The following is a 56,962-nucleotide window of genomic DNA, read 5'->3' as shown; positions in this document are numbered from 1 at the left end:
TGCATCACCAGCATCGTGGCCAGCAGGTCAATGCAGGGGATTGTCCCCCTACACTCCTCTCTTGTAAGAACGCCCCTGCAGTCCTGTGTCATTCCAGTGCCTAAAGGGGCTACAGGAAAGATGGAGCAGGACATTCTACAAGGGCCTGTAGAGCTAGGGCAAGGGGAAATGGCTTTAAACTGAAAGATTTAGATTAGATATTAGGAAGAAGTTATTTTCTGAGAGTGGTGAGACCCTGGCACAGGGTGCCCGGAGAAGCTGCGGTTTCTCCATCCCTGGCAGTGTTCAAGGCCAGGTTGGACACAGGGGCTTGGCACAACCTGCTCTAGTGGAAGGTGTCCCTGCCCATGGCAGGGGGCTGGAACTGGATGAGCTTTAAGTTGACTTCCAAACCAAACCATTCTGTGATTCTATGATGATTTTTGCCCTGCAGCCTGAAAAATACATCACTTCATCTCCCCTTTCCAACATATTCTCTGCTTTCATTTGTTCTTTCTCCTCTTCCTTTTCTATAAAAGGTGTTTTCCTCTTTTCTTCCTTTAACTTTTGTTTCCCACCCTCATGTCTCTATCTTCACTGGAAAATATACTTTGTCCTCAGCGCTAATGCAGTTATGCTTGTACTTAGACATGCCCTCAGGTTTTCCCAGTGCTGTGCAATTAAATTTCCACCAAAACTAAATGAATCTATTCTATTTCAGTGCCTACACTGTTGCATTTATTACTAAAGTGCATAAAGTCAGTGATGGATTTTATTCTTACAAGGTTCTGTGGGGCAGGGAATTAATATCTGTCTTCACAGAGAAGAAACTGAAGCACAGGTATTCTGTCTTAAAGTCATTTGGAATCTGGCTGTGTTGGCATTTCAGTCCAAATATTCTGTGTTTTAAGACTAGGATCCTGTCTGCCAAACTACTGTTCCCTGCTAATCATTCTCAAGAGAAAAAGGAACAACACATCAAAGGTTTGCTGAGATTTTTGTACCTGGTTCAGGTATTACCTACCGAAGTCAGAGGAAAGACTCTCCCTAGCTCCAATAAATCTGTGGCCCTCAGCTGCAATCTGAGTAGGAGCTGACTGTGCTGGAGGCTGCCCTGAAAGGAGGCAGGGAAATTAGGTAGGATTAGGTGGGATTTCAGGAAATCTGATGCAGAGGGTTAACCAGTGTACAGGGGGGTTGTACAAGGGGGTCCTACAAGGGGGTCATACAAGGGGGATAAAGGAATTTTGCCTGTTTAACAGGAAGCACTGTTTGCAAATACCTGTCAAGCTTGCCATGCAGTACCAGGACAATAGGCTATTGATAAGGGGGAGAAACAGTCCGATAAGGGGAAGAAACAGACTGATAAGGGGGAGGAACAGTTACTTAGTTCCAGTGAAGACCAGCCTTGTGATTTGGACTTTGACCAGACTCCTAAAGAGCATGTGTGACGGCTAGAGGTGAAAAGTTCGGGCTCCAGGAAGACTCATTTACTTCATCTTGAAGACCCCTACTCACAAGAGGAAGACTCATTTACTTCATCTTGAGACCCTCGCCCATGACCAGGGGGGCACTGCACAGGCACAAAAGACCTTCTAGCTCATTATAATACGAAGCGGTGATAGGATATGAATATGTATAGGTGTATTGTGCAACCTTATGAATATATATGACTTTAGAGAATAAATGTAAAGGGAAACAACACTGAGGCATGCATGCCTTTGGAGGAGCTATCCCCCATGCGTCTCAGCACTGAATAAAAAGCATACCTACTTTACAACTTTAACGAGTTGTGGAGTCTATCTGCGTGTCAAATCCACCTGCCAAATTGCCCAGCTTTGCATGTCAGAGTAGGCACAGTTGTATATGGGAGGTTGTGGGGAGATGGAGCAGTTATGATCCATTACCTCCCTGCACCTTGTGCCTAGGTCCATCAGATTAGCCTTGTGCCTAAGAAGCAATAATACCACGCAGGCATTACAAAATACTTTTCTGTCATTCAAACTTCTCTCTGGGGAAAAGAAATAGACTTTGTGACTTACAGTATTCTAGTCCATTTAGCTAGCTACACATTTCCATTCCCCAAGGCCTGCTGTACCAAAACAATGCTGCCAGTCTGAACAGTCTTTTGAAATGACACTAATTAGCACTATAGATTGTACTGGAATTATATTGGCAGGATGCAATGAAAAGGAAAACCACGTATCCCACTGGAGACAGAACTTTATCAGCATGTGAACTGGCACAAAGTTTTGTTGCAGTTAAAAGTGCCAAAGCACAGTGGAGCCAGGGCAAATGTTGTTTTCACTGGTTTTGTTCTTTGAGGGCTTTTCATGCCTCAGGATACTGCAACAAGAAAGGGCAGGAAATGACCACAGGAAAATGAACGCTAAAATAAAAAAATAGCAGGTCTGGCTGCAGCAGTAGAAAAAGATAAATGTGAAGGAGAGGTAACTAGGAAGAGTGCTGTTAGCAGGAGGCTGATCAGGAGGAGCATCACAGCAGCTGCTGGAGGTTGATGTGGCTTGCCTGCAATTTTTAGCACGAGCTTTGGGTTTCCCTATGTGCAAGTTCTGTAATAACTGTACCCGTGTGTCATTAGCTCTAATAATGTACAGTTTAAGTGCCTAGGAACTATCTGGGACACCACTAAGTACCTAGACTAGCTGGGACACCACTGAGCTACACGCTGAACAAAGGACAGTCCAAGCAACATATAATGAAAGTAGTTTTTTCCAGGTATAACTTACTCAGAGCACTTGTATGACAGTCACAATTAGGATTTGCTGTGCATAGACTGGTGACAGTGTGGCAGGGCCTTAGCCAGTGGGACTGAAGCTTCAGCAGAGATTCTGTCCCTACTGGACATGTGGGGGGAAGATGGGGCTCCTGTGTTTTTGTGGATGGTGGTCCCTGAAGACCCATGGTAAATCATGCTTGCTTAGAATAAAATAAACAGTGACACCAACTCCTACTGAAGAAAATAGTATCTTTTTATGTGATCTAGCCATGACGTGAAATGCAGGAATCAGATCAGCCCATGGTAATTGCATTATAGCAGACCTGCCTTGTGACAAACACAGAGGATGGGAGTCAGGCAACCTGGACTCTGCTCCCAGCTCCTTGGCAATGCCAGCTATAGCCTTGCGGTGCCAGGAGTCCCAGAGGAGTGTGGGGTGTTCAGCACATCTGCTATTTCAAGCCACCTCATTGTTCTCTCTTGAAGTGGCATTGCTAACACCTCAGTTGAAGGAGAAAGCATAGGAACAGTAATAAAACCCAGGAAAGTAAGGCCGTAAGGCCCTTCAGTGGGCAAAGCTGTAGAAATGCTCTGTATAATTAATAAAAGTCACCTGGAAATTGAGCGATTACATGAACACTTTTCTTCTAGATAACACAGCACGAGCCAAAAGCTCGAACTACAGCCTTTAGAAAATATGGTCTAAATTCTGCTTCTGCCTCTGCAATGCAGAGCTGCTGTCTGCAGCAGAAGTCTGGTGTGTGTGACTGACTGACTTTATTTCAGATGGTAGGTTCTCCTACTCAGAAATTGTCTTCCTCAGCATTTGTACATGCCAAATTACAGTAATTCAGTCATTCTTATTTAATATGAATGCAGGCAGTTTGGGGAAGGGGCTCTCTCTATGTCCTGTCATTATCATTCCCTAGTATCTGTGGATGCCTCCTGGGGATAAGATACTCTTTAAATGAAAATCTGGCCTAAGCACAGATATTGTAAGTCAGAACTGTCTGAGCATCAGTGCTAGGACGAGAGCCATAGGGAGTCCAGCTGAGTACTAAAAAAGCACCTTTTCACTTGCCTTTAAGGGGGAACTGCAATAACCAGGTTCAATTTTCTGAACCTGATTTCAGCCCTGCTGAAAAAAAATGTCCAGAATAAAAGGTGAAAATCAGCTGAAATTCTGCCAAGTCGGATGGGACACAATAAGCCATGTACGATTAATGCCAGGGGGGCTGCAGACAAAGTGTACAGCAAAGCAGAAGCATGAATCTTAGAAGGCCAGAGTACACTGGTGTCTCTGTAGTTGCCTGTGAATAAGCAGAAGACCAAATAAGAAGCGTTTGGGCACTGAAGTGACTGTGTTACAGAGCAGCAGGACTGTGTGAACTTTGCCACTCAGCTGCAGAACAGGATCAGGAGTGGCAAAGAAGCATTTCTGAAAGCAAAGCTTAGACTTGGGCTGCATGGCAATTAGCAAGTGTGTGTTGCATGGCACTGCTTTCTGAAAATGGACAATTTTTGCTCGTCTCTATTCCATACCTGATTTTTATGTTATTTTTAGCAATACTGAATGCACAGCATATTATGAGCAAAGCCAAATATATTTTGCCTCCAAAATATTATTTGGAGGTTAAATCTGAGGCCACATGTTTTCTCTACAACCTACTCTTGTTTATGCTTTTACCTAAATGATGTTTTAAAGACATTCATCTGACTCCACTGCTTTAGAGGTGGTGGTTAGGAGATTGTTTAATTATCTGAAGCAGTATTAACTCTCCCAAAATAATGAACGTACAAACTTTTCTAATTATGGCAGTGTTGAATAGTTTGCATATCGATTGTCTCTAAGGTCCCATTGTTGTTTTTAACAACCTGTAACAGAGTTTTGTGCTGGTTTCAGCTGAGATAGAGTTAGTTTTCTTCCTGGTAGCTGGCACAGTGCTGTGTTTTGTGTTTAGGATGAGAATAATCTTGTAGTTGTTGCTGACTAGTGCTTAGGCTAAGTCAAGGACTTTTCAGGTTCTTGTGCTGTTTCTTCAGTGAGCAGGCTAGGGGTGCATGAGGAGTTGGGAGGGGACACAGCTGGGACACCAAACTCAACTGACTCAGGGGGTATCCCACACCATATGGCATCATGCTCAGCATGGGACACTGTGGGGAAGCTGGCTGGGGAGCTGCTGCTCAGGAACACGCTGGGAATTGGTTAGTTGGTGGTGAGCAATTGTGGTGAGCAATTGCGTTGAGCATTGTGCATCACTTGTTTTCTATATTCTATTTTTTCATCTTTATTATTATCATTATTATTTTCTTCCTTTTCTGTCCCATTAAACTGTCTTTACCAACCCACGAGTTTGAATCTTCTAATTCTCTCCTCCATCCCACTGCTGGGGGAGTGGGCAAGCAGCAGCGTGATGCTTAGTTGCTGGATGGGGTTAAATCACAACAGCTTTCAAGGGAACATTTTCTAGGACCCCCAAAAGTGCATTTGTGGCTCTGAAGTTCCAAATACCTGGAAAGAATGAGGAGGAAAATAGTTCTCCCAATTAACATTTCTAGGTAATGTTATGCAGCACGTTCTGTTTTCAAAGTCATCAAAGGTATGCACTGAAGAAATCATCACTGGGGTTATAGGTATGAGCATATGGTTTTATATTTATATAAATTAGCCAAAATAAAGGAGCAATCTGATCTAACATCAAAGTTTGCTCTGCCATGCGTAGGAGATTAGACTACATACTCACCTGAGGTCCCTGCCAAACCAAATTATTCAGTGATTTTAACTTGCCTTCCTATTGTTCTGTTTAACAAATTCCTGCAGGAAACAGCCAGTGCTCACTTTAGTTGATCTGCTATAGTAAATGCAACAGTTTTCACTTAAGACCTTGCCTGCCAGGGTATTTTTTTTTCCATTTATTTAACGGCATCTGTGTAGTGCTTTGGATTCCAAAGCACTTCGTGTTCCACTGAAAAATTGCTGCTCCCCACACTGAGGAATCCTCCAGGTTTTTGATGCCCAAATTGTGTCAGAATAAGCAATAAAGAGACTCTGGATTTCCTCTTACATGCCAGGTGGATCCAGGAGGCTTTTGACGGCATGTGTAGGGGTTGGTTCTGGAAAACGAGATGCAGTTTACTTAGGGAAGAAGCGACTCTGTTAGTCTGTGCACTGATCTTGCAAGAAGCAGGGTATCTTTGTGCCCATCTCTCTTAAAAACTCTTGGGGTGAAGAGTTTCTCCTGTGTGGCAGCTCCTCCACCCTCAGCTTCTTCCTAATGTCTAAGCTAAATCTCCCCCCTGGCAGGTTAAAGCCATTCCCCTTGGCCTGTCCCTACAGGCCCTTGTCCAAAGCCCCTCTCCAGGTTTCCTGTAGTCCCTTTAGGCACGGAGCTGCTCTAAGGTCCCCCCCCCAAGGAGCTTTCTCTTCTCCAGGCTGAACCAGCCTCGATGAATCACGCCGTCACCTCGGGGTGCCGGGGCCGTGTCAGCCAGCTCTGGGATGCCCCGGGACGGAACTGCGCCAGCCCCTCCGATCCCTGGCGGCACCATAGCCCCCTCTGCATGGTCAATCCTTCCCTTCCCGGCCCGGCCCGGCCCGGCCGCCGGCCTCCCCGGGTCCCGCATCCCGCCCCCTGGCCGAAACCCCGCCCGCCGCCGCCATCTTTGTTGATGTGTCAGGTTGGGGGCCGGTCGTGCCGCCGCCATGGGGCAGCTGCCGGGTTTGTCGCCGACCTCGTAGAGCTCGGGTAAGTGCTTGCTGCCGGGCCCCTGCAGGCGCTGCCGGGCTCCCTGAGGCGGCGTGCCCCGCGGGGTTACCCGCCCGGTCCGGGGGGGAGGCGACGCGGGCCGGCTCGGCGCTCCCGGGAGGGCCCGGTGAGAGAGCGGGCGGCGGTGCCGGTGACCCGCTGCGGCCGCCTTCCGCGGCCCGCCGGAGGCAGCGGGAGGTGGGCTCCAGGGGGAGGTGGCCGTGGCGGCCGCTGTGTGTGAGGAGGGGGCACCGGCTGGCAGCGGTCCCGTCAGCTCTGCGGGTGAGGCTCAGGTCCCGCAGGAGGAGAGGGGCAAAGGGACGTGAGGGCCGGGTGGGAGGCATGAGGTCCTGCCTTAGAAGCGCTTCATAGTCAGGCCCTCCGAGTGGGCAGCTCTGGCTCCCGTGAGGGCTCAGAGTCTCTTTGTTTCTTGACAGCTTGCTTCTCCGCGTTGTTAATCATCTTGTCCTGTTTCGTTGGTTGTGTGTTGATTTCACTGTGTGGTTAAGTATATTCGGCAACAAAAGGCAGCAACTGTTACACCGGTATGTAGGTTATTTTTTGGAGGCGGCTGCAGTGGTTCGGTAGGGTACGTGTCCTTGTTTTGGCAGATGGTAGTTGCAAAAGCTGCTTGCCCTTCTAGGCTTGGAAACAGGAAGCTTCAGGGTAACTTCAGTAGGATGATGATGTGGGCTTGCAGATTTTGGGTCTTGTCGTGGAAATATGGGTGAGTCCAAGACATGTATATGGTCAGTTAGACTGCAGACCAGGAGAGGGTCTCTTGCAGAATTGAAACCTCCGTGTAAGATTAAAAATCTCTTAGTCGGGGCTTAGTGTTTCTTTGCTTTATCTTCTAAAACTGCTTTTCAGAAGTTAAAATATTTCAAGCAGAATACTCTAAAAACCCCCATGTGACCAGTGTCCCAGTGTGTTTTGTTACAAAGAAGTCGTTGAAACAGCATGAGCTACAGCTGTCATTCTGTATTGACAAGGAAATGTAATTGCTGACTGCTATGAATGCTTATATTGCCATTGATTTTAGGAGATGGTTACGCTCTAGGAGTAAGAGAAACTGAAAGTCTGAAGGTGTTTTAAGAGACTGCCAATGCAAAATGCCATCCATTTTATGGGGCAAAAAAACCCTTAACTTGTTCGCTATTACTGTTGAGCCCTGCTTTGAGTGAAGTTCTTCAACTATCCATTCTTGACTTGGCTTTAAAGCAGTATTTTCTGCTGTTTGGTAAGACTTGATTTGGGTTGTTGACAGGTGTTTGTTGGTATTATGAGGTTTACCATTTCAAAGTGTTGAGCAAAAGGACTGAAGAACCACAGGTGGACAGTGGTTTCTTTGGTCCTGATTAGCAGCTGTATTGCTTATCACTACGTAAGGCTTATACTGAATTTCCTGAAGCAGGCTTTTTAAAGAGCTATGGAAAAAAAGCAAGTGCTTTTCTGGATTTAGTACTGTTACTAGGCAGTGAAAGTAGATTAAGTCAGTAGGTTGCAGCTTCTCGTAACACATGGGTTCCAGTAGGCAATCCTGTACCTGTTCTGGGTTGGCTTGTTCTGAACTTCTTATCCTGTTGCCAAAAACAGTACTGGAAAGCCTTATGGATAATTCTTATCTTCAGGGCATAGACCAAGGGCCTGCTGCCTCAAACTGAGAGGGAGAAGAAAGAAACTGATGTCAGAAGAGAAGAAAAAATCAGGACTGTAATTTAAAGAAGTACACAGAATACTGTTTTTCTTTAAATATACTAATATTGCATATAATACTGTCTCTTACACTAGCAGAAGTCAGCCTTTTGTAGAGCTTAGAGTTGACTCCAAGCTCTACTCTGTCCCTCTACTCTGCCCTCATGAGACCTCACTTGGAGCACTGTGTACAGTTCTGGTGTCCTCAACATAAAAAGGACATGGAACTGTTGGAACAAGTCCAGAGGAGGGCCATGAGGATGATCAGGGAACTGGAGCACCTCCTGTATGAAGATCTGAGAAAGTTGGGGCTGTTCAGCCTGGAGAAGAGAAGGCTGCGTGGAGACCTCATAGCAGCCTTCCAGTATCTGAAGGGGGTTATGGGGATGCTGGGGGTGGACTCTTCATTAGGGACTGTAGTGATAGGACAAGGGGTAATGGGTTAAAACTTAAACAGGGGAAGTTTAGATTGGATATAAGGAAGAAGTTCTTTCCTGTGAGGCTGGTGAGGCACTGGAATGGGTTGCCCAGGGAAATTGTGAATGCTCCATCCCTGGCAGTGTTCAAGGCCAGGTTGGACAGAGCCTTGGGTGCCATGATTTAGTGTGAGGTGTCCCTGCCCGTGGCAGGAGGGTTGGAACTGGATGATCGTAAGGTCCTTTCCAACCCAAACTCTTCTATGATCACAGTATCACAGTATCACAGTAGGTTAGAGATTGGAAGGGACCTCAAAAGATCATCTAGTCCAATCCCCCTGCCGGAGCAGGAACACCTAGATAAGGTTACACAGGAACGTGTCCAGGCGGGTCTTGAATGTCTCCAAAGAAGGAGATTCCACAACCTCCCTGGGCAGCCTGTTCCAGTGTTCCGTCACCCTCACTGAGAAGAAGTTTCTTCTCAGGTTTAAGTGGAACCTCTTGCGCTCCAATTTGTATCCATTACCCCTTGTCCTTTCATTGTTTGCCACTGAGAAGAGCCTGGCTCCATCCTCGTGACACTCCCCCTTTATATATTTATATACACTAATAAGGTCACCCCTCAATCTCCTCTTCTCCAAACTGTAGAGACCCAAACTGATTGTTTGACTCATTCAGATTCTTAAAGGACTGAAGTCCTTACTTGTTTCCAGGGATACTGGAGAAATTCTGTAGGAGAATCAGGTATGAAAACAGCCTTCCCATCCTCATGAATGGTGTTTTTCAGTATGCAGTGGTCATGCAGACAGTAATGCCATGATTGGAATTTTGTAACCCTGTTGCATGTTTTGGAAATATTTGAGAACAGCCATTGATAGCAAACATACTGGCATCTTCAGTGCCAAGCATGCTAAGACACATATCTTCCCACTACCATCACACTACAGGTCTATAAGGTCTGCCAGTGCTCTGTTAAGAGTGTGAACAAGAGGTGTGACTTGGTTATAGGTGGAGAAGACCTGTCACAGAATGTATGATTTTCCACGTTGTGTGTAAATTGATTTCTTTCTGTTCTTTACAACGTTCTTCTTTGCACAGGTGATGTTATCAGTGTCGGAATGTGAATGCAAACAAAGTAGTGACTAACTGACTGGTATTAGCCTGCCTGTAAGCAGAGCTGAAGGTGTAAACCCTTAAGTATGCAAGTCTTATGTGAAGTTCATAGTAAAAAGGTGCTGTTGCTACATCTTAGACATGAGCTTCTAACCTTGGGACTAGTATGACATAAAATAACATTATCAAGGTGTACACCAAGGCTTGTGATGGGAACGAATGCACTCCCACTTGTTAAACCTTAACTGTTTTACTTAATTTTGGAATTTTGCTGTTATTTGGCTCCATACGTAGAATTAATATGTCCATAACATCAGTGACTTGTGTGAGATGGGTAGAAAACCTAGTGATGTGTTGAAGGAATTCATACAGTGTTGCTTAACTGTCTGACTTGTGACATAAAGAGTAAACCTTGTCTTCTAAAGTACTTGACTTATGCTAAAAGGATTTACAGAAATGCTGAGCTTTGCACTTTGGAACTGCCATAGGGCTGTGCAATCTGCCTTTATATAAATTCAGATTAAAAAAGCAAAAAACAGTGGAGATTAAGTATTAAACTGGTAAAAGTGAGGAAATGCTCATAATATCCGCTGTGTATACACACAGTTGCATTCCCCTCCCTTCAGGCATGTGTATCAAAACAAGTCTTTGTGTGAGCTGAATCAGAGAGTTGTATCAAGTTATGTCTTGGCTGGAGGACGTGGTGTCCCAGTACTCGGCCGGCATTACCACTAGTGCTGTGAGTCACAGTTGTCCTATCTGTGTTGCAGTCCTCTAGCTTTTCTGTGTAAATGGACCATGGTATATTTCATCTTTCTTCTCAGCAATATTAGGTGATAGCCCAGTAATAATCTTCCTAATTTAGAACAGTGTCTTGGGCAGAAGTGAATTAATATTGGGGGGGGGGGGGGGAGGGTATGGGATGTGTGTGGTCTGTAAATACAGGAACACCATCAGTGTATGAAGCTTCATGGCCTCACTCTTGTCTGTTTTGTATGGAATACAGGCAGTGATGATCAGATTAATCTCTTAAAATGTTCTTTTCCTGACTTTTTCTTAGGTGCTATGATGCTTTTCAGTCCAGCTAATCTCCTTTTATGGTGTTTCATCACTTCTAAACTTGGGTGGCTTGCTGCTCTGCTTACATTTATATGTGGAGATATAACCAGATTAATTTCAACCAGGCCTTCTGGCTCCATGTTTATACGTCTCCTATCTGATTTTGAGGACCTTTTCTATCCTACCCCCTTTCTGTTTAGTTGAAACCTTTGATTATCATCTCTACACAGCTGGTGTACAGTAGAGCTGCTTTTTGTTTCTTGTCATGTAGAACATGACAAGATCTTTGTTAGGTGAATCTTCATTTCTTTACAAACTTCAGTTGAGAATAGAATCATCTTTAGGATTTCAGTTTCCATCTTTTGCAGTGTTACTAGGTAGTGTAATGCTTAGTCTGGGAAAGCCATTTGTGATGGGGTCCTTATGAAAGATACCTTGCAAAATACAGGTAAGTTGGGTCTTAATTGGAAACAGGAAAGTTTTGCTAGTGAATACAATAAGCAGTAAACAGTAGTTGAGGATATTTTGCTCTAGAAAAAGTAAAAACGTCACCCAAGAAGTGGAGAGGTGTGTTCAGTCTGTTCAGATTAGTGTAGGTGAAAGTATTATTCGGATAATACTTCAGGTAACTGCTGACACAAACAGTAAAATTTCTCTTCCATTTAATTTTGGTTGTATTGTCATGCAAAATCTTTAGCAAGCGTTCTGGTGCAGTGACAGCTTGACACTGATTGGGAAAAGCATTTTAGTTTGTTCAAATAATGATTGTGTAGTAAAGGTGTGAAAAGCTCATTGAAAGATGCATTTGGGTTTTACATTGAACAACGCAATTAGAAGAAGGAAAAAACCCTGTTGTCATACCCCAAAATCAGTAACTTCTTTATCGGTTTTGTTGAACATCCTTGTATGCATGCTAGCACATCAGCTGTCCTACAGCTTCATCTGTTACCTGAGTGTAGTAGGTTGGAAATTAAACTGAATTGAAATGAAGTAGCAGTTCCTGTGATACTAAGTTGTCTAATTGTTAATGGTTACTTTAATGTCTCTGTCTTAGAATAATGTGTTCAAAGATAATAAAAGTGCTTATTATTCTATTATGATTCATCTAAGATTATGCTTCTAGTAGAATATTTTGTAGCCTGATATTTAAAGAAGAGGAATAGTCCTTTGTGGAACAAACTGTTCAGACACATAAATTACGGTCTTCCTTGTAAGTGCTGTGGCATTTGTGAAAGGTTTTGCCTGCAACTTCTTGAAGTCAACTATGGTTACTTCATATCTGTTGGACTTGTCAGAAAGACTCTAAAAATCATTATCGTTCTCTTCAGTGTTCTTCAGCCAATAAATCCCAGTTAAACCTGTGAGATAAAGCCCATCTTCAGTGTTGTACTGGATTATATTGTCTCGTCTTAACACGTTTTCGCATCTTGGAAATTCACATGACTGCATTTTAATTTACTATTGAGTGATACAGAAAAAAAATCAGTTATTTTCTTCAGCACCTATAATTCCATAAGGATAATGCTTTTCATTTAAAGGAAGTCTGACTTCCAGGTGCCCCAACTGCAGATCTAGCTGTTAGTCTGGATTTCTTTTAGTAGGCTTTTTGTGTGTGTCTTGATTTTAAAACTATTTTTGTTATTGGAGCAGCTTTGAAAGGTTGCACAGCTAAGTTGGTGGTATTTCTATCTTCAGATGTAATGCATGCCAGTGAATAGACCTTATGGTGTTTGGAGACCTATTAGAGAATAAAGAAAGTAGAGGGAACAGTTCTGGTTTCTGCTTAAAGCATCTACAGTTTCAGATTCTTTGGTTCTTGTGTTGCTGGTTGGACAAGTGCAGGTGAACAAATTGCAGGTGAACAAACAGGGCAGTCAATGTGAAAGCATTACATTTCTAACTGACTTAACTGGGGTATAGAATTTTCTGTTCATCTAGCACCTGGGTTATACAGAGATATAATTCACATCTTTCTAAATCTGTAGGCAAGCTGTACGTCTGCTTTCCTAAATCCAGCTTTGCCAAAACGGGCGATTCAGAAATGTCTGCACCTGGCACCTCCAGTATGAAAGTGAAGCTGTTCTCTCCTCACTTGCTCCCTCAACATTGGGATCTGCTAGCAAAAAGAATCAGTATAAGTCCATAGATCAAACTGGCTTTTTTTTTTTTTTTTTTTAAATGGAATTGGGAAGGAGGACAAAGAGGATTAGAAATGTTTGTAAAATAAGTTGGAATCTGGCAAAGAGGACAATAATGCAGCACCAGGGGACAGGTTTCTTGAGTTAGGTAGTGTTGCCCAAGTCTTCTGGTCTGGTACTAGGGAGAAGAAGTAGTGGAAAGAAGGGATGCTGAGGATGGACTAGTCATTAGGGACTGTAGTGACAGGACAAGGGGTAATGGGTTCAAACTTAAACAGGGAAAGTTTAGATTGGATATAATTAAGAAATTCTTTACTGTAAGGGTGGTGATACACTGGAATGGGTTGCCCAGAGAGGTTGTGAATGCTCCATCCCTGGTGGTGTTCAAGGCCAGGTTGGACAAAGCCTTGGGTAGCATGGTTTAGTGTGGGGTGTCCCTGCCCATGGCAGGGGGCTTGGGACTAGATGATCTTAAGGTCCTTTCCAACCCTAACTATTCTATGATTCTATGATATATTTTCATGGTGTAGGCTGGGGATGTTCTAGCCTCCTTCATAAGAAGCTGTCCAGAGGACAAGCTTTAAGTCTTCTCTTAGTAAATGACAGGCCAACTTGCACACTAAACCTGAATTCATAGTTCTGATACAGAAGGCTAGTGAGCGTTACAGTGCATTTGAAGAGGGTATTGCTTAAGGATGTTTGCTTAGATTTGTATGATGAATTTCCATTGGAGCGTATCTTGAGAGTGTGCCATCTCCTAAAGCAAAATAAAGAGTAGCAGCAGCAGTTTTCTGAGTTATCAGTCCAGTGCAGTTTGAGAAAGAACCAGGAAATAAGGATCTCTGAATGTGAATAGAATGGCTCTGAAGCAATTTCAAGGGGCTTGTCTTCTAGGAAGGTTTTTCCTGTAAACATGTGTACTTTGTTTAGAGGTACACAGTGCTTCCTTAGCAAGTTTACAGCACAGACTGCAGTGGTAATGCAACTGCGTGATCGCTGAGGTGACATGCTGTTGTGGTTTAACCTCAGCCAGCAGCCAAGTCTCACGTGGCCACTTACCATCCTGTCCCCCGCTCCCTGTGGAACTGGGGAGAGAATGAGTGGCGAAGGTAAAACTCATAGGTTGAGGTAAGAAGAGTTTAATAATGGAAATAAAGTAATAATAATAGTTGTAATGAAAAGGGAGGCAACAAAAAGAGAGGAATAAAACCCAGGCAAGACAAGGGATGCACAATACAATCGCTCACCACCCACTGACTGATATCCAGCATGACCCGACCAGCAGTCGGTTTCTTCTGGGTAACTCCCCCCAGTTTATCTACTGGGAATGATATGCTGTGATATGGAATACTACTTGGGCTAGATTGGGTCAGGTGTTCTATCTCTGCTCCCTTATGGCTCTTTGTGTCCCTCCTCACTGGCAGTGTATGGGAGATGAAAGTCCTTGATCAGAGTAAACATTACTTAGCAACAGCTGAAATAACCGTGTGTTATTATCATTGTTCTCAGACTAAAACCAAAACACAGCCCTGCACCAGCTATTAGGAAGAAAATCAACTCTATCCCAGCTGAAACCAGGGCAGATCCATGTAAGAGTGGTAGGGACTCATGGGAACTCAGGCTGCTTGTGTTGGTGTCACCAGATTTTTCTGTCACTTAGCTGCTTGCCTGGCCTGGCGGTGGTACTTAGGGCCCTGCTGAGGTGGTGGTACTTAGGGCCCTGCTGATGTTGGTATTGTCTACTTGTGAGCCATGGAGTGCTTCATCACTCCCTTCCTTGCCCCCCATCTACTCACGGAAATGCATCGTATTGCAGCTTTGGGTCATTTTGAGGCTTTAGTCTGTTACTTAAGGGAAATTTGAGTAGTCTGTTGTGACAGACATGGAAGGGAAAAGAGGATAGCTTTGCAAATTTACATTGGACTTCTGTTTGAAAATGAGATTGTAAAACCTGACTGGATGTTTTTGCATATCCAGAGGTGAAGAGAATGCATAGTCTTGGCTGATGTGAGAACTGTATTTTCACTGTTTTGTGGATTGCAGGTATACCTGTTCAGAGGGTAGATGCTGCCTTTTTGTCAGTGTCTCTGCTACAATGTCTCTTTTAGGAGCACAGCTATGAGTGAAAAGCATCTACCCAAGGATGATGCAAAACCTTGCTTGTTGAAAGGGGCTGACATAATTGACTGCTCTTGGCCATTATATCATGCAGTGCATGGCTGAATGTGTTTGCTGTCCAGTGAATTGCAATTACTGCATTAACTTCTTGTTATTATTCCCCTTTTAGAAGTTTTTGTGCTCAGTTACTTAGCTCAGTGCTCTTTGCTTTTGCTTTCTTTTAGAATCCACCCTGCTTTGAACAGGTTCTTGTATATACACACACCTGCGAAGCAGTACTCGCTTCTTCCCTTTATTGTTCCGTTTCTCTACAGTGTGTTTAAGTTTTGCAGCTTAAATAGATTATTTTTATTATAGCAGTGATTTTTATTTCTTTGGACCTTGGCTGTCAGTCTGCAGGCACACACCTGCATTCTTCAATGTGTTTGTTGTAGAAGAGCCCCATTGTGATAGTTTCTGGGTGACAAGCCACAAGCTTTTTTCTTTTCTATTGTTGTCATTGAATTCTATGCAGCCACACCTTAGAAGATGCTTCCCCTAGTTGTCGTTTAGTATATTTCTTTGGATGGCATCTCGGATGTACTTTGAAATTGGCTGAAACAAACTCATTTCTTCCTTCTCGACTATTCGCAACCAAAGTGATAATAGCTTGGGTCATGCTATCTCTTTTATGGAATTGAATGCTATTGTTAATAGTGCATCTGCTTAAGAAAGTCCATTGTAGCCAAGGATTTAAAAGAATCATGTCTGCACTCTGTAAGAAGATTGACAAGGCAGGCTGTTAGAATATTGAATTAAGATGTACCAGCTTCTCAGTGCATGCCTGTAGTAACAGAATAGCAGGCCATAGCTGGGAAAGGTTCTGGCCCTAATTAGATCTGTGCAGACAGCAGGAAGTATACAGGGAATTGCTTTCAGCATGAATTACTTTCTAGTTTCTGGGCATTAGCAGTACTGGAACAGGGGGAAGATTTTCAGCTGGTGTAGTGGATAACCTGATGGACAGCCAAGGGATGAGGTTGTCAGTTGCTTCCTTAAAAAGGAAGAGCGCATGTACTTTTCAGCAGAGGAGAAGGGAAGCTTTACTGTTAGAAAACCTGCTTTTCTCTGTGCCAGTGAATGACCTCTGAAGTGAGAATTTACTGTTAAAGCATGTATGGAAAGGAGCAACTTTGATACTCAGGTTTTCTTTTACCCCCTCCCTCTGTCTTATGTCTTCATCACAGCGTTTCTTTTCACTTTATAGTGAGTAATGGGCAGAAAGAAGGGGAAGAAGAGAGGGGGAGAGAGGCTTAAATTTTGATGTCAAAGTGATAGGTCTTAGCTGTCTGCTATGCAGAAAAATAAAGAGTTTTTCCAGTGAACAAGCACTAAGGATGACTGCTACTGGAGGTAGCTAGAAGAAATATTCCTTAAGAAATACTGTTTCCTTTTTTTACGGCATGTTTCAGGATCATGTAGCAAGGGTTTCAGTGTTCTCCCAAGATAATCAATACCTATTGTATCACATACTTCACTGAAGAGCTTAAATGAATGGTTGTCATGTTTGTTATCTTTCCCATTTGGTTAGCAGTTAATAAGAAGATGTTTCTATTGTGTAAGAAAGCAAGTGAATAAAAAATCCCACTATTTCCTGAGTCTTTACTTTCCCTTACATACCTGTGAGACATTTCTGCCATAAAAAGATGGTGCGTTGTCCCCTCTCTGTACTGGCAGGATCTCTGCTGCTTGCTTTTAAGTCAGTTGCGCTATCAGCAGTTTAGCAGATAAGCACATCTCAGTTACAGTAGTATGAGAAGTAGTTGCAACCCTTGCCAGTATTCACCTTTAATGCTGTGTGTCCTGTGGCTGCAGTTTAACTACTCCAGGTACTAATGTAATATTTAAAATGAGCATCAGATGGGCTGATGCAGGTTTAATTTTTGTAAGTACCATGAGACAATGAGGTAAAGCATGTATGCTCCTTGCTGCTTTGGAGAACACATTTATGATGGAAAAACGGTGCCTCTTTAAAAAAGGCAAAGGTTTGGTTTTGAAGGGTGCAACTTGTCTGTATTCTGGTGTATATATGCAGAGAGCTGTTTTGTTTACTTGTGCAAACAGTACATGTGGCCCTGTTGCTGCTGTAAATGAAGTTTGGCTGAGCTGTGTTCCTGTTCCTCATTCTCTGCTACTCACATCACCAGGTTTTAAAGTGATGCATTTCCACTTGCTTTGCGTTAATTCATCATGGGGAACCCACAAGGAGGCTGTTTCCTTAGCTTTAGAATAGCGCAGGAACATGGGGAAGGTGTATTAGTGTCAAACTAATGGTGAGCTATAAAACAGAGGAAAAGGAGGACTGGTCAGACCAGTTGTGTGAGTGCTGAGTCCTGTCACAGCAGCAGAAAGTGTCACAAGGCAGTGACAGAAAGTTTTCCACATGCTAGGCTGGCTGTATGGCAGTCTCACAAGATGAATGGCTATTTGAGGTATGCAGGCAGGCTTGGGCTGGGCTAATCTCAAAGTTCCTGTTCTGGGTTTAAATTGACATGGTAGTGATTCCGTTCTCCTATGACACGTGTACTGTGAGGGTGAGACACTCCTCACTTGGAGGGCACTGAGGAGCAAGACACTTCTGCCATGGTTTGATGATCAACCTGAGGAAAGAGAAGAGCAAGTGGTTAAGGGTAGAAGGTCACCAGTGTTCCCCTGGCATTTTGCTGTTACTCATCATACTGGGTGCTTGGCTGATGAATAAACATCATCTCATAAAACAGCTCATCTGCTTGAGTTACTATTTGCCTTTTCTATTGTTTTTGACACCTTCTGGAGACATAAAAGACACTAAGCTATTTTGTTTTCTTAATGCAGTATTTTGTAAGAGAATGATACCATAAGTTTAGCACTTCCCTGATTTTGGAAGAGAAGAATGGTTAGAATAATGAAAGATAGATATTAAGCCTGGAAAGACATGGAGCTGCCATCAAATATGTATCTGGTATCCACATATCTGGGACTTGCTGTATTTGTGTGTTTGATACAAAAAACTGTCAAGTATTAGCATGTTTCATTTCAGCCAGGTACTGCTAGGCCAGCAGTATTGATCCTTCTAAGCTATTGCCACACAAAACCTTTTGCTTACAAAAAGCCTTTAATATTCTTGCTGTAGTTTTCTGTCTCTTGCCTTAAGAAGGAGGTATTTGCTATATTCAGTTATCTGAGGTAGGCGTAGCAAACTGAGTATACCAGAGACATTTGAATATCAAGATGAACTTGCATTGACAGTTGCCTCACATGATTCCTTTGGATTTTTCTGATGTGAAAATAAGTTAGTAATTAGTACATGAGAACTATTCAGTGGCAGTGGGGGATGAGAAGATCTGTGTTGGCCATGAACTGACTTGGATAGATTTGGGCAGATACATCCAAAATCCAGTGCATTAGCGTTGGAAAGACTGGGAAATTAATGTGGTAAATTGTATTCCGTGTATGATTGAAAATTAGAGTAGGTTTTCAGGGAACACTGAATCATCATAATTCCTTTTTCATGCTTTAACTGATTTGTATAGTCACTGTTCAAATTTCCTATGCATTTGATACAAACCCTATGCTTATGATTGATATTAAGTGTAAGATGATATGCAGTTAGTGGCATTTTATTGCTCTGTGACTAATTGAGTTATGCAAATAATTGTATTTCTGCTTCCACAGAGATTAATCTTTCTAACACCAATTCACAGTATTATTTACAGAAGAAAGAAGCACATTAAAATGAAAACTTGGTATTCTTTCCAATGTACTGTCTTAACAGGGCTGTATTTTTCACCTGTTGCTTTTCATATGAAATCCCATCTAGTTTGCTGACTCGACTTTTTAGGTGTAACGACCAATATGGAAGTTCATGTGTCTGATTTTATCACATGGGAGTGAAGAATTGCAGAGGTTGGGCAGGGATGAGGCTACTGCTTTTTTGATTACCTGATTTTTATACCCAATATTGAAAGGTGATAATGGTAGCAATTAGTCACAGTCCTAACAGGATTCACATATCCTCTGTTTTACCAGTGTAAGCCTCAGTACTACATGGTGGTTAATTAGGCAGGACTTGGGAGGAGAGGAGCCAAGCAGCACAAAGGGTTTGTTTTCAGGCTGAGTCAAAGTGCAGGGCCTGGAGCTTGTAGCTGTATGACTCAGGCTACAGGACTGCATAAGAGAAAGCAAGTATGAGAACAAGCTTGGTGTTGCAAGATGGCTTTGAGGTGGTTGTTGAATTTATAAATGAGAAATTTGCCTTGTTTTTTAGACTAATTTATCCAGTATTGGGGGATAGGATTGCGTGTAAAAGTTACTGCTGCTGTGGTGAATTTCTCCTAATTGAAATGATATAAGGGTTTCATGTGCTTTCTAAAAATGCCAGCGGTCTTTGCAGACACCTGACCATCTGGGACTCCTGAAAACAAAGATAGAGCATTCTACCCAGGCTCTTTCATAAGAGTTCTGGCTATTTGGATCTCAGTATGATGTCCTCCTAATAGAACACTTTCTACATAGCTTTTCAAGTCCTCCGGTGTCTGCTCTGCAGATCTGCTGCAGACCATCTGTGCTTTTCCACAAGGGGATTTTTGGTTGCTTGAAAGCAGATGGGAAAAGAGAATCTCACCCCCATCCTCCCCCAGCCCCTTCCTTTAGGTTCCTGGGTACAGATACATTTTTCTGTATGGGTGGTGAGCGAGGATGTGACAGTAAGGAAGTTGAATGTTCTGGCTGGATGAGGGAGTCGCACTGTTGTAAAAATGAGTAAGTCGTGACATGTTGGTGCTTTCAAATCATATATAGGAAAATGAAAGTTCTAAGACTCTAGAGTCTTGCATATTTTTTGTTATTTTATGTTGAAGTGTTTTTCAGAAATGATTTTGTGGAATTTTTGTTGATTTAATTTTAAAAAGCTCTGCTGCTTTCTTGTTGTCTTGGCATTTGCTATCTCATTACTTCCCATTTGCTATCCTTGATTTCTCACCTCCTCTTAGAAAAACTTGCATTGGAGCGTTTACTTGTAAGTCAGGCTGGAAGATCAACAAGCTCTGCATAACACTTAAGTATCTGAATAGTTTTGCCCTTTCAGTTTTGCTTTCCAATAGCCTTTCTTTCCCCTCAGCCTGTTTTCATTGTGATTTTGAGTATAATATGTTGTGTAATGTGAATTTTACTTCTAGATTTCCAAAGGAAAAAGATGGAGGGACATCTACCAGAAATTCAAAGTGTGCTGGAGCCAGTCAGTGTCTCAGTTAATGCCTCTTCGGCATCCCCAGGTAATGAGAAGACTGATGAAAGACCTGGAATGAAGGACTGCTCAAGCATCAGTTATACTGGAGCTGATGCTGGTTTATTGGAAGGGGAACCCAGGTTGTTGCCCTTGGACCATGATTCAGCAGCTGTTGGCATGAGCAGCAGTGGGGCCCTGGCAGAAAGACTGGAGCAGCAGTGTGGAGGGGCAGACTGCTGTGTGAATACATGCTCTGATAGAAAGGTAGAAGGCTCCACAGAGCCAGAACATTTATCTAGTGAAGGATTTGAACGGCAAGATCCCAAAACTAACCAGACGGAACAGTCATTGATGGAAATATTACAGGAGCTAAGGGAGGAGTCTGACTTTATGAAAAACTCAAGCGATAAAATCTATTCCGAAAGTCCCTACGACACAGACTGCACAAAGAAGCTTATTTCCACAATCCATCAGACTTCCTCACAGGAGGATTTGCTGAAGGAAATAGAGTCTGAACTCTTATCTACAGATCTTCCGAAGGAGCGAAAATCCCCCAATGGTGTGCGGAAGGGTGAACATGCCTTGGCTGTGTTTGAAAAGTGTGTGCAAGAGAAATACCTGGAGCAGGAACAGACTATAAAAAAGTGAGTATTTGAACATGCTCATCACAATTGGAGTCATGTACTGAACAGTTTCGGTTGCATGTTGTGTGCAGCTGCGTACAACATCCTGGTGTGAACCAAGTAGTCTCTTGTGAGTTGTTACAAGGACAGTTAATGAGCGTTTTTAATTATGTTCTTTAAGTGAGGAATTATTTCTACTTGTGGCATGTGCTTGTAAATACAAATGTGTGCTTAGATCTCTGAATTACTGTGGAATTTGGCAGGGACTGAATAGCCAACTGTTGAGTTGAATAGCCTGCCAATGTCTGGAACCACTCATACTGTAAAAGTAAGGGCTATATAAAAATAGTCTAGGATTCATTCAATCCATGTACATCTTTGGAGAAATTAATCTTCATAATTACTAGCTCTCACAATGTATATTTTTTTTGAGTGTGAAATTGCTTGTTTCTTTTTCAATTAGTATCCAGTCTCCTGCTATGATACAGCAAAGTTGCTAAGCAGTTCAGAGCTAATCTCTGAGTTGGAAATGTTGTACACAGATGAACTACTGTCTTACCACATTTTATGGGAGAACCTTTGAAATGCATGGCTGATAAAATTTGCTGTGATAAGCTGGGCTCAATGGTTCTACCAGGCAGTATACTACATAAAAATATTTATATGAAAGACAGTTCACTGTTTGATTTCTTCATTACTCACATGGTGTTTCATATTCTGTTACCCCTTTAGAAATGTTTTTTTTTTTTCTAGCAAAATGTAGTCTCTCACTTCAAATTTATTCCTGCTTTCAGAGCTGCAAATGAGTGTCCTGCTCTTCATATAAGACACTCTGATACCCTGGTTTGGGAGGGAAACTGGGCAGAGAGAGAGATGTCCAGTAGAAAAGCACCTCAGCAGTTAACCTCTGACAGCAATCATAAATGTGAGAGGAAAGTTGATGACAAGAAAGCTTGGGAGTACCTAGTTAAACATTCAGTAATTACAGAGGAGGAGGAGTGGGAATCTGAAGTGGTGGGTGTGTAGATGGTTGTAATTCCAGGAGATCATAAATTTAGAAGTTATCTGGGTTTTAATTGTTTACAGTAAACTCAAAGGCAGGTCAGTGGTGTTGGCCAGTTACTTTCTTAAAGACATGCGTGTATTATGTATACCTACAGACAGTTTTACATATAAACGTATCTTTGGTTTCTCTTTTTGCCAGCTGCCCCCCTTTGACTCTTGGGGACTCACCTCAAGAGTGGTAAAACTGCTGTGGAACATTTTATGTTTGGTCCAAAGGGCATTCTGGGTTGGGTTGATTTTGTCCCTTAGTTCATGATTAGCAGAATTGCTTGTTGCATTGCTCTGGAAGTAGCCCAGTGGTCAGATCTAGGATATATAGCTGAGCAGCAATTGTGTGAATGAAGAATTTGCAGTCCTGGAATATTCATTAATAGATGAAAAACCAGATCAGAAGTTCTTAGCTTTCCTGCACTGATGGTTTTGAATTCCTTGTTGTAATTCAGTAGACTAATTTCTTCAGTGAGTTTTTTCAAAGGAGGTGAGCTAGAGATTGAAGTGTATGTGTAAAGGGATATTTAAATATCTTGTTCAGGTAAATGCATGCTTCCCACAAATTCATGCAGTTAGTGGCCTAAAATATCCATCATCTAGCTGTATCTTCAAACATCTAAATATATTTGAGACTCTTTTTATTCAGCAGTCTGACATAACTTCTGAGTTTTGGGTGTAGCTATCTTTTACTGCAGTGCTAGGTCAGACTAAATATGTCAGCTTCAGCTCAGGCTCTAGACAGCTCAACTGCAAAGGAACATACTACTGCTGAATAAAATAGAACTTTATAAGGAGCATGAGCATGTGTGCTATTGTAGTAGTTACATACTTACTAGTACTGGAAAAATCAGGGTTGTGCCTCTTACTGCGTTGTGAACTTCAATGGCTGTTCTGAGCAATCCATTAAATGAATACAATATCTGTGTTTCCAGACATCTGACTGTCCAGAGTGACTACCTGAAAGTTATTAACATTTGCAGTTCTGTAGCTGCATAGAGGTGCCAAATGTCTTATGTTATCATGTGCCATGCAATCTCAAAATGCTGGAAACAAGCAGTTTCCTCACAAAGAAGATGCTGCTTTGGAATTGTTACAGGCACAATGTAGTTCTGATTTGGTTTTGTAAGGCTGTCCTGGATTTCACTAGTATTTCTGGCTGTGACTCCCAATAGAATTTGCAGATGAAAGAGCAAAATCTAAAAACTAAACCCAGCCAACCCCCCCTGCCCTCCAGTAATGATGTACCTGGTTTTATTTGTTTTTCTTTACAGATTGATTAAAGAAAACAAAAAACATCAAGAACTTATTTTAGAAATCTGCTCAGAAAAGGAGAACTTAAAAGATGAATTGAAAAAACGAACAGAAACAGAAAAGCAGCACCTCAACATTATTAAACAGGTACAGATAATAAACCAGAAGCGCTGTTTAGTGTAGGACTTGTATACAGTGTTAAACAGTGGCAATAGTGACAAGACATCCTTGGTAGCATAGAGAAGGAGAGAATGCCTGTGCTTATTATGCTAAACTTAAGGGGATAAATCTGTTCTTCCATTCCAAGAAATATTGGCTAAAAGCAGATAGTATCTTTGGATAAATTGACTTTCTACATTCACATCACTTAAATGCTCTGTTTCTGGAAGTCTCTCTTCAAGTCCAAAGAGTTCCCATTTCATGGGTTGCCCTTGAAGGTGAGTCTTGTGTACCTTGGCTTCCTGCTGGAGAAAGTGTATGTTGAAGGCTGTGTCATTTTATAGGGAATGATGCATTCAGTCTTCCATCCAGATGGGATGATTTATTTCTTGTATGTAGGCTTAAAGGAGGTCTTAATTTGTCATCTTTATCTTCTGTTAACTGCTATATCTGCTAATAGAAGTGGCTGGAGGTGTAGTTACAGCAGTTAACAATATGTGGAAAGTGTATAAAGAGTAGAGCATATTAACTGTGGTCTTTGCATGTTATTTTGGTATTTTCAGTTACTGTACACAAGCATTTCCCTAGTAAATTGTTAGAACCATGACAAGCCAAAGAGGAACATAGAGTGTGCATTGGTGTAGGCTGGTATTAGTATGGGAAGAAAGGTATCATATCAGGTGTCTTTGCTTGTTTGATAGAAAGTTATATGCTAATGTTCCTCCAGTTGGTTGCCCATCTTCGTACACTGATTACAGCTTAGGAATCTGCCAGGAGGGAACATTTAGAATACTAATTTGTCAAAGTACTGCTGATACTACCCTAGTTGTCAGGTTTCTCTGTTAGTGTCTGCATTGCACAGAAATCTGTTCCCAAAGCAGTATATTGGACTAATGGTGCTGCAGAGGAATGTTCATGTATGTAAAAGCTTAGTCTGTCTTTTCTTAAAGAATCTTAAAAATCCATGATGTGATTGAAAATGGAATTGAAAAGTCTTGTTTTTAAGCTGCAAGCTGGAATTGCATATGCCTGAATATAAATCAATATGAGAAGCTTACTCATTCTCTCTTGTCTGTGTTTCCATGATAGCTTCGTGAAGTCATATAGTGTTGTATCATGCAACAATTGCTTTATCCCATTCTGGGGGGGAAAAACAAATTGTAAGGGAGTTTGCTTTGCTTTCTGATTGGATAAGTAGGATGGTAGGATTTGTGGTATTACATGCTTGAAAGTGATATCAGAAAATACCAGTTTGGATAATACTTTTTATACTGTAGTTGGGTAGCACCTGGAATTGTAAGAGACTTCATAGTGAAACACTTGAAGTTTCTTCATTTGTGGTGAGTTTTATTGTTACAATTTGTGGATTAGTGTGTTCTGCTGGCTTTCAAGTCAATGAAAGCTTGGCTGCACTCACAGGCGTAAGCAAATCATGAAGACATGCTTGTACACGTAAACCTTTTGGTATGGGCAGTGATTCATTTGCAGAGCTGAACAGGGAGTGATCAATTTATTATGTGGTAACAGAAGCATTTGAGGTTTTGCTTCCTTTTATTCCTCCAGCAGTTCAGAGTAGCCCAAAAATGTAAGATACTGACCCTGTGCTTCTTACACCTCATGTACCCCCAAAACCAAGCCAGCTTAACTGTGGTGACTTGGCTTTCCCCTGGAACAAGCAGATAGTCATTAAGGCACAATTTGAACAGCCTTTGGACAGTATTACAGCTTATGTATTCACAACTTGCTCTTGGGCTGCTGCTGCTTGTACTGGACTTGCCTAGCTGTGCAGTGAACACGCACTGGACGTGTTCCAGTTGAACACTGGTAATTATTCTTCAGCTGGATCAGGGCTCTGACTTGCTTCACTAGGTGTTAAAAATGTGCCAGCACAATGACTAAGCACCTCTCTATGTGCCGAGTTACTTTTCAATGATTTAATTCCCAGTTCAGTTTGGATGCATGACTGCTTTGCTGGCATGGTGGAGGATACGGCACAGGGATAGCAACAAAAGGGTGTGGAAGGTGAGGCAGCTTCAGAGAGCAGCCAGCTCTACTCTGGCATCTCAGCATTTTCCTGTCAATTTAACTTTTTGTGTTGTAAATTACTGTGCCTCATGTTTTACTTGACTTGATGCATCTTCAGTCGTGCTGAAGATGAGAATAGATATCTTTCACGCTTATACTGTAATGCAAGGCTAGGTGTCAATATGGATAGTTGCAGCTTGGCAAGTGTAAAATAGATGTAAATATCTGTTGAAGCTTCTAATGGTGTGTGAAATTTTCTTGCCTGTATGAAACACAAAGTCTTATTTTCCCTATAATTATATGATGTCTTTTAGCTGGAAGCAAGAATGGAAGAGCTTAATAAAGAATTGAAAGCTAGTAAAGACAAACTTGTAACTCAAGATGCAGCAGCCAAAAATGCTATTCAGCAGTTGCATAAGGAGATGGCCTTTCGAATGGAACAGGTAATATGGAAAACCTTTAATTGTTGAAATCATCTTATGAACAACCTTGGTTCTGGTAGGAAATACGTAGCCTCAGTTGTTAGATAACTGGGTAAGGCAGGATGTTCCAAAATGGGAGCTACCAGCATGAAGTTATGTATGATTTTTTGATAAGTGTCATCAGTGAATTTCTAAATAGCTGTTAACATTTTAGGGTGCCTGATAAGTGTTTTTAATGTGTATATTTATCTGTATGGAATTGGGCTCTTGAGGCAATCTCATTTTTCTTGCCTGTAAGCTGATCCTTCTTCAGAAGGAGGTTAAAAAAGGCTGGCAGTGGCTTTTTTCAGTCAGGATATCATGAAATTAGTATTTTCCTCAGCTCCGGCACAAAGCTTCTGTTTTGTATTACTGAAAACAGATTATTTTTTTTCACTTCTTAATATCATATTATGCCAAGTGTTTTCTCTGTTGTGTGAATTCTAAAGCTATGTTTGATTTTTTTTTTTATTTTTCACTATTTTTAATTTGAAGCAGAATTTGTTAGGTGTGGGGTGAGGGGAATCTGCAGAAATAAGACACTGTATATTGATTGTGCAGTTGGCATGTGGGTGAGGGAAGGCAGAGGCCTGGCACTGGGTATTTGCAAAATTATTTTGTTACTGAATCTTACCAAATACCCTTGTTTCCTTCTGAAACACCAAATGATATTCCAAATTACTAATGTATTGATATCTCATTTGAGAAGTTTGGCTGTGAAGCTGCAGCTGCTTAGATACAGATTTACTGTTAGAAGTATGAGTAATTGCAGTACTTAAGTGGGATATAACGTTAGTCTTTGTAAAGCTGGACCTTTTGACTCCTACTCTGATACTGTACTGTGATACTGAAAATATCCGGTAGTGTCCTATAAAAGCTAATTATGAAATACAGGAATGATTCCTTCTGTTTTCATATTTTTAAGGCAAACAAGAAGTGTGAAGAAGCACGCCATGAGAAAGAAACAATGGTGATGAAATACGTCCGAGGGGAGAAGGAGTCGCTTGATCTCCGAAAGGAAAAGGAGACACTCGAGAGAAGAGTGAGAGATGCAAACAAAGAGATAGAAAAGCATACTAATAAAATCAAACAGCTTTCTCAGGAAAAAGGAAGGTTGCACCAGCTCTATGAAGCAAAGGTACTCTGTGTGACTTGAATGAATGATTAAAAGCACTATCAGAACAAGCTTATCACTTGTTTGCTGTTCGTGGAAGAAACCTCTTTTCTTTCAGTTTGGCTGTACTACTGTGAAAAACCCCTTTCCTCCAAGGGAAGGAGGGGAAGTTACTGAGTTCTCTTGGCCTTTTTGAAGTTCCTTTTCCTATTTCCTGGAATATTATTTGTGAAGCACCAGGGCTTTGGATTTTGAGGGAATTTCTAGCTTGTTTGAATTTATTTTAAGACTGTAATGGCATTAAATTCTTGCAGTCCCTTGCTATTTTTGTGTGGTTTTGCTCTCTATTTTCTGTGCTACTATAAAGTAGTAATAAAGTAATAGGATTTTTCAGGCCCAATTCAGATAATCTACCATTGTTTTTTTAGAAGCTGGTAAGAGATTTCCACCAGCTTCTTAAATTTTCCAGGTCTTCTTTTGTTCTGCTTCATAATTCTATTTCATGTGAAAGACCCGAAAACGGGTAGTAAGGCTCAAAACTTTGTTTTGGCCCTCTTCTGAGCAGTTTCCACAGAAGGGTCAGAAAAATATATCTTAATTCTAAAAGTTAATGTTTCCAAAACAAAAATTCACCACAGCATCCTGTCTCACATGACCAGGAAGCAGGAGTGTGAGTCCAGGTTTTCTAAACAAAACTTAATGTGCTCTCTTGTCTCCTGAGGATTACACTAAAGCCTTATAGGACTTGTGCTGCCCTCATATGGTGCTGCTTTAAACTTCTTTGGTATGATGAGCCTGTTGCTTCAGAAACACAGAATGGAAGTTTGATTTGATGCACTGGTTTACGGATGTTGGTGGAAAAGGTTACACTAGCAGTATGCATGTGTTTACATCCTTCTTGGCACAGGTTAGCGATTTGGCTTGCATATCATAGAAACATAGAATGGTTTGGGTTGGAAAGGACCTTAAAACTCATCTAGTTCCAATCCCTGCCACGGGCAGGGATCTGTTCCACTCTACCAGGTACATTTTGCTCACGCTGGGTGCTCACACTAGTCTGCACCTCTGTAGTTGGTATTACCATTCCATTAGTGCCACTATTATTTTTCTGTAGCTTTGTATAATACATGATTTTACCACTTCACATCTGTGTTTCCTCATCCTTTTACCAAAAAAGAACAAAAATAGGGCCGTGCAGCTTACACAGGAGATACTTATTTTAGATTGGAACACTATGCCATGCTTTGACTTTTAAAACAAATATGTAACATTGATATATACACTGAATATATGCAGTTTCACCTTGTTATTCAAACCAGAACGCTAATGGGCTTTTTTCCAGTGTATTACTGACTAAAGCATTATTGACTGCTTTTGTAAAATCCAGACAGTAAAGAAAAATAAAACCCTGCATTTGACACTTGACAGGAGTCTTGTTGTAGGAGCACTGGATGATTTAATACCTAAAATAAAATCCATGACATTTTCATAGGATGGTGAAGCCACTCGACTCAACAGAGAAATAGAAAAATTGAAAGAAGAAATAAATTCGCACGTTATCAAAGTCAAATGGGCTCAGAACAAATTGAAAACAGAAATGGATTCACACAAGGTCAGTGAAGTGGTGCTGATACCGTGACGAGAAAATGTAGTCAGAGGAGTGTAGTTGCAATACTGTTTACTTTGTGTCTATTACTAAAATCTGTTTTTGAAGTGGGTTTTGTTGAATTTGAATGCCCGCAGCAAAAGCCAGAACAGTGCTTTTAAAGATACTGGTACTGAGATGGAAATGTTGAAAAGAGGTGAGAGGAGGATGCGTGGGGGAATTGTGTTTAATCTGGTGATGAACTTTTAATTTGGAGGTGGTTTTGTTGTTTTTTGTGTTTCGTTAATTAACCGTCAGCTTAGTTTTTATGTGATGTTAAATCTGTCATCTGAAAATGTTCATGGCACATAACCAGGAGATGCTTTTGTTGTGCTTTCAGTGTTGGAACAAACAAAATTGCATGAAATAATAGTTGAATGGAGGCAAGATGAAAAATAATGCCAGATGGGTTTTTTTTATTGTTATTTTGTTAATTCTTTCCTGACTGAAATAGGAAGCTTGTATTATGAGAAATGCTTTTCCCAGATAAAGGTAGATAAATAGGTTTAACCCATTATTTTCTACTGTTTTTATAGGAAACCAAAGAACGTCTCAAAGATGCAATGACAAAATTAACTGAAGCAAAAGAGGAAGCAGACCAGATCAGGAAAAACTGTCAAGAAATGATAAAAACTTATCAGGTGGGCATGTGTTCTTAGGAGGTGAAATTAGTGTTTAGCATGAGTCTTCTTTATTCTTCCCTTTTTATCTTAAGCTGTAGCAGGGAAGAATTACCTCGTGTAAGCTAAAAAGCTGAGATGACTAGTTACTGGTTCCTTTACTTGGAAAGTTGTTAAATAAAAGGGAGAATGGTTCTCTTGATTGACCTGCAATGTGGGGGTCTTGCTTGGCACATTCGCATTCTTATATGTGATGTGAAAAGCTGTGTATATGCTCAGAAAACTAGAAAGGGGAATGTGAAACTCGCAAACTCTGCTTACATATTTTAGGAGTCAGAAGAAATTAAGTCAAATGAATTGGATGCAAAACTCCGAGTAACTAGAGGAGAACTAGAGAAACAAATTCAGGAGAAGTCTGATCACCTGGAGGTAAGTATGTGGTGTGGGGAGACAAGTTGGCAACTTAGTAGTTAAGAATGCCATGAATTTTTAATGTTGAAGATCTTTAAATGAAAAATCTTTAAATTAAAAATAAATTAATAAATTAAATCTTAAAAGATGCTTACAATTTTTGGCCTTACACTACATCCTATACTACACTTATATCCTAAGTGCTTGCCTCCGGCTCTGCTTTTTGGAGGATTTTTTCAATTACCTTGGATTCACTTATTAAAAATGACGTTATAGAAAATGTATGATATGCTGAGGATGAAATAAGTGCACTTTGATTTATAAACACGAGTGTTGCAGTAATTTAGAGTACAAATTCAGATGACAGGCAGGCCTTTCTCCGACTGGTATTTGACCAAGCTGTGTGGCAAAGAGAGACAGCCTTTGTTCTGTGTAGAAATTTGCTAGTCCAGAAGCTGAATTCTCTAATGATTTAGTACCTGCTCACAGCTCAGATGTGCATATGCTGTCTTCAGAGTTAACCAAGTGCCATTTTGCCTAGACCTTTCCTTGGGTGCTGATGTGGGATAGATTTGTACACCTAAAACCAGAGTCTGTAATCTCACTTTTGTTCTCATTTCTTTTGAGAATAAAGAAGCTTTTAGGCTTTGCTTTTTGAATAAGTGAAACAAACCTTTAGGGTACCTGTTCTGCCTCAAGGCCTTTCAGCTGTTCTGGCCTGCATTGGCCTGGATATTTTTGAGATGTCACTGTCCATTTAGATTTCTCAAGGAGCTTCTCACTCTTTAAAAAGGTGCATCATGCTAAAATAAAAGAACTGGAAGACTTGAAGAGAACATTTAAAGAAGGCATGGATGAGCTTCGAACGCTGAGAACAAAGGTAATGTGTGCTGTGCTGGGTTGCAGTGGGGCTAAAGGCATAGTGTCGGGTTTTGTAACAAGACTGTATTCAATCTGTTAATTGTATTTTACTTCTTTTGGAATAAATGGTGTGAATAGGCTGGTTGACTTGGGACTAGTAGTAGTATGTAACTGTTGACTCTGGGTAGCCTTTCTCAGGGCATTTCAATTGATCCATAGTACAAAGTGTTGTTTCGTGGTGTATATCTTGTTGACTGAAAAGTGGGGAGAAACATTTTTGTAGACATCTAGTAAATTTAGTAACTTTGGAGAAAGAAAACAATACTTGTAAACTCTTCCCACCTGTGAAGTCAGTTCTGTAGAGTACATGTCCTCTGGTAAGGAGTATGTGCTATCCATAACTTCCAAACATTCGATAGACTAGTGTGCCAGTCCCTCTATCCACAGCAGGGATTTGGCTCAAAAAGATCTTAGAAAAAAGGATGAAGACATAATATGGGGTTGGTCTGGTAACTGGGGAAAAATTATGTCTTTGCATCCTTGTCCATTAGACTGAGTTTGAGGGTCTTTACAAAATGAATGTTAATGACACTTGTTTAATTTGATTATCTTTTTCCTTTTTCTTCTTTTGTCTACTTTAATAAAAAATACTTCTAAAATGTTCTAAGCTTGGCTTAGCGCCACCAAAAATGACACAGGAGCTTTGTATAACAATTTAGACATTTGATCAGAATGATTCAGTTCTGAAGTTTGGGAGAATAAATAGCTTCTGATTTATTGTTATTTTTTTCTTCTATTTAGGTAAAGTGTCTGGAGGATGAGCGCTTAAGAACAGAAGATGAGTTATCCAAGTATAAAGAAATCATTAATAGACAGAAAAGTGAAATTCAGAATTTGCTGGACAGAGTGAGAACTGTGGATCGGCTGCAGGATCAGCATCAGAGGTACAGCTGTGCACTTTGGGGAATGGCTTAAAAGACTATCTGGGATATGGAAAGCTTTTTGTTACTGAAATTATTGATGCTTTGATTTGATCTTTGATTTGAAGAATCCCTGTTCTAATGTAAGTGTTTTTTTTAATCTAAATCAATATTGTTAATACTGGAGATAACCTTGGCAGCCTCTTTATTAGACAAGAGGATTAAGACTAATAAATCTAATTTAAAGTCCGTCTTTATTACATTAAGTGCTTGCTTTCTGGCATACTCTATGGGAAGTTAAGTCTTCCAGGTGTTTACCCAGTGCTTGGTTTACTAAAAGACTGGGAAAAAGCAGCTAAACTGGAAAGATAAATTGCTTCAAAATTGTGGTGGATGAGTGAAAGTATTTCACAAAAATAATTTTATGTATTTGCTATTTTGCAACATAAATGGCTGAAATAAATCAGTGCTGTAGTTGTTCAGTGTTAAGTCTTCCGAAATGTAGAATTAGCCTAAAAAAATCCTGAAGTCAGGGTGCAGTACATTTAATGTCATCCTTTGGTAGTCCAATGCTAGCTGAGTTCTGTCATTAACCACACAAACTCCTTGTTCTTGTAGCTGGAAGCATATAACTTGCAGCAGTAGAGTTCTAGCAGAATTCAGTTACTTAGTTTTGCTAAATTACAGTTCATTTTCAGAATTATTAATGGTTGGGATTGCCTGAGCCTCACCTCTCTTGAAGAAACATGTTGATGTGAGATTTAAATTTGAATATACACAGTCCCTGTGAGAGAAGTGAGGGGTTTTTCTGCTGCTGTTGGAAGATAAGGTTTTAGAATGGTGTAGGAAATCCTATGATTGAACAAGTAATGAAATAATACTGTAAGAGCAAATGGGATGAGGAAATTTTTAGTCTGTAACTTTAACAGCTGTTTAATTTTGAAATTAATTTCACTCACTGAAAGATAGGCTACATCTTCAGTTACAGTTCTTTCTCAGATGGATTGCAAGCGGTAGATAAAGTGTCTCCTAATGGGAGTGCTTCAGTAGAAACAAGAACTGTTTTGTAGAGGGATAGTGGAGTGAGACAGTCCTTTGAATAGAGCTGCACTGTTTGGAAAAGGATGCTTGAAGTCACTGTACTGCTGTCCTGGAGAAGCACAAAGCTGGAGTATTTCCCCATCTCTTAAAGACAAGTCCTCTTACGGAATGACTACCTTTGGGTTTGCAGACATTCCTTTTACCTACATGATGTTGTTTTGAAGGTTTTGCTTATACCCTGTACTGAAGCTTATGAAGTGAAATACAGAGAAACTGTCCTCCTTGAGGAGGCAAATGACTACACATTGTTCTGTGGGATACAGATATCTGTCATATGTCATGAAATGGAATCTTCAAACTCCCTTGGCATTTAGAACGATCCAGTGACTAACAGATGGCCCAGCATCATTAATTATTTCTCTGCCTTATTTGGTCTTGACCTAAATGCTTTTATTTCAGTAAAGTTTTGTATCCTTAAGCTCGGGTTGTCCCTAATGAGACACAATTGTTTTGACAGAGATGAACAAGAAATCAGTGCTTTAAAGGAGGAAGTAGATGGTTTCAATTCTCTGATTGCTGATCTTCAGAAGGACATTGAAGGTAGTCGGAAAAGAGAATCTGAGCTATTGATATTCACTGAAAAATTAACCAGTAAGAATGCACAGCTTCAGTCTGAAAACAATTCCTTGCAGAGCCAGGTGGATAAGCTTTCTTACAGTGAAAGAGAGCTGCAGAATCAGCTGGAATGTGTTCAACAGACTAAAGATGATCTGGTGAGTACAGCATGCAGCTTGGTTTTTGCACTAATAAGATGTCTGATACTGATAAAAGCGATGGCACATGCGTTCCACCTTGTGTCTTTACTTACCTGACCACAGTTACTCACCGAGTTTGCCAGTTGGATTTAATAATAGCAGTGGGATGTGAACACCTTGTGTTCCTAAGGGAAAAGAAGTCCTGAGGCATGCTGCACTGGAATGAGGGGGTGTTACTGTGGTTCTCTTTCTGTCTGTCTTGGAATACAAAGTTGTTCTCTTGTGCAGCTGTCATTGAAACAATCAAAATGTAACTTAAGAAACTTATCACTGTGGACTGTTTGTTAGGTCCTATTTGTACTACGAGATAAATGTAATTTTTTAGTAAACTCGGTGTGTCACGCAGTGTAATGTGGCTGCACTGTACAGCTCTCTACAGCCATGCAGATCTGTAGAAGGAAGACTCTTAACTACCTCAAAAACATCTGCATGATGTACTGTATTGTGCAGTACAGGATAGTTCAGGAGTCTTCCTGCAGCGTTGCACTGTGTTGCATATCCATTTGCAGTGGTAATCTTTAGCCTAAATAATAAAAATGTAAAATGTGAATGATTCTGAGGTGAAAAGTGCAGAATTAGAGCTTTGTATGGTTAAGCTGGAGCTTTTCTTTGTATATGAAAATAAAACTGCTATTTCAGGCCACCAGGTTACAGAAGGAGCAGGATCAGCGCAAGCTGGAGGTTGAGACACTACAGGGTCAGCTGGCTTCAGAGCAGAAGGAACTAGCAGCACTGAAAACCCACGTGGATGAACTGAAAGATGAACTGGCTACCCAGAAGCGCAAGCATGCAGCTAACCTGAAAGATCTTGCAAAACAACTTCAGCTAGGTTGGAATTATTCTTGGTTATAATGAGTCAGTTCTCTCTGTAGCCCACTACAGTGTCTGGTAGAGATGAGGGTCCTGTCTGTGTAGTTTGAGTGTGGCACATCAAGCTCTCCCTGTTTCTAAAGACAATGAGAGTGAGCAAGTTAAATCTTATAGAGTAGAAACTGCAGTTCAGGAAACAATACTTAGTGCCAATTTTCAGTCTTAAATGCAACTTCTGAAATTGGCTTAGACATAAAATTAAATATTTGTTTTCAGTGGAGCTTGGTCTTTGTTATCACATATATGACTACAGAAATGTCACTGTGGGTATATATGGATCCTAGTCTGTGTAGGAGTACATTCAGAAGTTGCTAGAAGTTTCTTACTTGCTGTGACTGTATCAGGAATTGCTGGTAACAGTTTTTTTTTTTTTAGTATATTTAACAGGTTTTTAAAGATAGATATGGAGAGACTGATGACTAATTCTGTCGACAAATAGAAGTCATTAAATACCCAATAATGCATATGCTCTGAATGCAAATAGATTTGAATATCAAAGCCTTGCACAATGCCAAGAGGATCTCTTCTCTGAAATAGTTCCTCAAAAGAGTTCCATATCTCTTCTTGTACATAAATGAACAGTTCTGACCTTTTCCTCTTCATCCCTGCTGAACTGAGTGGTTCTTCTGGCACAAGTGCTACACTCAGTTCCCAGTAGTGATATAGTTGCGAGATCATAGAACAGAGTTGCCATTCTGTCATTCATTAGTTATTTACATGGTGGTCCTATTCAAAAGTGAAATCAAATTTGAGTCTTACTGTTCCCAGTTAATCCTATGGATGACAACTTCAAGTAACAACTGCTGCAGGGTGTAGGGGTCGTTGTGGATGTTGCATCCAGGTGCTTCATGGTTGAGGCAGGGAGAGGAGCTGCTTGGTGGGTTTTCTGAGTTACTTTACCTTTTAGTTGTCAAGCCCTGTTAAATCAGTGCAGGTCAGAGACAACTCGAGGTTTTATATAGTGGCTAAGACTGATACTTGGGTTCTAATCTGCTGTTGTTAACCATTATTTTGTTACACTTTTAGCACGGCGGAAATTGGATCAGATGGAAAATGGTAATTATGACAAAGAAGTCAGCAGCATGGGGAGCCGTTCCAGTTCATCAGGTAATATAGCACATAGCAGGGCTGCCAAAGCAACCCTTTCATCTTAATCGTGTGCTGCCCCAAGCCTTGCTCTTTCTGTGCATGTGCAGCCTCCCAGTAAAGCTGACAAAATAGCCTTTAAGCAACAAAATGCACTTGGCCGGATGTAGTTGTAGGCTCTTACTCTTATTATGAGATTAAAGTTTAGTGTTTATAATGTTTGTGTTCTTGTTGTTTTTCAATGCCTACCATTTTACTTTGTTGCTTTTATGTTCAGAGGGCTCCAGTTTATAGAAGATCCTCATACATACTGCCAGAGGCAAAGCAAAGATGAGCAATGGCTTCCAACCTTGATTAATTGCACTATTGACAGTTGCAACTGTGTATATGAGAAATCAATTGGCGTGTTTAGAGGCATCAGTGTATCTGTGTCAAGTTCATTACTTTCTATCCAGTTAGAAGTTGTTATCTTTAAGGTAGCAAACAACATCTGTTTTCTTCCTCGGTATCTTTGGGCTTTAAGTTGGGTTAGTTGTGTTCAAGTGTCCTGTAATCTCAACTGTATGAGAGAGAGAAGTACTTAGAAGAAGACAAAGAAAATAAGATACTTCAAGCTCTAAGTGATCAGTTTTGTAGAGTGTTTATATATAGGGCTTTTGTTAGTCTTTATGGTTTTCATAGTGCTGCAATTTTAGCTGACCAAAACATAGAGCCAACTAGATTGGACGAGATCTTTAAGATCATCCAACCATTACTCCAGCACTGCTAGATCCACCACTAAACCATGTCACTGAGGGCCTCATCTAAATGGTTTTTGAACACTTCCAGACACAGTGATTCCACCACTTCCCTGGGCAGCCTATTCCAATGCCTCATCACCCTCTCTGTGAAAAGGTTTTTCCTAATATCCAGTCTAAACACATATGCTTAAAATCAGCTCAGGTTTGTACAAAGCAATATTAATGAACATGAGGGTATTTGTGTGGGAATAAGTATTACTGAAGCAATCACACTTATGCTAAAGGAGCTATGCCAGTGCTAGGGGACTGTATTGCTGACTCTGCATGTAGCACTTAAATGTTAAAGACTGTTTATATAAAACCTCACTAACATAAGGGAAACTGACATTCTGAAGGAAGATTTTAAGCTGCTGAAATGTAATGAATTCATACACTGCACTGATGGAGACATTTTGCCTGGTATGGAAGCAAAAAGAGCTGTTACAAATACGAATGCATTGGCAGGGTCCCTGAACGCGCGCAGCAGCAATGAGGATCGGTCGCCTGAGAATACAGGATCTTCAGTAGCTGTGGATAGTTTCCCAGAGGTGGACAAGGCTGTCCTGGTTGAAAGAATACTAAGACTGCAGAAGGCACATGCTCGAAAGAATGAGAAGATGGAGTTTATGGAGGATCACATTAAACAGCTGGTGGAAGAAATCAGGAAAAAAACAAAGTATGTTCTGAGTCCTGTTAATACATTTTTCAGTGTTGAGCTGATGCATTAGACAAGTATTCTGGAGTTTATCTAAGACAAGTAATGGAATGAAAATATTTAAAGCAATAAAAATATTGCAGTGTTAGTAGATCTTAAAGGTAAGATTAGTCTTGAGGTATTTTTTTGTTATCTTTTCCCAGCAGTTACAGTGATTGCCTATTTGTCTATTACTAAGTATTTTCAGGAGCAACAGACTGGTGTAAGTGGGGTTTTTTGGTAGCAAAGTGGTCACCAGGTGGCTGATTTGAAGTGGACTGCTGCCACTGGCTAACAGGAGAGCCTGTTCTTTTCATGTTCTTAAAAGGGTGCTGATTGTGTCTGTTTTGGAAGGAGAATCTGCATAATTCCAGATGGTAGTCTGGCATGCCTGTCAAACACACAGTGCATCTGAGCCTAAAGTGGTCCGGATTTAACATGAAACAAGATTTCGCTTACATGGAAGTCTGTTCTTACAGAATCTCATCTTCTGGAGCTTCGTTTAGGAGGGGAAGAAACTGTGGCATACACCTTCCTCTGGAAACTCCAATTACCCGTTAACTATAGCCCTTGCTTAAGAAGCCTATGTATTTATGCCCATCTGGTGCCATTTAATAAACATGATCACAGCTCATGAAGGTTCTCAAGCAGAGACTTGTCTCATCTGTAGAAGACTTAAGATTCCCTGTCCAGAGTCTTTCAGCAAAGTAAAGGCATTTTTTGCTCCAGTAGCAATGTTACTTCCTCAGAATACTTCTAAATATGTAAACATTGTGTATTGTAGTGTGTCAGCTTACCAGCACCTCCTATAGCTATTTTGGTATCCCAGGTTTTCCCTGACCTAGAAATTGCGGGACTTGATTTTTACAGCCTTATTCTACCAGGAGTCTGAAGCTACTTCAGTGTCTGATTTTCATTGCCTTGTAATGCTGGGATTTTCCTTTCAAATGTGGGTTGTTTTTTTTCCCCCCAGAATTATTCAGAGCTACATTTTGCGGGAAGAAGCTGGAACACTGTCATCAGAGGCCTCTGACTTCAACAAAGTACACTTGAGTAGACGGGGCGGGATTATGGCATCTCTGTATACATCACATCCCGCAGATAGTGGTCTCACCTTGGAACTCTCCTTAGAGATAAACAGGAAGCTACAGGCTGTGTTAGAAGATACGTTACTGAAAAATATAACATTGAAAGTGAGTAGCTATGCCAGTTATCCCACACGTTCTTGGGGTTCTGAGATACTGCCTTCAAAGAGATACATGCTGTTAAAAGGAGGTGGTTTTTAGAGCCAGCTCACTGTGAATTGGTGCTGCTTGGTAGCATTGGGTTAAGATGAAGTTAACATAATTCATGCTGAACGTCTATTTTGGGACCCTTGTAGTATGCTGCGCTAATGAGTTGCTTCTTGAAACAAATTGTAGGCTGCCTGTGCAGGAAGGGATCTTTCCATGCTTTCCCTTAGTGAAATGGAACCACGAGCACAGTCTACATGCCTGGCCCTGTGCCCTGCTCAGCTACTGGGGCAGTGTGTCTGCTGCAAGGGAAAGATGGCAGGCTGGGAAATGTTGTGCAGGCTGCCAGCTGGACTGCAGTGTTCTGCAGGAGTTGGAAATCTCTTCCTATAATCATCATTTCCCTTGAATACTATACTTTCTAGACAGCTTGTAGAATATTAGGAGCTGCAAAAAAAGACTTGCTGAGAGCTTTGAATCCTTTATTGAAATGAGTTTGGTTTTCTCCAGCTTGTCTAATCATTTGTGCTTGTTCTGAATACTTGAAAGTAACAACCTGCTGACATATCAACAGTTATTTTAACTTCTTGGTGCATTTTGTGCTGACTCACTTTCCCTGTATAACTCATCTATCCTTTTGTTTTTCCACCCCCAAAGGAAAACCTTCAAACTCTAGGAACAGAAATAGAACGGCTTATTAAACACAAGCATGAACTGGAACAGAGAATAAAGCAGACATAACTAAAACTTCTGTGGAATAACCAACATGAAGATGCAGAAAAGGCAGGTGCGACAGACCACTCTTTTTTACATTTTCCCTGGAACTTGATGGCCTGCCAGCACAAGCATCTGCTATTTTGCATATACAAACTTTAACCCTCCAGGCTAACTCGTGTGAGAGATCTACAGGGTTTGGCATCAGCATGGTTCTGTCTCCCCAGTACCAGCCTGAAGTGTTGCTGACTTTCACTACACACTACATTTATCTAACCCTTTTGTTGGCAATGCCATACAGATGCTTTGCAGTGCATACTGTGTTTTGAGTGAGTTTCAGTAAGGTTTTAATTCTTGCACTGTATAATGAATCAGTCTCTTAATGATGGAGCTTGAAAAACTAAAACCAATTATGTCTTAGTTGCTGTGGAACATATCCAGTGTTACTGAGCTTTAAGGGCTTTTAGACATCATTTCCTTTCTTGCATATTTCTGATATTTAGGTTGATGAAGCATTTCTGGCATTCGCATGGAAAAATGCTTTGTCACAAAACTTTGTTTTTAAATGGTGGCCATGATATTGCATATTTTCCGCTTTAGATTAACATTCAGCTGGTCAATTTCTTTAGTCAAGAGAAGTGAAACTGTGGGATTAAGCAACTTTCTGAATCCTTTGAGGGTGTGTAATTGAAACAAATGTCACTTTGACAAATCCTGTAAATTAGGCACATTGATCTAAAGAAGTCTGATAGTAGATAGCTGGTTAATGAAGTTCTCTGGCTTTCTGCATAGCTAACAGTATTTAAAAAGTAGGAGCTTTAACTGCCCACTTGTATGTATGTACAGGCAGACATCATGATTGCATTTGTTTATAGAGACAAATGGAAGCTAACTAAATTTCCTGGTTAGACCAGCCAGTGAAAGTAATGGTAAGAAATGGGAAGTACATCTAAGTGGGATTTTAATCTATAGGTTGGACTGTGAATCTGGGTGACTTCTTAATTTTACTGTTGTGAAGAGTTAGTTGGTCAAAATGGCACAAACTGTTATTTAGTCCTTCAGTGGCTGAGAGGTTGATGGAGGAAAGAATATCAAGGTGACAAGATTCTGGTTAGTCACAACATCATGTTGACATTTGAATTCTGAGAGAAGTAATTTAGAGGATGTATTTATTCCAGCAGTAAATGTACGGTTTCTTTATTCATTGCCTTTTGACCAAAATTAATTGACCAGATCACAGTGGAAACAGATACTTTGGGGTTTTTATTAAGTACCTGAACTTCCCATTATCATGGAAAAAGATTCAATGTAAATTTACTATAGCAATGTTTTAGCTATTTTAATTAGGAAGGATACAGGGCTAGGGCACTGGGAATCCATCTTACTGCAGGAACCATTTGCATCATACACAAAACAAGGGGCCTGAATCCAGCACACAGGAGGATAATTTCTCAAAGCATCTCAGTGACTTAGGGGTGTGTACTCCATTTTCAGGTGCCACTGAGTCACTTGAGCTTTGTAGCGAACCAAATTGACCAAGAAGAGTCTCATTTGGTTTGAGTAGTTTGATTCAAGACAGTGCCACTTCCTTTTTACTTTAAAGATTGGCATCTCTGGAAGTCCTTGTGGGATCAACATCTGGTTTGTGATCCAGAAGAGCTTCAAGAGTCTTGGATAGCAGGTCCCTTCGCTGTCAAAGGGTTAAGTATTTCTTTATAAAGGGGGTTGGAAACAAATGATTTAAATCCTGACTGAGCATTGTAGAAACTGAGTCTTTAATCTGGGTGGGTTTTATACATCTATTTTTCTAATTCCTGAGAGCATTATCTGAAGTGTTAGGGAATTTGGACCAGTGCAGTTACAGGACTACCTCTGCTTTACTGTTGTGTAAGTGAGGGGAATAAGAAAGTACCTGGCTCTGCTGAAACAGATCTGTCACCAGCTTCCAGGAAGTGAACAGGCAGTTAATGACTGAACTAGAACTGCTGAAAGGAAATATCTAGAACAGTCTGCATGTCAAAACATAGCTTAGCTCTTGTATGTTTCTTTTCATGTAACATATGAGGTCTCTGGATATTTTCAAGCATTCAGCTGAATGACTCCAGTATTTTAGATACCATGTTAATACTGTCATCATTTAATGTATGTTCTCCAGGTGTACAGTGTAAATGAAGGAGAGGTGTGGTGCAGATGGAACAAGTGCAATGACATTGTGGAAATTCTTACTTGTTTTTGGCATGGTTGTTTTTCCTTTTTAAGTTATTTGAGCAACCCAGTTAGCTGTCTTCCTGCCCTGCTGGAAATGCTGCTTCCTCTCTCTGTAGCATTAGTAGCTTCTCATGCTTTTTCTTGGTTATGGAGATGCACAAACCAGCCAAAATACCACATTATTTTCATGGACCAAAGTCACCTTCTACAGGTATTCTTTTAAGCATACCCCTTACAGGTGGAAATTTCACTCTAGCTTGCACATTGGCAAATGACTATCCATCAAACCCAGAATGTAATGAATAAATAACATCACTGGGTCAGCCAGCAGCTTTGCTTCACAGTGTTGCTCATTTCTGAGAGGCAGTGTTGTATTAGCCCTAGAAACGTTGCTGGCAAGCCAGCTGCCTGTTGATTCCATGGGGTAGATTGTCAGGGGTGTAATGGTGTTGGTGCACGTAACAAGAACACTTCCTCTGAAGGGTGGGTTTTTATGAGCTGGTTCAAATAGGTGAGCAGTAGCTGGTGTGCAGGGCTTGTGAGTGTAGGGCTTGGGTAGGAATCACATTTCACTTACCCTTGCGTTGGAAACGTTATATGATGAACCTGAGATTGAAAACTGTCCTCAAATAAACTGACTTGTAGAGATAAGTGATAAACTGATTCTGAAGGCAGTCTGGAGTGGCTAGTTGCATAGCTGTCACTGAAATTCAGCGTCCATTAGACATGGAACTGCCACAGGCTGCTTTTGAAAATCCCAAGCTTGCAGCTAGTTCTATCCTACAGGCTTAAGCATCTGTTTCTTAAATACTCAGGGTGCTCTTGGAATTCCAACATCACACATCCAGATGTTGCTAGAGGCCCTACAGAAAAGCTGCCTATGCTTTTACCCTGCTCTCTAAAATCCATCGTGTCAGTGTCTAAAGCCAGACCCTCTGAACTGAAGAATATCATTTTATGCTATAGAAATCAGTGGCTCATTGTCACATAGACTTGTGCAATAGTAGTCCACAAAACAAGAGGTCTGTTTGTTCCTCAGATACATTGTCATCATCCTCACTGGTTGCTGCCAACACCTGCAATATCCAGCTGATAAAACTGAAGCTACTCTTGAGATACTTTTCATCACAGTATTTTGGTTTGTAACTAAAAAGAAACAAAAGGAAATCGGAACTCTGGCTTCTGAGTGTAAGTCTGGGAGCTCGCATGCTGCAGAGACCCCAGTTTAGGAAGGGGCTCAGGGAACAAGATCTGTCCTGCTCCCTGTGGAAAGCGGCTGTGATGGTAAATAGCAGCAGTAGGTGGCACTAGAAATTGGAGTTCACCGTGTCTCCACAAGGACCTGAAACCTGGCAGAGGGCAGACAGGGGGAGAGCTGGGTGGTGGTGAGACCTTTTCCAAGGTGGAAGGGGGCTTCCTTCCCCCTTTTGTGTTTTAACTGAAGCTACGTCGAATCTTCCAATATATGTATGTATGTTGTTTGAATATACACAGAATGTCTATTGATTTTGTAGATACCCATTTCTGTATAAAGTTTTTGAAGATATCACTATACTTTATGTATATATTGTACTTTGAAATAATAAACATACGAATGTATGGAAGTCTGTGTGGGGCTGTGGTTTGTACCGTTGTTGTTTACTGCTGCCTGACTGTAGGTTGTGCTGATAACTCTCAGTGAAGGCCTGTGGTGGTGGAGTCATCTTCAGTGAGTGGGAGCCTCCCCTTCTCCCTCACTGGGCTTCTCTGGGTAAGCTGTGCCAGTGTCTCACCACTCATAATAAAGAATTTTGTCCTAATACCTAAGCTAAATCTCCTCTTTGTCAGTTTAGAGCTATCCCCCCTTGTCCTGTCCTTATATGCCCTTGTAAAAACTCCCTGTCCAGATTTCTTTTCCGCCCCTTTTAGGTATTGGAAGACTGTTTATAAGGTGTCCCGTGATACTGTGAAAGCAGCTGAAGTGCCAGTGAACTGCTCTTAACCAGGAGTGGGTCTAACTACACAGAGCTACACGGTATGGTCTGCGGTTGGAGGCGTTGCTACTTACCCACATCCTGGCAGCCAGTGCTCCTCTTGCACTATGTGAACAAGAGGTGGCAGTGCATCTCTGCCGTATACCTCTGGTACTGCGCGTCGGGTCTAACAGCAGAGCCGAGGAGGACGGGGCTGCATGCCTTCCGTGGCATCACAGACTAGTTTGGGTCAGAAGGGACCTTAAGGTTCCAACCCCCTGCCATGGGGGACCCCTTGGAGCAGCTTGCTCCAAGCCCCTGTGTCCAGCCTGGCCTTGAACACTGCCAGGGATGGGGCAGCCACAGCTTCTCTGGGCACCCTGTGCCAGTGCCTCAGCACCCTCACAGGGAAGAATTTATTCCTAATGTCTAAACCTCTTGGGAACCTGTGTGAGACTTTCCCACCCTAAGGAGAGGTGATAGGTGTGCAGCAATTCAGAACTGCTGCGGGCTACTGTCAGTCCCTTGAGTCCTCCCTGCCCTTGTGTACCGTGAATTTGGCAGTCCCAGTAGCAAGGGCTGATTCCCTTGGCTCCACATTTGGGATGCTATTTGCTGCTCTGGTTTATTTATTTCCTTGAAGAAATCTAATGTACTTTGGGTTTTGGCCATGATAGTATTGCTTTAACAAAAAAACAACGAGAAGTGATGCTGTCAGGTTGCTGGCTGTTCACTGTGCCTATACTTACATCAGTCTGAGATTGCCCTTGCAACCTGATTATAGGGAGATAGAAAAAAGGACAAAGGGAGATGAAGGGGATATTTACAGAGTTGATTCTGTTATCTCCAAGGGTACCTTAAACGAGAGAAGGAGGTATCCTCTTTTCTGTTGGAATTTAATGGCAAATTACCACTGCCTTCCCAGGTGAGGGTTCCCAGTAAGGTTTTGGTTACTGTTGCCTCTATGGATTGCTTTACAGTTCACTCTGTTTCCTTTCAGACTTTTCCACTGAGCAGATCTAGCCCTTTGTAACAGATGTGACCAGAACACAAGGTTGATTTGTGCTCCCCAAGTACTTACCACTGCTGTTTGGAAACAACAGCCTCAAGCCCAACTTCTTCAAGTACTTATTTTGGCTTTGGTGCTGTTTGCAAGTACTTCTCACCCTGTTCCTCAGCGAGGTCTGTGTTTCAGGCTGACACAGCACAGTTCTGTGTGCAGAGGAAGGGTTCTCATGCCACACTGGTGTAGAGTACTTACTCCTGAAGTAAGCCAGTCTGATACTGGAGCTATTGGGTAACAAATACATAACCCAGTGCTAGCAGTTCGTTGTCCAGCTAACCGAAAAGAGGAAATCAGTGCTGCTATTTTCCCTCCCTTCCTGCTCTATTCAATGGGAGTTTAAGAGAGCTGTGGCTGGGTTTTGTTGCTGCGGTTGTTTTCAGGCTATTTTGCATTAAACCACAGTGGGTCTGTGCCAGATTCTGCAAGATTTCTGCATGCATAGATGTAACCGTTGCAGTAGCAGCATACGGCTGAACAAGTTGTTCTCATCTAATGTGTATAAATGGGCTGTTCAATGTGTTTGTGGCTGTTCTGCTCCGGTGGATGCCCTATAGTCAGGAAATCCTTCAGCCTTCAGGTTTGGCAGGGCTCTTCACCATGTGCAGCTGCACGCTGGTGTCAGAGAGGCTGCTCTGTTGCCTCAAAGTGAAGCATCTTGCTCACTGGAAGGATGAATCCATCCTGGTCTGCACACCTTTGGGCTTCTTAAGAAGCTCCTATTTAAGAATAATCCCACATGTGTGGAATGAGGAGGAGCAGCAGAGGAGCATGGAGAAGTCTGTAAGCTCTAACCAAAATGCTAATGTTTGACACCAGGTAGGTGGGCATAGCCTAGCAGGCACCTCCAGGGTGGCTTATGGGTCTTTAAACACTGCCATGGGCCAGCCAACCTCAGCTCTTCAGGAGCCAGTGCTGCCTGTGAGGATGGAGATGGCTGGAAACAAGGTGCAACGCAGGGCAATATCTTTTCACGTTGTGGTTGCAGCCAGAGGGGTTGTGAGGCTGCATGGTGACAAGAACTCATTAAAAAAGGAGCAGCTCTGCTCCGGAGCCAGGCTGAGAGAGCTGGGCTGGTTCAGCCTGGAGAAGAGAAGGCTCCTGATGGGGAGACCTTAGAGCAGCTCCAGTGCCTAAAGGGGCTGCAGGAAACCTGCAGAGGGGCTTGGGACAAGGGCCTGTAGGGACAGGCCAAGAGGAATGGCTTGAACCTGCCCGAGGGGAGACTGAGATGAGCTCTTAGGCAGAAGCTCTTCCCTGTGAGGGTGCTGAGGCGCTGGCACAGGGTGCCCAGAGAAGCTGCGGCTGCCCCATCCCTGGCAGTGCTCAAGGCCAGGTTGGACACAGGGGCTTGGAGCAACCTGCTCTAGTGGAAGGGGTCCCTGCCCATGACAGGGGGCTGGAACTGGATGAGCTTTAAGGTCCCTTCCAACCCAACCGAGTCTGGGGTTCTATGAAAAGTAACTCTGACAATGCTAGATCTGAAGTAATTTTAGCTCCCGTCAGTGCCTGGCACGGGGGAGAGAAGAAGGTGAGAATTCCTTGTATCAACATTGAGTAAAAGCAGCATATGGCCAAGTTATGGGTTGAAAAAACAATCCCAGTGCCAGTCAGCCTAAACCTGTTCCATGGCTCTGCACATTCTTGTAGAGAGTTTGGCAAGTCAAAGAGGGTGGAAAACACTGAACCTGGGCTCAGAGCTGTGACCTGTTCATGCTGTACGTGACTTGCACTATTTAGCTGGTGTAGCCTCACCTTAGAACTCAGATTATCAGGGAAATACTGCTTAGATGGACTCTGCATAATGTCTGGGGGCATCACCCTTCTGGAGAAGGGATCTTCAGCCATAAGGTGAAGTGAGGAATCAGAACGAGCTGCTGTCAGCTTGCCATGGGCTAACATCGAAGTGACACAGGCTGCTGGCAACCAGGCTCGTGATGCTCTTTCCCAGGTTCCTTCCTCTTGCCACATGTCTGACCTGTCCCTAGGGCTCAGTAGGGATGGCTGGCATAGGGAACAGGCCTCCACTGCGGTGGGCATGGGGACAGGACTGTCCCAGCGGTGAGGTTACTGCCCACTGCTGTCCCCCTGATCCCAAGCTGCGTGGTTCTTTGTCTCTTCATGCACTGCAGGTGACTGCTCAGCCTCTTGAGGCATAGCTAGGGCTGTGTGTTTCCCCTGGCAGTGTCACGCTGTGACCTGCAGCCTGATGAAGGTGGTTGCACAGATCCCACATCCTCCATGCTGCAGAGACAAAGCTCCTTGAGCGAGGCAGGGTGGCTGGCAGTGGAACCCCTGCACAGCTCCGGGTAAACCCTGCCCCAGCGTCCACAGAGCCTTGTTTTGCTTGGCTTTAATCAGACATCACTGGGCTCTAGGAAGATCCAGCTGGAGCCAAGAAGGCCTTTTCCATCAGCAAGGACTGGCGGAGGAAAGCCTCCACTTCATAAACCACAGCATGAAGGCAGCAGCCATCAATCGAGGTACCCATGCCCTGGATGCTGTCCTTTGAAGCCCTCATGGGGCCATGCAATCCTGATACCAAGCATGTTGAGACAGTCTGCTGGCAGGGAGCGACAGCCACTTCAACATGTGGGACCTCCACCCCAGGACCTGGGTTGGACTCCTCAGTCAGGTGAAGCCCCTGGAGCAGAGATGTGGAAGATTTGGCATCAAGCCTGCAGCACGAGGCACACAGATTACATTTTGTTACCTGAATTACGTCAAACCATTTCCCTCTCTCAGATTTCCCCTGCACTCTTCCAAGGCTGCTTGTTGATGGTGCAAGCCCAGTCAACTGTTACAAACTGACCTGACCTTGCCCGGGTTGGTGGCATAACCCAGACCTTGCTGGTAGTGGTCACCTTGTACTGCCAAACCCACTGCAGCGTGTCTCACTATAGACAACATCTAGGCAAATGCTGAGGCACGGTGGTGGGTGAGCTCTGTCAAGGAGAGCATCATTCAGCATTCCTTGGCTTTGGCGGTAGCTGAAACAATAGGAATGTCCCCAAAGGCTGGGCCATGCAAGCCAAAAAGGCATCTCTAGAGAGCAATAAACGGAGGCACTTACGTTGCGTTAATTGTGTATCAGAGCAAACACTGGAAAAACCCCAACTGAGCAACCGAAGCAGCGGGGTTAGCACTGACTGCTGGGGGAGGCTGCTGCCAAGAAAGCAGCCTTGGAGCAGACAGCAAGGAAGCAGGGCCCTTCCAAAGGGTGACTCAGAGCAGCCTTGCAGGCTCCTGTGCTGGCGCCCCATCCCCACCGTGCTGATGGGGGCATGGAGGAGCAGCTCCCGGCCAGGCACCATCATGTGTGCAGTGACCTTGTGATAAACCCAGACACAATGGTCAGGGAGGTCAGTACAGGTCCTGATCCCTCATATCATAATCATAGAATGGTTTATGTTGGAAGGGACCTTAAAGCTCATCCAGTCCCAACCCCTGCCATGGGCAGGGACACCTTCCACTGGAGCAGCTTGCTCCAAGCCCCTGTGTCCAACCTGGCCTTGAACACTGACAGGGATGGGGCAGCCACAGCTTCTCTGGGCACCCTGTGCCAGCGCCTCAGCACCCTCATAGTAATGTACAAACAAGAGGGAAAAGGAGCCAGTCTGGCCCCAGACCCGGCTTTGTTGGCTGAGGCCGTGAAGACAACCAGAAAACCCAGCCTGCTCTATCAAGAAGGTGCAGCAGACCTTCACCTGTGATGCACTTTTCACTTGTGGGACTTCCCTACCTGCGATTCACTGTGAATTGAGGAACTGGGCTGGTCCATGACACATTGAGGCTTGGCCTGAATAAAGACTTGATTGCATGAAAACATCATGTTTAGAGAAAAAAATGCCGTTTCAGTTTGGGTTTGTGCCTTTGATGGGCTTTAAAGGAAGGAAAGCTTGGGCTGGGCACTATTAATCACAGTTTCAGGCTAGTGTGGTGTGCAGAAACACTGAGAACAAGCGGTGTGAGCAGCCCCCATGTGTGTTTTCCCTTGCCCTGATCTCAGCCCTTGCTGCTCCTTCAGGTTCTCAGGCTCTAGGGAGCTGCCTGTCTGCAGGACACAGAAAAGGCTTAAAACCAATGTATAGGGGAGAGGAAGGGGCTGGGAACTGGTTACCTGGGGAAAGGCTAAGGGGTGTGAGTGGGGGAATATATAATAGTTTCTAAACAGGCCATCCTGGCACAGGGGCAAACCCCACTTGCTTTTGGAATGTCACAGCCCCTCCTCTGCAGAATGAACTCAGCACAATGCAAGCCCAGGTCTGGAGCACAGCTGACAGCATGGCTTTAACTTCTCCTTGTTCCACCCCACGGCATCCAAAACATGCACTTTTGAGTGGATATATATCAAAAGGAAACAGAAAAGTCTGTCCCTCTTTGGAAATGTGGCACAAAAATGGTTTGCACGAATGTGTTTACTTTGGAGATTTCTTTTGGGAAGTATCCGCCTGCATTGGGCTCCATGGCAGCTCCCAATCCCATCAATTTTCCCTTCCCCTCTTTCTTCTCCATGCTTCTGGAAGCTTGCTGCCTGCAAAGGAGCCAGGGACCCCAGCCCCTGCCAGACCTCGCTCAGCTTTGGGATTACTCACATTGTGTTTCCACACGAATCGTCCCATCCACACCATCTCTGATTTAAACCGCGTGCTTCCAGTACCTGTTTCTTGCAGCATAATCACCGGGACAGGTTTTGCTCCTGTTTCTTCCTACATCTTATGACAAGAAGCCATGAGGGCGGATGCTCCTTGTGTTTCCAGTTTGCTGCTAGGTTCCTGGAGGCCAAGAGTCTGACAAGTTTACTCTGTGTGGTAGGAAATGTGGAACGTTATCAGTTTGCCCTGGGTGCATGGGGTGATGCTGTTGCACCTAAGAGCTGGGAATGCTGGGACAGAGCACACAAATAGCAATATATGGGCAGGGGGAGAGAAAATAAAGAGGTAGACTTTATGGGACTTTATGGGATTTCTGATGGGTTTTGAGAAGAAAAAGATTGTTGATGGGGGGGTGGTTGCTTTGGTTGTGTTTTATAGAAAGCACAGGCAAGAAACATAACTGATAATACAAGAAGCCACAAGTCTACTGACAAGTTACAAATGTCTGATTTGACTCTCAGCTCGTCAAAGAACGGGCAAATGGTGTTATAATAGTATTGGGGATGAAAAATGTGAGGATTTAAATGAATCCACCAAGAGCCCTGCACTGTGGGAATCTGGAGACACCTTGAAAGCAGAACTGCCAGGAGTAAGGAATGGGTTTATCTATACAAAACACAATCCTAGATGTGTTCTGTTGGGAAGGCGTGCATCCAGAGAAGGACAAGGAAAATGTGACAGCAGAGCTGTGGAAGCAGTGATGAAAACCACTCCAAAGTGCCTAGTTATCCTTCATTCTTGTTTGAAACCCCTTTGCATGGCTGCTGACAAAGGTCTGAAAATAGGTCTATCATGCTGGGTAATGCTTCATCAGCATTTCCTGATGCTCCCGTTTTCCTGTCCATGTCCCTCTGTTGTCCCGTGTGAAGATAGAGCAGAAGTTGGGGAACAGGACCATTGGGTTTTGCCTGTGCAGAACCAGCACAAACTCTTCCTGCTCCTTGCCTGGATCCTCTAGGCTCTGCTATAGAACCATAGAACAGTTAGGGTTGGAAAGGACCTTAAGATCATCCAGTTCCAACCACAAAGGAAACGTTAACGATTTCACGCAGGACAAGGACAACGTCATCCAGGATAAGTTCTGACGTATGAAAATCAAAGGGGAAAAGGAATTGTGTTTTCCATTGTGAACAAGAGCTGCAAAACGAGTACTCTGCAGTTGGGATTTGCAGAGGCGAGCGCAAGGTGCGCAAAGGGAGAAGCGTGTGTGCAGCAAGTGTACATGTCTGCGAAGATGCCCTGACTGCAATGCCAAGGAAAGCAAACCTGCAGCCAAGAAAAGCACCGTTAGAATAATGCAGTGGCATAATCTAAATGCTGCTGGTGGAGGCTAAATTACACACAGGGCAATCAAGAAGGAAAACACCGACGCTGTTCCCTTGTGTAAGAGGAACATAGACCTCAACTGGTACGCAAGAGAAGGACACAAAGCAGACATGAGTAAAACTAGTGTTAGAAAGAGGGACTTGGCCTGAACAAAGCCAGCAATGTGTATATCTACATTCATGTTTTCTCATGTCTAGTTCTATTACCTGACTGCATTGCTGGTGTGAGCAGTGATGGCACCATAAAATGTTCATAGCCTATTAAAGGCATGAGCAGAAGTCTACATCCTGCATCTCTCTCCTACCTTCAGTGCAACCTCCAGCACTGTCCCTGAGGAGTGATACTGAAGCAAGCACTGCATGCTCAGTTGTGTATGTTTTTAACTAAGTAGTTTAAATTCTCCACACTTAAAACCCCACTAGAACAGAGCCATGTGGTGAGAACCTGAGCACCAGCATGCTGCATCCAACAAAAAACTGGATAAGGATGTGAGTAGGGTTTTATAAGGAGGAAGGAATACACTTCACCAAGGACTTCAAGATCTCTGATGGGGACAGATCATACCTGTAGGATATGTGCTGGTGGTTGCATTGAAGGTAGGAGAGAGATGAAGGATGTGAATGCTAGACTTCTGCTCATGCCTTTTGTAGGCTACAAACATTTTGTGGTGCCAGCACTGCTTATAGCAGCAATGCACTCAGTTAATAGAACTAGGCATGGGAAAATGCAAATGTAGATCCACACAAAAGTATAAATACACTGGCTCAGGCCAAACATTATATTGTGCTAGAAAGCAGTAAGCAAAAATGTCTTGATCAAGGAGTAAAAGGCATTTTATTCACCCAGTACCCTTTATTAACAGGATGTGCTTCTGGGGTATCTACTGATGAGCAGCTTTTATTACTCATGTTTCACAGCTTCATCTGTATTTTAGACTTCAATATAAGCAACATGATGCAACCCCTGATAAGAAGGAGAGGGGAAATGCATGCACGATACAAGATGTTCCCATCAGAATCTCAGTTCCTCTTAATGCAAAGAGGACCTACAGGACACAGCGTTGCTAGGGCTCAAATACAAACATCCTATTCAACAAGCACCCCCTCAGATTGGAAAGGAGAGGTTGTCTGGTGTTTCCAAACACAGCCTTCTGTTACCATGTCCTCAGAAACATGGGTTACCCTTGGACTGGGGCAGTGGGATGCAGCTGCAGGTTCACATGAGGCCATTTGTGGTGGTCCATAGGCAACAACTCAACAACTAACTCACAACCTTTCATTGTGAGCCTCCAGGCAGGCTCAAACCCACAGACAAGTCACTTCATACTCTTCCTCACCCTACTCTTTGTCCCCAAATGCCTCTTTGCCTGCAGCTTTGGGACCTATGGGTCTGCAGGCGAAAAGAGAGAAGTAGCACCCAGAGCCATCAGGCTGCTGAGAGTACCAAAGAACAAAGGATTAACTGTAATGTCCCAGCTTGGAGCAAGCTTGGCCGTTAGCTTCAGGAAGTCTTCATCATTTATGCAGGGGAGGAAGCAGATGGAAATCACAGAATTAATTTGATCTGAAGAGATTGTGCTCTGGAAAAACACACGTGTCGGGCCCCATTACTCAAGAGTGCAGTGCAGGGACAGGATGAGCTACGCGTGGCATGCGAGTGTGAGCACGCTGGGTGCTGGTCCATGGCATCAGCTGAACTGCATGGTTGCTCAAGCCAAAGGCTTGGGTCAGCTTTGCACACTTGTGGTGTGCCTTGGTGGTGAGCAGGGAGATGTCCCTTCCCCAGAGCAGTGTCATAGAACCATAGAATAGTTAGGGTTGGAAAGGACCTTAAGATCATCAAGCTCCAACCTCCCTGCCATGGACAGGGACATCTCACACTAAACCATGGTACCCAAGGCTCTGTCCAACCTGGCCTTGAACACCGCCAGGGATGGAGCATTCACAACCTCCCTGGTCAACCCATTCCAGTGCCTCACACCCTAACAGGAAAGAACTTCTTCCTTATATCCAATCTAAACTTCCCCTGTTTAAGTTTTAACCCATTACCCCTTGTCCTGTCACTACAGTCCCTAATGGAGAGTCCCTCCCCAGCACCCCTATAGCCCCCCTTCACATACCGGAAGGTTGCTATGAGGTCAGATGTGACTTGAGAGTGACCTATGTCCTGAGAACATGGGTGATGTCAGAAATAGCCATGGGGAAAAGGGGAAAAGAGGGCCTGGAAGGGCAGTTCTGGGCTTCTCCAGGGATGGAGATCCCATGTGGGAGCCAAGTCCTATGGGAGACAAGCCTTCTCTTTCCAAAGCCCCGCAGACCACATGTTTGAGCTTGGCAGCTTGTGCTGCATCTAACGTCATGGGTAGCGATGCAAGCCTTGATTCTCACTTCTTTCCATTGCACAGTAAGAGAAAAACCACGAGGTGACAGCTACAGTGACAGCTGTAACTATCCAATGGGGGCTTTGCCGTGCTCTGGGTTCTGTGCAGAGGCTGGTGCAGGTCACAGCAGCCTGGGCTGTGTTCCCCTTACTTTGCAATTGCTCTTACAAAGAGTGAGTCCAAGGATCATCTATACTGAGCTCCATTCCCCATGCTGCAGACCCTGACCTGGCAGCTCTCTTAAAGGGGGTGTACCCAGTCCTGTGGATAAATTTGCTTGAGTCCTTGCAGACAGGAAGTCTTATAGCTCACATTTAGGGTGTTTGCAAAAGCAAACTCAGTGCAGCAGAGACACCGGAGAGCTGCAGCCTACCTACCATGGCCAATAGGGTCCTCATTGGAGGATGCCACCAAGCTGGCATCTAAAACTACTCCTGATATGCACTCACTCCTACTGTAGAGTTTGGGATTGATGGTTTGGGTGAAAGTCCCATTTGAACATTCCCATCTCCACAGAAAGAAGACACTGTGGTTTGTGGTGTGGCAAGCAGACACAGGACTTCTCCATGATACCTTGCTGTCATCTCTGCACACTCTGCCCCAGCCATGCTGCAGTGCAAACCCAGGGCAGGGTTTGGCTTTTGTTTCCAGTGTAGAGGAACTCAGGAGCAGCACCGTGTGGGAAGCTGAAGACAAGAGACTGGTCTAAAGGAGGCTGAGGACATGCATCCCAATCACAGTTTCAATGACACTGAGAAGACAGGCTAGTGACCAAGTACCAGACTAGGTCAAGGAAGGAGGTTTGATTTCCTGTTGTGAGATGGGAGAACACTGCAGACCACAGAGCCTTGTAGACCCTGGCAGGGATCAGTGCAGAAGCATTCCTCCAGCCTTTGGCCTGGCACCACATTGCCATGTTTCTACATGGACTCAGCTCACCTCTGAGACCAAACGCTGCACAATGCAAAGGAGCTACAACACTAAACCCTATGTTCACCACACTTGTGCTCTGGGTGAGTATAAACAGGCTACACATTTATTGACACAAACAGGCTGACAGGCTTCCAGCAGAGTTTGGGTTATGGCCTGCAGGGCAGTTGTAACTCAGGAGTACTTTCTAGGTCTCCCTTTCCTTGTGTGAGAAGCCGCCTTAGTCCACAGCTTCCAGCCCTCCAATGAGGAGGAGGGTTGCTGCGTGTCTGAGATGTGTTAGACAAAGGAAACGTGAAGGAAATTCCTCAGTTTATCCATAAAGCCTGTTTCATCTGGCAAACCTGTGTTATTTGAAGTGCCACCCATGCACTGGCACTGGCAGGGGAAGGAGAAACGGTGCTTGTCACTGTCAGGTGGAAGGACAGCCCTTTCTCCTTGATCCCACGGGCATGCAGCATCTTGCACCCAGCTAATGCAGGTGATGGGGGCTCAGAGAAGGGCAGCGCTGGGATGCTCGAGTGTCTTCTCCCATTTGGCAGAACACAGTGGAGCTGCCAAGGGCACAGTGAGCACTGGTACCCTCTCAAGCTGCTCTAACCTGAGGACCTGCCTCTCTCTCAAAGCAGAAGCACTTTGTACAATGCAGCTGCCACTTGAAGTGACCCCAGAGCAGCATTCAGTTAGTCGTCATCAGCCCCAAAGCAGTTGAACAGTTATTGGAACAAGTGCACGATAAAAGCCTTTCCACCCCCATCCTCCCAGCACCACTTTTGGATCCCATGTTTTCTTCCTTGTTTAAAATGATTCAGCAGCAGACTCTCAGATAGTCTCTGTCTGGTTAAAAATAGCCGCTTGCCTCATGTGGGTTTAGCATGGTGCTGTCAACTGGAAAATGTTCCACCTTCCAAAAAAGTAGAGTGAAAAATGAAAGTGAGCTTTCACACATCATTACTCTCTGCAGTTAGCCCTCCAGAGCTCATTCCAAACCCATCAAAGGAGGAGAGGCAAGATGCTCGTGTTAGTGCCTGGTGTCCCCCACACCAAAGCGACCAGGCTGATCCTTCACTCATTTCCCAAAACAACACATGAGCTTATTTTCAAGAAACACTTTATTTGTTGGAATTGTGGACCGTCAGAAGAGCTTAGTCATTGCAGCTGGATGTCTCCTGATGTTCATTAGGGGAACATGATCCAGCAGGGAACCAGTATAGCCCAGTTAGCTGAGCCACATTCCACAGTCGACACGTATCACTGTGGCATGAGAGCCCAAGGGCCCTTCATCCGTCTCACAGCTCTTGTGCTCTGTAGGCATGTGGATCAGTGATGGGCTCACACAGTGTGTCCAGCTGTCCTGCATGTGGTTTTGGGGTAAAAAGGGGCAATCTGGTTGTGAGAGTTGACAAATAGTGCAGGTGGGTGATTTCACTTGGCTCTCTGGATCACTTGAATGTGTTTGCACTCCAGCTGCTGCAGGGTGTGTGGTGGGACCCCTCTGCCACAGAGGTAGCAGTGAGGCACTCACAGTGATAAATGGGAAGCACTTCAGGTCCAGCCTATGGGGAGATGGATGGGCAGTGCTCCTGGTGCTCCTGCCGGAGGAGGAACCATGGCACAGAGGGAAAGGATGAGCTACAGTGTGCCCCATGGCCCCAGGTCAGAGGAGAGAGCAACTTGCAGTCAGCAGCTGAAGCATCCATCATGGGTTCTCCCATTTGCCGAGCAGCACTGAAGAACTCCAGAGGAGATGCAGAAGGATCCATCACTTGTCCCTGCACCCTTGACAGCATCAGCAGCTGGTGTTAGAGGCTGTTTGACAAATTGCTGGGTAACACCTGATTAATGCATCTTTTTCTCCAAGAGCTGCATTTGCTGTGCACGCTGAGCCCTCCTCTGCTCTTTTCCTCAAGGTGATATGCTCAGTCCTGCTCCCTGCACCATGGCAATCAGCTCTTGCTGGAATACAGTCCAGCTGCAGGTGGCAGCTGTGGGAATTGCAGTGACTGCATTGCTGAGCACCATGGTGAAAACCTGTCCAGCAGCTGGGGCAGGATCTAACCAGAGTTAGACCTCCCCAAAGACCTAAGCAAGCCAAGTGCTGCAGCCTGCCCCTGGGGTGCCCTCAGCACCTATTTCTGCCCTGGGCAGCACTCTCTGGTGCTGCTGCTGTACTTAGGAGCCCCTGAAGCATACCTGTTGCACTGCTGCATCACCTTATATTGATAACTCCGTTTACTCTGGGTCACTCTTGACAAGGGATGAGCCTAGAAATGACTTACTGCTACAGAAACAAGTGCTTCAACCCAGTGCAGACATGGTCCAAGTTTTCTAGCTTTGGATGCTTACTTGTGTACCAGACCCCAGCTGTGTTTATAGGAAGGGATGTTTTCACATGCCAACAATTTTAATGTGCACCAGGCCTCATGCAGTTTTCCTTCCTATTTACAATATTACGTATTTTATATCATAAAGTTTGAAGTGCAGATTTTGTGCATGAATGATACAGTTTCCATAATATTTTTCCACATGCAGAGACATCTTGTTTTGCTCTCATGGGGCATGAGTCAAGTCCTATTTGAGGCCACTGGAGTCCTTCCAGTGACCTTCCTAGAGCCTGGCTAACTGGGCAGCAGGAGCATGGGGTGTTGTAGGTGTGAGCATGACCTGCCGAGGCTCAGGGCAGCTCAGTAGAGCAGATCAATCCAAAATAGCCTAGATCAGGAAGCTGTGCTGATAGCATTCAGTGCTCTTGGTGCAAAAACAGAGTCTTGGCCTCAGAAACGCGTAGGCTGCAGCACCATGAGCCCCACTGGGACAAGTTGGCAGCAGTGGGTGTTTAGTCCTGTGGGATCCACAAGATTTGCCCTTCCAAAGGAGATGCTAAGTTCTAGGCTGCGGGAGTCAGGGTGAGATGCAGGACCCGTCTGGCCAAGATGCTTGAGTTGGGCTTGGGTTGCCTGGGTTACACAGGCCAGGTCCTGCACCCTCACAGGAGCAGCAGCCCTGTGGATCCGACTTGGCTGCTCAGCAGAGTTGTCTGCATGAGGATGACTGCATGGCAGAGCTGGGTCCACGCTCTAGCACCACTTCCCATAAATACCCTTAAGCATGCAAGGGTGCTTCCCATGAAGGCTCTCAAGTTGCCCCTTGCAAGTGTGGGATCCCACATATTCAGGCATGTCTCCGTCCAGTATGCATTGAATTTATTCCCCCTTCTTAAGGGCTGTTGGAAGTCATTTCTGGCTTTTTGGTAGGAGCAAGTTTCAATGGGGAAACATGAGCTCCCAAGTTCAGCCCAGGAAGGTGCCTCTCTCCTGCAGGGCCAGCAAGGATGAGAGCACACCCCGACTCTGGAAAACACATGTCAGACCCCAAACAAGCAGCAAACAGGTCAGTCCCACAGAGCTACTCATTGAGCATCCTAACCCTTTACACAACTACCCCATCTCAATAGCCCTGTTACTGATGAAGAGCTAGTGAGAGGTGTTTGTGCCATGATGCTCGGTGCACAGCGTTTTGGTGCCATCAGTAATGGCATCGTGAGGAGGTTCAGAGCAGGGAGTCAATGAGAAAGGTCCAGCAGGTGGTAGCCTCTGCCTGGCTCTGCTGCCAGCCCTGGGCACTGTTCTGCAGGACACAGGGCTCAGCCCATGTCTGCTGCACCACCGGGCCTGCAGAGGGAATGGCACATGATCTGGGCATTAAGCAAAGCATTCTGTGTTTATGAAACAGCTCCTAAGAGGTTTGGGAAGGGATGAGTGGTGTTTACACACAAGCTGGACGGACTCTAATGCAGTGCATGCTCTGTTGTGTCAACTCCCA

General features: G+C 43.3%; 2 protein-coding genes across 4 annotated transcripts in view; one reads left to right on the top strand and one right to left on the bottom strand.

Moving 5' to 3' along the window:
• The first annotated feature begins 6,372 nt into the window (after positions 1 to 6,372).
• CCDC186 (coiled-coil domain containing 186) lies at positions 6,373 to 42,438 on the top strand. 3 transcript variants are annotated; one of them, XM_061372751.1, is made up of 16 exons: positions 6,373 to 6,465; positions 20,200 to 20,893; positions 23,200 to 23,326; positions 25,678 to 25,806; positions 26,750 to 26,962; positions 28,431 to 28,550; positions 29,120 to 29,224; positions 29,534 to 29,632; positions 30,408 to 30,494; positions 31,277 to 31,419; positions 32,954 to 33,209; positions 33,891 to 34,080; positions 35,148 to 35,228; positions 36,452 to 36,662; positions 37,654 to 37,873; positions 38,570 to 42,438. In XM_061372751.1, exons 2-16 carry the CDS (start codon positions 20,217 to 20,219, stop codon positions 38,651 to 38,653), a joined length of 2,742 nt encoding a protein of 913 aa, XP_061228735.1. In that variant the 5' UTR covers positions 6,373 to 6,465; positions 20,200 to 20,216; the 3' UTR covers positions 38,654 to 42,438. The 3 variants fall into 3 exon arrangements, with proteins under 3 accessions (XP_061228735.1, XP_061228736.1, XP_061228737.1); XM_061372752.1 differs by lacking the exon at positions 25,678 to 25,806; XM_061372753.1 differs by lacking the exon at positions 38,570 to 42,438 and having other exon boundaries at positions 36,452 to 36,673; positions 37,664 to 37,846.
• Positions 42,439 to 56,416: 13,978 nt separating this feature from the next.
• The window catches only part of ADRB1 (adrenoceptor beta 1), an 18,065-nt gene continuing 17,519 nt past the window's right edge, over positions 56,417 to 56,962 (bottom strand). The window contains exon 4 of the transcript XR_009728355.1: positions 56,417 to 56,811. The gene's annotated coding sequence lies outside the window, so the exon portion shown is untranslated. The remainder of the gene's footprint in view (positions 56,812 to 56,962) is intronic.

The sequence above is a fragment of the Neopsephotus bourkii genome, unplaced genomic scaffold (assembly GCF_033783945.1).
Source record: "Neopsephotus bourkii isolate Nb327-2 ecotype Australia unplaced genomic scaffold, CSIRO-AGI_Nbou_v1 NB_1615, whole genome shotgun sequence".
Lineage (NCBI taxonomy): Eukaryota > Metazoa > Chordata > Aves > Psittaciformes > Psittacidae > Neopsephotus > Neopsephotus bourkii.
This window is presented reverse-complemented; position numbering and strand designations above follow the sequence as displayed.

Excerpts from the sequence above, each read along its gene's own strand:
- CCDC186 (XM_061372751.1), top strand. The coding sequence starts at position 20,217 with ATGGAGGGACATCTACCAGAAATTCAAAGTGTGCTGGAGCCAGTCAGT. Across the intron at positions 23,327-25,677 it reads ACCTCAACATTATTAAACAG|CTGGAAGCAAGAATGGAAGA; the intron begins GTACAGATAATA and ends GATGTCTTTTAG. Across the intron at positions 33,210-33,890 it reads AACAGACTAAAGATGATCTG|GCCACCAGGTTACAGAAGGA; the intron begins GTGAGTACAGCA and ends CTGCTATTTCAG.